The 72,089-nt window shown below is 43.9% G+C and overlaps 1 protein-coding gene and 1 long non-coding RNA gene across 2 annotated transcripts; one reads left to right on the top strand and one right to left on the bottom strand.

Annotated features, from left to right (window-relative positions):
* Window positions 1-40,000: 40,000 nt before the first annotated feature.
* LOC143784702 (uncharacterized) lies at window positions 40,001-45,541 on the bottom strand. Its single transcript, XR_013217874.1, has 6 exons — window positions 45,403-45,541; window positions 41,275-41,322; window positions 40,630-40,697; window positions 40,481-40,548; window positions 40,206-40,271; window positions 40,001-40,104 (listed from the first exon to the last, which is right to left on the bottom strand). It is a non-coding gene; the product is annotated as an uncharacterized LOC143784702 (long non-coding RNA).
* MED11 (mediator complex subunit 11) lies at window positions 45,521-68,089 on the top strand. The gene is made up of 4 exons (XM_077273222.1): window positions 45,521-45,782; window positions 52,885-53,024; window positions 54,306-54,436; window positions 67,627-68,089. Exons 2-4 carry the CDS (start codon window positions 52,940-52,942, stop codon window positions 67,765-67,767), a joined length of 357 nt encoding a protein of 118 aa, XP_077129337.1. The 5' UTR covers window positions 45,521-45,782; window positions 52,885-52,939; the 3' UTR covers window positions 67,768-68,089.
* The last annotated feature ends 4,000 nt before the right edge of the window (window positions 68,090-72,089 follow it).

Raw genomic sequence — 72,089 nt, 5'->3', positions numbered from 1 at the left:
CCATCGGACCAGAACAGAACCGGGACCGCCCCTGGGTGAGTATAATCTAACCTCTTTTTCTCATCTTTCAGGATACATCGGGGCTTATCTACAGCATTACAGAATGCTGTAGATAAGCCCCTGATGCCGGTGGCCACAGCTTATAGGTGAAAAATTGGGTGACAGGTTCCCTTTAAGGTCCATTCACATGCACTAAGTAGTTGCAGCAGACAATCTGCAGCTAATTTATAGCAGAAAATTCTACACTAAAATTAACATCTAGTGATGGGGGTTTGATGCGACGACCTTGTCCTCTGGCTGTGATTGACAATGGCTGGATACCTGCAAATCATGGTTGGTGGACAAGGTTACCACTCTGCTTATGAACATGGCAGACCACTGTATCTTAAAGGCAGGACTTCTACTTTGAAGCTGAGCAGAGAATTAAACTGCAACCAAACAAGTGAGGCATAGTGGGAATCAGTGCGTCTCATCCTACATTATACTATCCTCAAAGTTTACCTTTAAGGCAAAAAAATCACATAGTATTCTATATCAGCACTTTGTAATATATCATTTTCACATTTGTGCAACATAAACTTTGCAATAATTCTGCATAATGGAAATGTTAAATGCTTACCAGAGTCATGCAGAAGGAACTGCTGCTGAATGCCATCAATATTGATCCCCTGGAACTCCTGGGGAATAACATGTTAATCAAGGATTTGGGGCAACCTTAGAATATTGCCAAGTTGCCTTGATAATCGTATTGTTCTCTTCAGTGATGCTTTCTTTGGGAGAAGTGCTACAACATTAGAATGGGCTCCTGAAATGACTTCTGTGAGAATCTGTTGTGGTGTTTCCTGTGTTGTCCTTGCCCTGGTGACCGCCTCATTGACAAGTCGGATTGCTTCAGGTCTTGCTGCTTGTGCTGTGTGGTTGTAGGGATTGGTTACTTTCACCGCTTCATTGGTCCAAACACGTCCCTTGCAAGTCGACCATTTTTCACAGACCCAGATGGAAAGGACATCGTCAGCCGTTTGTTTGAAAAATACGTAAATGTGATTCTCGTAGACCAACTTCTTCCCACGTTTGGATAGAACTGAATTCATACTTGCAGAAAGTGAATTGCTGTGGAAGCTGACTGATTTTTTTTGTGCTAGTACACCTCTCTCTTTGTAGAGATTTTAGACACTGCTATATTCTGATGTAAAGATGGAATAAGAGCTAGTCTAAGGTAACTTGCAGGAGGAAACATGACATGAAAATTGTTACATCTGCAACAAAACTTGCAAACAATTAGGTCAGTGCTGGGTCAGGTAAAAATTCACAAAATGTTTTGACTTTAGAGTGGTTTACATCCCCACCTAAATCACTCATTCACACTACATTTTTTTAATCTGTTTATTTTTTTCGTGTTATGTTTTTGTAACACAAAAACATTTTAGAAAAGTTTTGGAAAATGTCTTGTTAAATTTGCGGGCAAAATGCACTGACACTATAATGCAATCAGTTGTGAGGTTAACAGATAGAAACAGTTGATTTAACATGTCACAAAAGTGCAGCACTCTGTACAGTACTTTTGTGGCATGTGGATTGATGACGGACGGGAATTCATGAACCACAAGGACAAACTAGCAAAACATCCAAACACAAAATTCTGGGGGCAAAACAGGGTACAAACATCCGAGGGCGAACTGCTGGGGGTGAAACATTGATGACGGACAGGAATTCAAGAACCACAAGGGTACTAACATCCAGGGGCGAACTGCCGGGGGCAAAACATTGATGACGGACGGGAATTCATGAGTCACAAGGGTACAAACATCCGGGGGCGAACTGCCGGGGGCAAACTGCTGGGGGCGAACAATTGATGATGGACAGGAATTCATGAACCACAAGGGTGCAAACATCTGGGGGCGAACTGCCGGGGGCGAAACAGAAACATTGACGACGGACAGGAATTCAAGAACCACAAGGGTACAAACATCCGGGGGCGTTCTGCTGGGGGCAAAACATTGATGACGGACAGGAATTCAAGAACCACAAGAGTACAAACATCCAGGGGCGAATTGCTGGGGGCGAAACATTGATGACGGACGGGAATTCATGAATCACAAGGGTACAAACATCCGGGGGCAAACTGCTGGGGGCGAACCATCCGGGGGCCAAATACTGGGGTCGAAATGTGGGGGGGCGAAATGTACCCAGGGGCGAACTGCAGGGGGCGGACTGCTGGCGAAATGTGCGGGGGCGAAATGTGCAGGTGCAAAACATCCTGGGGCCTAATGCTGGGGATGAAATATGCGGGGGCGAAATGTACCTGGGGGCAAACTGCTGGGGGCAAAACATCCAAATCCCAACAAATATAGCTTGGAGGGGTCCCCAAATGTTAAAACATAACCTTCAATCAATTATTAAAATGACAAATATCACAAACAAACCAAAGAGAGTATTTAGCCCCATATCATATGAGGTATCACTATAGGGTCCACTTGGGGTCTGTCCTTGTTAGGACAGGAGCAATACTGGGGCACGATAGGGAGTCTAGGAAATTATTACATACCGCTTATGTCTCTCTCCCCATATATAGTCCCCTTTTTCTTTGTGTGTGGATCCGTTTCTCGGCGAGGTACTTCCGGAAGGAGGCCGGGATCTTTTGTCCGTCAACAGTGGTGAGACCAAACCATTTTTTAACCCTTTAAGCCCCAAGGGTGGTTTGCACGTTAATGACCGGGCCAATTTTTACATTTCTGACCACTGTCCCTTTATGAGGTTATAACTCTGGAACGCTTAAACGGATCCTGATGATTCTGACATTATTTTCTCATGACAAATTGTACTTAATGATAGTGGTAAAATTTATTTGATACCTGCGTTTATTTGTGAAAAAAAAAACCTGAAATTTGGCGAAAATTTTGAAAATTTTGTAATTTTCCAACTTTGAATTTTTATGCCCTTAAATCACAGTGGTATGTCACACAAAATACTTAATAAGTAACATTTGCCTCATGTCTACTATACATCAGCACAATTTTGGAACCAAAAAAAAATTTTGTTAGGGAGTTATAAGGGTTAAAAGTTGACCAGCAATTTCTCATTTTTACAACACCATTTTTATTAGGGACCACATCACATTTGAAGTCATTTTGAGGGGTCTATATGATAGAAAATACCCAAGTGTGACAACATTCTAAAAACTGCACCTCTCACGGTGCTCATGGTTTTGAGCATTCAAGAAGTTTATTAAGCCTTCAGGTGTTTCACAGGAATTTTTGGAATGTTTAAAAAAAAAACGAACATTTAACTTTTTTTCACAAAAAATTTACTTCAGCTCCAATTTGTTTTATTTTACCAAGGGTAACAGGAGAAATTGGACCACAAAAGTTGTTGTACAATTTGTCCTGAGTATGCCAATACCCCATATGTGGGGGTAAACCACTGTTTGGGCACATGGCAGAGCTCGGAAGGGAAGGAACGCCATTTGACTTCAATTCAAAATTGACAGGAATTGAGATGGGATGCCATGTTGCGTTCGGAGAGCCCCTGATGTGCCTAAACATTGAAACCCCCCACAAATGACACCATTTTGGAAATTAGCCCCTCTAAGGAACTTATCTAGATGTGTGGTGAGCACTTTGACCCACCAAATGCTTCACAGAAGTTTATAATGCAAAGCTGTAAAAATCAAAAATTTGTTTTTTTTCACAAAAATGATCTTTTCACCCCAATTTTTTATATTCCCCAGGATAAGAGAAGAAATTGGACCCCAAAAGTTGTCCAATTTGTCCTGAGCACGCTGATACCCCATATATGGGGGGAACCACCGTTTGGGCGCATGACAGAGCTCAGAAGGGAAGGAGCGTTGTTTGGAAGGCAGACTTAGATGGAATGGTCTGCAGGCGTCACATTGCGTTTGCAGAGCCCCTAATGTACCTAAACAGTAGAAACCTCCCACAAGTGACCCCATATTGGAAACTAGACCCCCAAGGAACTTATCTAGATGTGTTGTGAGAACTTTGAACCCCCAAGTGTTTCACTACAGTTTATAACGCAGAGCCGTGAAAATAAAAAATAATTTTTTCCCACAAAAATGTTTTTTAGCCCCCCAAATTTTTATTTTCCCAAGGGTAACAAGAGAAATTGGACCCCAGAAGTTGTTGTCCAATTTGTCCTGAGTACACTGATACCCCATGTGTTGGGGTAAACCCCTGTTTGGGCACACGGGAGAGCTCGGAAAGGAAGGAGCACTGTTTTACTTTTTCAACACAGAACTGGCTAGAATTGAGATCAGACGCCATGTTGTGTTTGGAGAGCCCTGATGTGCCTAATCAGTGGAAACCCCCAATTCTAACTGAAACTCTAACCCAACCACACCCCTAACCCCAATCCCAACCCTAACTACACCCCTAACTCCAACACACCCCTAACCCCAACCATAACCCTAACTACACCCCTAACCCTGACTCGCCACTAACCCTAATTCCAACTGTAAATGTAATCCAAACCCTAACTTTAGCCTCAACCCTAACTGTAGCCCTAACCCTAACTTTAGCCCCAACCCTAACCCTAACTTTAGCCCCAACCCTAACTGTAGCCCTAACCCTAGCCCCAACCCTAACCCTAGCCCTAACCCTAATGGGAAAATGGAAATAAATACATTTTTTTAAATTTTATTATTTTTCCCTAACTAAGGGGGTGATGAAGGGGGATTTGATTTACTATTTATAGCGGGTATTTTAAAGGATTTTTATGATTGGCAGCTGTCACACTAAAAGACTCTGTTTATTGCAAAAAATAGTTTTTGCGTCTCCACATTTTGAGAGCTATAATTTTTCCATATTTTGGTCCACAGAGTCATGTGAGGTCTTGTTTTTTGCAGGATGAGTTGACGTTTTTATTGGTATAATTTTCGGGCACATGACATTTTTTGATCGCTTTTTATTTCGAGTTTTGTGAGGCAGAATGACCAAAAACCATCTATTCATGAATTTCTGTGGGGGTGGGGTGGGGCTAGGCGTTTATACTGCTCCACGTTTGGTAAAATTGATAAAGCAGTTTTATTCTTCGGGTCAGAACGATTACAGCGATAACTCATTTATATCATTTATTTATGTTTTGGCGCTTTTGTACGATAAAAATATTTTATAGAAAAAATAATTATTTTTGCATCGCTTTATTCTGAGGACTGTAACTTTTTAATTTTTTCGCTGATGATGCTGTATGGTGGCTCGTTTTTTGTGGGACAAGATGACGTTTTCAGCGGTACCATGGTTATTTATACCTGTCTTTTTGATCGCGTGTTATTCCACTTTTTGTTCGGCAGTATGATAATAAAGCAGAAGGGGTTAACCAGTGGGACAGTTTTATAGGTCGGGTCGTTATGGACGCGGCGATACTAAATATGTGTATTTTTTTTATTATTAGTAGTCACCGGGAATGGTCTTCCAACAATCTTGAAGGAGTTCCCAGAGATGCTTAGCACTTGTTGGCCCTTTTGCCTTCACTCTGCGGTCTGTCCAGCTCACCCCAAACCATCACAATTGGGTTCAGGTCTACTTTGAAGAACCTAGAATATAAGACATAATTTCAGTTGTTTCACACTTTTTTGTTAAGTATATAATTCCACATGTGTTAATTCATACTTTAGATGCCTTCAGTGTGAATGTACAATATTCATAGTCATGAAAATACAGAAAAATCTTTAAATGAGGTGTGTTCAAACTTTTGGTCTGTACTGTACTTAAATTGTGAAGCATCTTCGATCTTGAGTGCTTTCGTGATATCCAACACATGCTTCTGAATACTGACCTTCAGCTTTCTGGTTGTCAGACTGACATAAATCTTCTTACATGGACAAGTTGCATAATAAATTACTCCTTCAGTCTCCCAAGCAATGTGTTGGGTTATGGAGAATTTCTCTTGACCATCACTGGAGAAAAAAGAAGCTCTAACCATATTGGTGCACGCTATACATTTCTCGCAGGGGAAAATCCTCATTTTGGTCCCTTAGACCCAAAAACTTGGATCTTATTTCCTTGATAAAAACTTCTCACCAAGCTGTGCTTCAAATTTTGGGACCTCTAAACTTGCTCCAGTTTTTCAATTTCTTCTTTAAAATGTGCTCAGAACTGGACATATACTCTCTTGCTTTCTCCCCTGCCCAGGGGATGTGGTATGATTGGACAATGTTCCTGTGTGGTCCGAAACAGCCATTACACAGTACACAGCAGGAGCACATTTATAAGATTATCTCTGCACAGGAATATTTTTTTTAAACACATCCCATTGTGGAAATTATTTTTATAAATTATTCTAAGATATATTGATTAAAATCAACTTCAAAATTAAGTTTGTGGGAAAACCCCTTTAAGTCATTTGCCTATCCATATACTTTGCAGATTAATACAATGTATGTATGCATAGTGCCTCCATAAAGCCTGCTTTAAGAGTACACCCCCCCAAAAAAAACAAAAAACACAAAAACAGTGTTTGCTATCTCCGCCTCTACCTCTTCCACCTACACCGCCACAAACACCTTCTACTCATCCTAATTCTCAACTTGAACCTCTGCTTCCCAGTTCAAGAGGATTGTTTATTTACTAGATGGAGGCCCGATGCTATTGCATCTGGACGGCGGTAATGTCAAGATGGGAGCAGGCATTGCAGCGTTGACAATCTCTCCCCCCATGTGCTCACCCACCTATCCACTCTCTCTTTCCCCATGTGCTGACTTCGCCGTCACCATCTTTGTGCAGACAGCGGCGGTCACATTAAAACTGCGCATGCGCTCCTCCCGTACAAAGATGGCGGCGGTCAGTGAATCATTCGGCTCATCCTGGTGGTGGCTTGTTCATGACGGTGTTCCATATTCCATCTCTTGGGTGTCCCAATATGGATGCCGGTGAACTTCCACCGCTTGGAATTCTGGGCAGAACATCTCGACAGAACAGGATGTGAAGACATTACAAGGTAAGTATATATTAAGATTTTATTCTATGTTATATTATGTAATTTCCCTATCCACATTTATTTGCAATTGTCCTACTGTTACCCACATTTTGCTTTCTTTTGTCGCTCCCTAACCCTTACTATGACCATTTTACAGCCATTTTAACCCCCTTTTTTTTTCGTTTTTCGCTCTCCTTTTTTCCAGAGCCATAACTTTTTTTATTTTTCTGTCAATATGGCCATGTGAGGGCTTATTTTTTGCGGGACGAGTTGTACTTTTGAACGCTACCATTGGTTTTACCATGTCATGTAACAGGAAAAAGGAAAAAAATTCCAAGTGTGATGAAATTGCAAAAAAAGTGCAATCCCACACTATTTTTTTGTTTGGCTTTTTTGCTAGGTTCACTGAATGCTAAAACTGACCTGCGATTATGATTCTCCAGGTCATTACGAGTTCATAGACACCAAACATGTCTAGGTTATTTTTTATCTAAGTGGTGAAAAAAAAAATCCAAACTTTGCTAAAAAAATAAAAAAATGCGCCATTTTCGATACCCGTAGCGTCTCCATTGTTCGTGATCTGGGGTTGGGTGAGGGCTTATTTTTTGTGTGCCGAGCTGACGTTTTTAATAATATCACTTTTGTGCAGATGTTTTATAATCGCCCAGTCGCGGCGACCAAAAAAATGTAGTTTTGCCATTTTTTATTTTTTTTTGCTCGCTACGCTGTTTAGCGATCAGGTTAATCCTTTTTTATTGATAGATCGGGCGATTCTGAATGCGTCGATACCAAATATGTGTAGGTTTGATTTTTTTTTTGTTGTTTTATTTTGATTGGGGCGAAAAGGGGGTGATTTGAACTTTTATATTTTTTTTATATTTTTAAAAACTTTTTTTTTTTTTGGCATGCTTCAATAGCCTCCATAGGAGGCTAGAAGCTGCCACTACATGATCGGCACTTGTTAAATGGCGCTTCAGAGTTTGACAGTGACATTTAACTAGTTAATGGGCGCGGGCGGATCGTGATTCGGCTCGTGCCCATTGCGGCCACGTCAGCTGTTGATAACAGCTGACATGTCGCGGCTTTGAGGTTGGCTTGTTGCGGAGAGCCATAAGATCAAATACTTAATTAACCTCAAGACATAAAGACATAAGAGATTGAGAAGCAACCCATAACGTGTATTGTTTAACCTTACATAAGTTTCCTCAGATCAAAGTGAGACCCTAAAGATGGCTGCCATTTCCTGTATCAGTACACCATGTGCTGATATCCAAGATGATCAATGAGACCCTAAAGATGGCTGCCATTTCCTGTATCAGCAGACCATGTACTAGTATCCAAGATGACGCCCACCCTGATGACCTCATAGATCCACCCACAGTGACGCCCACCCTGATGACCTCATGGACCAACCCACCCTGATGACCTCATGGATACGCCCATGGACTTGCTCATTGCCCAACCCACTAACCAATGAAATACATCCGATCACTCCCATTTTAGAGCTAACCGAGCCCCCTTACAGAAAATATATAAGCTTGTGTTCTAAGCCAAATAAAGTCCTTCTTGGAGCTGAGCCACAGATTGATCAAGGAGAGTATACATCTGACTGTGTCTATCTGGTGTATTTCTTTAGTGCGCACATGATCAATATCCATTAGGCCAGGAGTAGGCAACTAAAGAATTGAACATTTTATTAATTGTTCGACCCAACAGGCTCACCGCCGGAGCCCACCTCAAAGAGGGGGAGTCTGCCAGCTGACGTACTATCCCATCAGCAGGCAGAAAAGGGTTAAAGCACCAAAGTTAGGGTCCCCATTGACTTCTATTGCATTTGGGGTCAAGTTCGGGTGCTAAAACAAACTTTAAACTACGGTTTGGCTGAACCTGAACATCCACAGGTTTGCTCATCCCTTATAGTGGGTATGAGATTTCTATAAATCCCATCCACTTTGCTAGAACTGTAAGACACCACATTTTTGATGCAGCGAAATTACGCAGTGCCAAAAACTCATTGTAGATACACACCTTAAAATGTTGAAAAGAAACTATATGGGGCATATTTTTGTATGAAGCATCTTATGGGGCCCATCATGACCTTTATGGAGCATTATATGGGGCATATTTTGTATGGAGCATCGCTTGGGGACGAGAGATTCTCAGTGCTGCAAAGCCTGCCCCCATCGGGACGTCACCACCCTCCCGATGTGATAGCCTCATCTAGTATATTATATAGTGTCATTACAGAGTGATCTATTTCAAGTGTTTATTTCTGTTAATGTTGATGATTATGGCTTACAGCCAATGAAAACCCAAAAGTCATTATCTCAAAAAATTGGAATAATTAACACAAAACACCTCCAAAGGTTTCCTAAGCTTTAAAAAGGTCCCTTAGTCTGTTTCAGAAGGCTCCACAATCATGGGGAAGACTGCTGACTTGACAGATGTCCAGAAGGCAGTTATTGACACACTCCACAAGGAGGGTAAGCCACAAAAGGTCATTGCTAAAGAAGCTGGCTGTTCACAGAGTGCTGTATCCAAGCATATTAATGGAAAACTCAAAATCTTTAACGAGTTTGACCCCTCGTATGCTCTGTGAGTGTATGACTTCTTGATTATCTGAAAGCAACATATCTTGGGGACCCATTACCCTGCGTGTTTCATGAGTTGTGGCAGCTTAAGAAATTGGGGTGTGTAAAATGAAATTCGTAGGGGTGTGATTTATGCTCACTTTATAACTTAAAACAGAGGTTGAGAGCTGAATTGAGTGAGAGGAGATAAGTTAACCCTTTGCTGGCACACTCCACATCACGTGCTGAGAAGTGTCTTAGCACTCGACAAATTACCATGTATAAGGTGCTAGTGAAAAGGGACCACTGGCCCCAATGATACAAGTTCAATATGGAATATGGAATCACTGCATTCATACAATGGGAAAAGTATGCTTCAGGTGAATGCTTATTAACGGTGATGAGAGAAGCGACAGCTAGACGTTTCGACTGGTAAAACTGCCTTTATCATATGGTCGCTGGAAAAATAGAAAAGGTATATAAATAAGGACCAGATATATACAAAAATATTTACAGAAAAAAACATCCGAGAGTTCATGAATTATGTCATATGCATTGATACCATAGAATCCAATGGATATATTAGAGGCATTGTAGACAAGAAAGCAGATTGCAGGCGGCAGTCATGAAAAGACATTACAACAATAAACAATGAATAATCGCATACCCTTCTCAGTCCTGGCACTCTTCTCCTGCTGCAAGCAGCATCCTCTTCTTCCTCCACTAGGGTGGCCAGTGCTCTCAATATGCACATTGACGGTGGCCTGTATATTGTGGTGCAAGGAGCAGGTGGATTACAGGGCAGGAATACATTTCAACTTAATTTCTGTCCAATCTGAGGATGCATATTCATCTGAAACCGGCACTGGCATCGCAGAGCCCCCTGACTCTACTGGCCTGGCTGCAGTTACATACTCAAGGTAACTTCACCCCTGACTTCACATAGTCATCCAGGTTTTGGAGGTGAATTTCCATGGCAACATGCATAGGCGGATTATAATGAGGGCAATCTGGGTTACCGCCCAGGGACCAAAGCTCCAGGTGGGCCCATACCCAGATTGTCATAACATATTTTTTTTTTTGCGGCCGGGAGAGCTCTCCTGTTGAGTGGTCGGGGTCAAAGATCGGTGACAAGTCCAATTTTGATCCAAGTGTCAAATCAAAATTGGCAATGCAAGTCTGTCTAATGAAAACATTGGATCAAACTCAGATGACATCAGAGTGCAGCCTGATTTACATAGACTCTCAGAATGGAGAAGGTGTAGAAACCTTTTTTCTCTCTATCCCCGAGAAAAACTGATGCCACTCTGATCAAAATAATCGGACCGGTTTTCTCAGATAGAGAGAAAACAGTCATGTACACCTACCATTATATGAATTACCTTCCAATAGCATACAGGGTTTTATCTTATGTTCAGCGCTGTCCCTTATTCTATAACATAGAATATTCACACTTTTTGTGAGTAAAACATTTCTTTGTTTTTAAACAATAATTTACCTCAAAGAAAGAATTGGCTGTGATCTCATGCTGTAATGTGTGTGTATAGTATTTTGCTTCGTCCCACGGCCAGTAGCTGTGGTACATCCAACCTGTTGCTGCATGGTCAGACACAGCCATTAAACTGGGGCACATTGATAAGATTATATATACAGTATATATATATATATATATATATATATATATATATATATATATATATACAGTGCCTACAAGTAGTATTCAACCCCCTGCAGATTTAGCAGGTTTCCACATTTGGAATGAACTTGGCATTGTGACATTTGGACTGTAGATCAGCCTGGAAGTGTGAAATGCACTGCAGCAAAAAAGAATGTTATTTCTTTGTTTATTTTTTTTTTAAATTGGGAAAAGTTTTTTCAGAGGGTCATTTATTATTCAACCCCTCAACCCACCAGAATTCTGTTTGGTTCCCCTAAAGTATTAAGAAGTAGTTCAGGCACAAAGAACAATGAGCTTCACATGTTTGGATTAATTATCTCTTTTTCCAGCCTTTTCTGACTATTTAAGACCCTCCCCAAACTTGTGAACAGCACTCATACATGGTCAACATGGGAAAGACAAAGGAGCATTCCAAGGCCATCAGAGACAAGATCGTGGAGGGTCACAAGGCTGGCAAGGGGTACAAAACCCCTTCCAAGGAGTTGGGCCTACCTGTCTCCACTGTTGGGAGCATCATCCGGAAGTGGAAGGCTTATGGAACTACTGTTAGCCTTCCACGGCCTGGACAGCCTTTGAAAGTTTCCTCCCGTGCCGAGGCCAGGCTTGTCCGAAGAGTCAAGGCTAACCCAAGGACAACAAGGAAGGAGCTCCGGGAAGATCTCATGGCAGTGGGGACATTGGTTTCAGTCAATACCATAAGTAACGTACTCCACCGCAATGGTCTCCGTTCCAGACGAGCCCGTAAGGTACCTTTACTTTCAAAGCGTCATGTCAAGGCTCGTCTACAGTTTGCTCATGATCACTTGGAGGACTCTGAGACTGACTGGTTCAAGGTTCTCTGGTCTGATGAGACCAAGATCGAGATCTTTGGTGCCAACCACACACGTGACGTTTGGAGACTGGATGGCACTGCATACGACCCCAAGAATACCATCCCTACAGTCAAGCATGGTGGTGGCAGCATCATGCTGTGGGGCTGTTTCTCAGCCAAGGGGCCTGGCCATCTGGTCCGCATCCATGGGAAGATGGATAGCACGGCCTACCTGGAGATTTTGGCCAAGAACCTCCGCTCCTCCATCAAGGATCTTAAGATGGGTCGTCATTTCATCTTCCAACAAGACAAGGACCCAAAGCACACAGCCAAGAAAACCAAGGCCTGGTTCAAGAGGCAAAAAATCAAGGTGTTGCAGTGGCCTAGTCAGTTTCCTGACCTTAACCCAATTGAAAACTTGTGGAAGGAGCTCAAGATTAAAGTCCATGTGAGACACCCAAAGAACCTAGATAACTTGGAGAAGATCTGCATGAGGAATGGGCCAAGATAACTCCAGAGACCTGTGCCGGCCTGATCAGGTCTTAGAAAAGACGATTATTAGCTGTAATTGCAAACAAAGGTTATTCCACAAAATATTAAACCTAGGGGTTGAATAATAATTGACCCACACTTTTATGTTTAAAATTTATAAAAATTTAACTGAGCAACAAAACTTTTTGGTTTGTAAGATTTATGCATCTGTTAATAAATCCTGCTCTTGTTTGAAGTTTGAAGGCTCTAACTTATTTGCATCTTATTAAACCTGCTAAATCTGCAGGGGGTTGAATACTATTTGTAGGCACTGTATATATATATATATATATATATATATATATATATATATAATTGGAACAGCATCCAAAAAAATACCTTAACGTAGTGCAAAGCTCGCCCAGCCAGTAGTCCAATGACCTCCAAATAAAATAAACAAAAAAAGGAAAAGCAGCACACAAAATAATAAAAAAGTGGACTTTATTGCCTGAACGGCGTGGCAACGTTTCGGATACAAAATCCTTTTTCAAGCAGTGAACACATAAGTGAGACAACTATATATACAAGACACATGCCAATCTCATTACAAAATTCATTAAATATAATGTTCCAAATATAAATAAACTACAGTGAATAGCGATCCATTGTATAAGTGAATCCATGTGAAATAGGATACCCTCCATAAAATTCTTTATCAGTGAACATTAAAAAATAATGTGTCGCGTGATTATACATAAAATATCCTCAATAATCAATTATCAATCAGTAAAAACAACTCCCATCAGGTGCTTCATCCCCATACATTATGACCACATGAAAAAACAGCAAAATACTTTACTGGACCTGCACGCCTCGGTTCTCGGCGTCCTCCCGCACACACTGCGCATGTCCGTGACATCACAGCCAAAAGACCCAAGATTCTTATTACCAATTGGCAATAACAGACTAACAAATACAGGCCAACTAATTAATAGTCATACCGACCTAATATTCATTACAAAGTTACTCCGGAGCACCACCACTCAGACCGAGCAGACAAACATAACGCTCTTATTCTGGGAAAGTATTCGGATGTGCCATATACTTACAGGACCTGAGCAAAAGCTCACATTTATGTCACAAGGTTTGGGAAGCTCTTATGGACAAGAGTACCATCCCATTCCTAAATAGGACATGGAGATATTTGGGGGCAGGATATTCCCCGCATTCCTCCTATCCATTAATAGTGACACACATGGTCCATATGGCTACATCACATAAATCCCCTCACAAATAAAACAAACGCACAGGCATATCGTGGTTGCTCAAGAAGGTCATTATTTATTATTTTACAGATTACAAGTATATCATTGTCAAATGAATCTGTTAGTGCCAAATTTCCCAAAAATACTTTATTCCAAACAAAATTAGCCTTTTAATACCAACATCCCAATGGGCAAAGAGTGCAAAAAATCTCTCTACATCTTCCACACAGTCACAGTACAAGATGGAGCACCTGAGGCAAGAAAACAAAAAAACAAATATTATTAATCTGAAAAAAAAAATTTAAAAAAAAAATAGACTTCGTGAAAGAATAAACTCATCATTATATTTCACATACATTTACATAATTTGGCTATATTTAAAGTCTACATTAAGACCATTTGGTTTGAGTGTCTTTAGTCTCATTATCCACTCCATTTCCCTTCTTTTTAATAATTGAACACGATCACCCCCTCTCCTTTGGGCAGGTATCGTATCAATTATACAAAAACGAAGCTCCTTTTTCCGTGTGTGATTTCTCCACAAAATGTTTGGAAACAGGTAAGTCCATGCGCTTCTTCCTTATGGTATGCCGGTGTTGGTTAATTCTTGTCTTGAATTCACATGTAGTCTCACCGACATACCATAAAGAACAAGGGCATTGTAGTAAATAAACTACAAAAACTGAGTCACGTCAGATAATGCCGAATTTTAAACTCTTCATTGGTCCTGGGATGAAAAATATTGTGGCCTTTTAACATCAAACTACAATTGACACATGATAGGCAAGGATAACATCCCCTCCTACTTACACCAGTCAATGTTGTTTGGCCCTGTTTTTTGCCTATATCCGATTTAATTAAAGTAGAAGCAATAGTCCGATTCCTTTTGTAGGAAAAAATTGAAGGTTTAGAAAATTCCCTCACCTGGGGCAAACACTTATGCAGCATTCCCCAGTGTTTGCGCATAACCTCAGCGACCATACTGCTCTCCTCACAGTAAGTAGTTACAAACGGAATACGATTGACTTCATTCGAACGAGATCTTTTTTGGAGTAAATTCTCTCTATGTAACGCATCTACTTTATTTTTCTGTCTCTGTAGCAAATTTTTTGAGTAACCTCTTTCCGAGAATTTTTTAAGAGTCCCTTCCATAGACTTTTTTAAAGAATCTTCATTGCTTTCAATTCTTTTTACTCGAATTAACTGACTATATGGAATTGACTCCTTAGTCTTTCTCGGATGTTGGCTACTAAAGAGCAACAAATCATTTTTATCTGTAACCTTAGTATACAGTTGGGTAACCAACTTACCATTTTCTATCTGGACATTTACATCTAGAAATTGTATGTTAGTATTAGAGTAAACAAGGGTGAACTTGATTGTTTCATCAATAATATTTAAATATTCATGAAACTCGAGTAAAGAATCTTTGGTCCCAGTCCAAATGAGGAAGACATCGTCTATGTATCTCCACCACGCAGCTACATAGCCAAAGTGGTGGGACATATAGACGAGGTCCTCCTCAAGGACACTCATAACAATATTTGCATACGCGGGCGCCATGCTCGCACCCATGGTGGTCCTGCGCAATTGCAAATAAAAAGAATCTCCAAATAAAAAATTATTTTTGGTCAGCACTAATTTCAATAATTGTAGTATGAATTCTCTTGTCTCAGTAGAGTATTGTGTGGATAACAACTTTTTTCGTATTGCATCCAGCCCCCGACCATGGTCAATAGAAGTGTAAAGTGATGTGACATCAAAAGATGCCAACAGCACTTCACCCACTATTTCAATACCACCCACCTTCTCTAAAAAATCAGTAGTATCTCTAATAAAAGATTCAGAACAACTAGCAATTGGATTGAGGACCTTGTCCAAAAGAATTCCAATATTGGATAGAAGAGAGTTACAGCCAGAGACAATCGGCCTACCCGGAGGGTGTATGAGAGACTTATGGATCTTAGGCAATATATATAGCACCGGAGTAACCAGAAATTTAATAGTCAAAAAATCATATAGATCCTGATCAATAATTTTACTGCCCAGGGCATTATCCAAAATGCCCTTAATTTCCTTGGCAATAGCAAATTTTGGATCACCTATTAGTTTCTCATACACCCCCGGGTCTGCCAGCTGGCTCTCAATTTCATCCACATAATCATTTTTATTGAGTATGACCACTGCTCCGCCTTTATTGGCTTTTTTTATTATAATGTCATCATCATCCATCAACTCATGTAAAGCCTCAATTTCCCCTTTTGTCATATTCGGATGTTTAAACTCCCTTGGACAATTATTTTGTAGTCTCTCAATATCCCTAGTCACAGCTGATATAAAGGCATCAATGACCGAAGAGTTATCAGATGGGGTAAAATGACTTTTTTTCTTTAGGGCTAGTTGTTTTAAATTAAGTTCACACATAGGAGTTTTCTCACTACTTGAATTGAAACTAAACCACTCCTTTAATTTTACCAACCTAAATAAATATTGTAAATCTAAATTTAACTAAAACCAATTAACATGTGTGCTGAGACCAAAGGACAAGCCTTTGTGCAATAACAATACCTGCTCATTAGACAGTACTTTATCCGAAATATTAACAATCAAGCCTGATCCTTGCTCCTCGTCGCCATCTGCTTTTCCACTGATGATTTGTTTTTCCCTTTTTTCTCTTTTTTGCTTTCTCCGATGCTTTTTTCCTCCTCTCTTTCTACTGTTCTCAATTTTTCTTTGGTAAGATCTATACCTGGGGAAATCATAGTTAGATGGCAGGAATTGTTGTGAACTATACTTCTTGGCTCCCTCTTGTGGTCACTAGTGATTTGGCTCTTGGATTGTCTTTTACCAGGTTGGTACTCACCTGCTTCGTTAGGCCTGGGGTGTTGCTATTTAAACTTCTGGATTCTCAGTCCAGTGCCTGGCATCGTTGTAATCAGTTCATTTCTGTTTGCTCCTGTCTTCAGGTCCTGGTTCTTTGCAAGATAAGCTAAGTCCTGCTTTCTTATTTTTGTTATTTTGCTTTGTTCATATTTTTGTCCAGCTTGTACAAAATGTGATTCCTGATATTGCTGGAAGCTCTAGGGGGGCTGATATTCTCCCCCCTCACCGTTAGTCGGTTTGGGGGTTCTTGGATATTCAGCGTGGATATTTTGCAGCGTTTTTTGCTGACCATATAAGTCATCTTACTATTTTCTGCTATTAGTCAGTGGGCCTCTCTTTGCTAAAATCTAGTTCATTCTTACGTTTGTCTTTTCTTCTTACCTCACCGTTATTATTTGTTGGGGGCTTGTATTACTTTGGGGTCTTTTCTCTGGAGGCAAGAGAGGTCTTATTTTCCCTGATAGGGTTAGTTAGTTCTCCGGATGGCGCGAGACGTCTAGGATCAACGTAGGCACGTTCCCCGGCTACTGTTAGTGTTTGTGCTAGGATCAGGTATATGGTCAGCCTAGTTACCACGTCCCTATGAGCTGGTATTTATGTTTGCAGACTTTGCTGTAATCTCTGAGATCCTTTGCCATTGGGATCATAACAAGGAATCTATTAATACAAACATTAAAAAAGTCCTCCTTTATACCAAAACCTTTTTTCCTCCAATTTCCCGTATTGTCCTTTTGCCAATTATAGATGTTCCCTTCTTTGTAATCATCCATGTCGCGATTCCACTTCCTTCGTTTTACATCCTCCAATTCCAAACGTAGTTTATCAGTTTTAATTTTCAAATTCTCCTTCAGACTATTCCACTCATCTTCCTTCATAAGGCACTTTATCCCAGATTCCAATGTAGGTATTTCCAAGTTAATTTTCTTTAATTCTTGTTGCAAAAATTCAATATTTAACAAAATTATGTCCAAACCATACTTATTTGATATCATACTAAATTTCTCACAGAAAAAAGAGTCATTCATCATTAAATTAGGGCGAATATTGGAACGGAGCCCCCTCGGGATTTTTTTAGCCTTATAATACTGAGTGTAGTGAGATGTAATTGTAGAGTTGTAGACTTTTTCAATTTTTTATTTAACCAACACCGGCATACCATAAGGAAGAAGCACATGGACTTACCTGTTTCCAAACATTTTGTGGAGAAATCACACATGGAAAAGGAGCTTCGTTTTCATATAATTGATACGATACCTGCCCAAAAGAGAGGGGGTGATCGTGTTCAATTATTAAAAAGAAGGGAAATGGAGTGGATAATGAGACTAAAGACACTCAAACCAAATGGTCTTAATGTAGACTTTAAATTATGTAAATGTATGTGAAATATAATGATGAGTTTATTCTTTCACGGACTCTATTTATTTTTTTTTTAAATGTTTTTTTTACAGATCTAATATATAATTGCCTAGAATACTACTTCCTGCAATTTGTGCCAACTTCCGTGGCTTTGTCCGGAGCTAATGTCCGGAGCTAATGTCCGGAGATAAGTGACGTCACCAGTGTCCTACACCCAGGCAGAGCACAGGGGCCCCAGGCAGCATATGGGGCCCCAGGCAGAGCACAGTGGTCCCAGGCAGAGCACAGGGGCCCCAGGCAGCCTATGGGGCCCCAGGCAGAGCACAATGGCCCCAGGCAGCATATGGGGCCCCAGGCAGAGCACAGGGGCCCCAGGCAGCATATGGGGCCCCAGGCAGAGCACAGGGGCCCCAGGCAGAGCACAGGGGCCCCAGGCAGCATATGGGGCCCCAGGCAGAGCACAGTGGCCCCAGGCAGCATATGGGGCCCCAGGCAGAGCACAGGGGCCCCAGGCAGCATATGGGGCCCCAGGCAGAGCACAGTGGCCCCAGGCAGAACATGGGGCTCCAGGCAGAGCACAGGGGCCCCAGGCAGAGCACAGGGGCCCCAGGCAGAGCACAGGGGCCCCAGGCAGCATATGGGGCCCCAGGCAGAGCACAGTGGCCCCAGGCAGCATATGGGGCCCCAGGCAGAGCACAGTGGCCCCAGGCAGCATATGGGGCCCCAGGCAGAGCACAGTGGTCCCAGGCAGAGCACAGGGGCCCCAGGCAGCTTATGGGGCCCCAGGCAGAGCACAGTGGCCCCAGGCAGAGCACAGTGGCCCCAGGCAGAGCACAGTGGCCCCAGGCAGAACATGGGGCCCCAGGCAGAGCACAGGGGCCTCAGGCAGAGCACAGGGGCCCCAGGCAGCATATGGGGCCCCAGGCAGAGCACAGGGGCCCCAGGCAGCATATGGGGCCCCAGGCAGAGCACAGGGGCCCCAGGCAGCATATGGGGCCCCAGGCAAAGCACACACCAAATCGGAGGCCGAGGGGCCCCGCCAACCAAATCGGAGGCCGAGGGGCCCCGCCAACCAAATCGGAGGCCGAGGAGCCCCGCCCACCAAATCGAAGGCCGAGCGGCCCCGCCCACCAAAGCGGAGGCCGAGGGGCCCGGCCCTGCCCACCAAAGCGGAGGCCGAGGGGCCCCGACCAACACATCGGAGGCCGAGGGTCCCCGCCCACCAAATCGGAGGCCGAGGGTCCCCGCCCACCAAATCGGAGGCCGAGTGTCCCCGCCCACCAAATCGGAGGCCGAGGGTCCCCGCCCACCAAATCGGAGGCCGAGGGTCCCCGCCCACCAAATCGGAGGCCGAGGGTCCCCGCCCACCAAATCGGAGGCCGAGGGTTTCCGCCCACGAAATCGGAGGCCGAGGGTCCCCGCCCACGAAATCGGAGGCCGAGGGTCCCCGCCCACGAAATCGGAGGCCGAGGGTCCCCGCCCACGAAATCGGAGGCCGGGGGTCCCCGCCCACCAAATCGGAGGCCGAGGGGCCCCGCCCACCGCATCGGAGGCCGATGGGCCCCGCCCACCGCATCGGAGGCCGAGGGTCCCCGCCCACCAAATCGGAGGCCGAGGGTCCCCGCCCACCAAATCGGAGGCCGAGGGTCCCCGCCCACCAAATCGGAGGCCGAGGGGCCCCACCCACCAAAGCGGAGGCCGAGGGTCCCCGCACACCAAATCGGAGGCAGAGGGACCCCGCCCACCAAATCGGAGGATAAGGGGCCCCGCCAACCAAATCGGAGGCCGAGGGGCCCCGCCAACCAAATCGGAGGCCGAGGATCCCCGCCCAACAAATCGAAGGCCGAGCGGCCCCGCCCACCAAAGCGGAGGCCGAGGGGCCCGGCCCCACCCACCAAAGCGGAGGCCGAGGGGCCCCCGACCACCACATCGGAGGCCGAGGGGCCCCGCCCACCAAATCGGAGGCCGAGGGTCCCCACCCACCAAATCGGAGGCCGAGGGTCCCCGCCCACCAAATCGGAGGCCGAGGGGCCCCGCCCACCAAATCGGAGGCCGAGGGGCCCCGCCCACCAAATCGGAGGCCGAGGGGCCCCGCCCACCAAATCGGAGGCCGAGGGTCCCCGCCCACCAAATCGGAGGATAAGGGGCCCCGCCCACCAAATCGGAGGCCGAGGGGCCCCACCAACCAAATCGGAGGCCGAGGGGCCCCGCCCACCAAATCGAAGGCCGAGCGGCCCCGCCCACCAAAGCGGAGGCAGAGGGACCCCGCCCACCAAATCGGAGGCCGTGGGGCCCCGCCAACCAAATCGGAGGCCGAGGGTCCCCGCCCACCAAATTATTCTTACATTTGAATAAATAAAGTATATATGGATTCTAGACTCCTGCCATCTAGTTAATAATATTTGTTTTTTTGTTTTCTTGCCTCAGGTGCTCCATCTTGTACTGTGACTGTGTGGAAGATGTAGAGAGATTTTTTGCACTCTTTGCCCATTGGGATGTTGGTATTAAAAGGCTAATTTTGTTTGGAATAAAATATTTTTTGGAAATTTGTCACTAACAGATTCATTTGACAATGATATACTTGTAATCCATAAAATAATAAATAATGACCTTCTTGAGCAACCACGATATGCCTGTGCGTATGTTTTATTTGTGAGGGGATTTATGTGATGTAGCCATATGGACCATGTGTGTCACTATTAATGGATAGGAGGAATGCGGGGAATATCCTGCCCCCAAATATCTCCATGTCCTATTTAGGAATGGGATGGTACTCTTGTTTATAAGAGCTTCCCAAACCTTGTGACATAAATGTGAGCTTTTGCTCAGGTCCTGTAAGTATATGGCACATCCGAATACTTTCCCAGAATAAGAGCGTTATGTTTGTCTGCTCGGTCTGAGTGGTGGTGCTCCGGAGTAACTTTGTAATAAATATTAGGTCGGTATGACTATTAATTAGTTGGCCTGTATTTGTTAGTCTGTTATTGCCAATTGGTAATAAGAATCTTTTAACTAAATATGTTTTTTGTATATTCAGAGCTGATACCATCTCTGGGTGCATATTTCCCTTGATAAACATGGCGCCTCGGGTCTCCGGGTGGCTCTGCGCAGCTGCGAGCTGTGGCATCATGGGTCTTTTGGCTGTGATGTCACGGACATGCGCTGTGTGTGCGGGAGGACGCCGAGAACCGAGGCGTGCAGGTCCAGTAAAGTATTTTGCTGTTTTTTCATGTGGTCATAATGTATGAGGATGAAGCACCTGATCAGGGCCGGCGTCAGCACCCGGCGTACCCGGGCAAGTGCCGGGGCCCTGGCGAGATGGGGGGGCCCATTTACGGTAGTAGCGTTGGTTCACAACAAGTACTGTAGTGTACACTCACACACTCCACACAGACACACTTATGCCACTATGCGCTCCTGGGGGGGCCCCGCTGACGCTGTGCTGTTGCGTGACACAGCGTGACACAGCGTGACAGTCTCCCAGCCAGGACCGGAGCACATCCATCATCACCGCCCGGCGCCCGCCCCGCTGCGCAGCTGTAGGAATACTCACCTCCGGCTCCAGGACCGTCACCATGGATACAGAGTCACTTCCGGGCCGTCTGCCTGTCACTTCCGGTTGGGTGAGGGCGAGGGCTCATCATCCTAAGCGCTCAGAGAAGAGATCCGGCTGCTGCTGTCATCCACATACTCCACCGTCCAGGGCCAGGCGTCCAGGGGCAGCGCAGCGCCAAGCAGACAGATGAGCAGGAGGCAGGAGCAGTCAGGCGCACGGACGGTGCACCCGGTCCCTGTCCCCTGCCTGTGTCCACAACGGAAGCAACGGAAGAGTGAAGCACTGAGTGATGAAGAGTGAGTGAGTCTTCCTTCCAAGTTCCTGGTGGTCCCAACGCATTGCAGGGGCGGGGGGGGATGCAGCCTGCTGTGAGCCTGGGAGTGGATCATCATGCCTGATTGCCTGGTCTCTGCTCTGTGCAAGTTGCAAGATAGACAGTACTGTCTCACTCTTTGTCTGGGACTTGTGCAACAATATGGTATGTTAGCGATGCTGGGACTTGTAGTCCTAGACTGGCTGTATATACTAAATGGATGGCTGAATTATATACTACGTACGTGGGCTGTGTTATATACTACGTCATGGCCCGGGTCTGTGCTATATACTACGTGGGTGGCTGTGTTATATACTACGTGGCCTGTGCTATATACTACGTGGCTGTGCTATATACTACGTGGCTGTGCTATATACTACGTGGGCTGTGTTATACTACGTGGCTTGTGCTATATACTACGTGGGCTGTGCTATATACTACGTGGGCTGTGCTATATACTACGTGGGCTGTGCTATATACTACGTGGGCTGTGCTATATACTACGTGGCCTGTGCTGTATACTACGTGGGCTGTTATATACTACGTGGGCTGTGTTATATGCTGCTTGGCTGTGCTATATTTCTCTGCTGTATCTGTGCATCATGAATCGTGGTATGTGTTAAAGAGGGGGGCCCACTGAGACTTTTTCGCCCTGGGCCCTCAAAAACCTGGAGCCGGCCCTGCGCACATGCGTGGCCGGAACTCTGCCCCCGCCTCCCCGGACATCACAATGGGGCAGCGGATGCGTTGTAAAACTGCATCCGCTGCCCCCATTGTGTTTTTAACTCACAGTTTGCGTCGGTACGTCGCATTGCGACGTGTCGTACGACGCTAGTGTGAAAGTAGCCTTAACGATATCATGCTTTTCCCCGCACCGGAAGTCTGCTGCCTCGGAGTAACCTTTGACTCTGCCCTGTCCTTCAAATTGCACATCCAAGCTCTCTCCCCCTCCTGTCTACCTGTACTGTACTACTGTATGTCGTTAGGCCTGTTTTATGCATATTTAACACATTTTTAAGATTTTACTTAGGGGGGTTTTCATGTTAGCTACCATTTCATCCCACTAGGAATTTTTTTCCCCATTCTTCAGTACATTATATGGTAAAATGAATAATGTAATTCAAAATGACAACTTGTCTCTAAAAATTTTTTTAAAAAACAAGGCCTCATGACTGTTGATGGATTTTGGAAGAAAACCAGGAAAAATAAAAGTGCACAACTAAAAATTGCCTTGTCGTTAAACACTTTTCGTTTTTTTTTTTTAGCTTATCAAAGCTTTATCCTCTTCTGTTCGAAGAGTCACGGGTTTCATATTTTTCCATTGATACCAGGACTGTGGAGTCTGAGTCAGAGTCGTGGAGTCAGAGTCCAATTTGATTTTGGTGGAGTTGGAGTCGGTGTCATGGAAATTGAGGAGTCGAAGTCGGAGGTTTGGCTTACCGACTCCACAGCCTGGCAGGGCTGTGAAGTCAGAGTCGTGGAGTTGGAGCCCATTTTGGTGGAGTCAGTGTCCTGGAAATTGAGGAGTTGGAGTCGGAGGTTTGGCTTACCAACTTCACAGCCCTGGTTGATACAGCCATATGAGGGACGATTTGTAATATTTAATGAAACCATTCATTTTAACATTTACTGCACTGTAAAATGAAAGAAAAAAAATCAGTTTGGTGAAACTGCTTAGAAAAAATGGGGGGTGAGGTCAGGGTTGGTTTTACTGCATTCATTCTGTTGTAAAAAAAATGACTCTGGATCATGAGTTTCCAAGTCAGCAAAGTTTATATGATAACAAAATTACATAATTTGTTTTTCATTTAAATGGAGAAAGTTTTTAGGAAATATTATTTTTCGTGCCACATTATTTTTGGTTTGTGTCATTTCCAAATATTACAAACCCGTAACATTTTTAATTTTCCATTGCTTGAGCGGTGTGGGGATGAGCTGATGGTTTTGATCTGTTTTTATCGCTTTAGCTGGAATTACACTAAACGACTTACCAACGATCATGACCAGCGATACGACCTGGCCGTGATCGTTGGTAAGTCGTTGTGTGGTCGCTGGGGAGCTGTCACACAGACAGCTCTCTCCAGCAACCAACGATCAGGGGAACGACTTCGGCATCGTTGAAACTGTCTTCAACGATGCCGAAGTCCCCCTGCAGCACCCGGGTAACCAGGGTAAACATCGGGTTACTAAGTGCAGGGCCGCGCTTAGTAACCCGATATTTACCCTGGTTACCATTGTAAAAGTAAAAAAAACCCAAAACACTACATACTCACATTCTGATGACTGTCACGTCCCCCGCCGGCGTCCACAGGGTTAAAACTGCTTTCGGCAAGAGCGCTGCTAATATGCACGCGCTGCTGCCGAGAGCTTCCCTGCACTGAATGTGTCAGCGCCGGCAGTAACAGCGGTGACGTCGCCGCTGTGCTCTGCTTTACGGCCGGCGCTGACACAGTCAGTGCAGGGAAGCTCTCGGCAGCAGCGCGTGCATTAGCAGCGCTCTTGCCGAAAGCAGTTTTAACCCTGTGGACGCCGGGGGACGTGACAGACATCAGATGTGAGTATGTACTGTTTTTTTTTTTTAACTTTTACAATGGTAACCAGGGTAAATATCGGGTTACTAAGCGCGGCCCTGCGCTTAGTAACCCGATATTTACCCTGGTTACAAGTGAACACATCGCTGGATCGGCGTCACACACGCCGATCCAGCGATGACAGCGACCAAAAAATGGTCCTGATCATTCCCATCGACCAACGATCTCCCAGCAGGGGCCTGATCGTTGGTCGCTGTCACACATAACGAGATCGTTAGCGGGATCGTTGCTACGTCACCAAAAGCGTGACGTTGCAACGATATCGTTAACGATATCGTTATGTGTGACAGCCTTTTTTCTTAGGGAGGTAATGTGACTGAAAACACACAGTTTTGCCTTTTGTTTTTGGTTAGAGCTTGAAAACACAACCAATTTAGGAGTGACATCTATTGTTTTATACAGATAAGGAGGATTTGCAGACAATCTGCACTGCTGGTATCCCATATAATAAATCCACATCCAGAGAGAAAGTACATGCGGGTTTTCTTTATTCAGTCAAGGCATTTCACCAGGACAGGAAAAGCAGAGCCAACACCACAATGCACTTACATTTATGATGATGAAAGTTGAAATGTTGGTGCCAAATAGACACATGATGTGTGAGAGTTCACAGTTTATCAGAAAAAAAACGGGAAAAATGTTTTGTTTTTTAATAGGTTGGTAGTATAAACTTGACATATAGAAAAATAGTCTATACTTCCAAACTGTAATGAAAAAAACATTTTTTCCATCCAAGGTTGATCCTCCTCTAGTCTTTAGCCTTACCCTTCTTCTGTCCATGCCTGCTCCCCGTTGTTTCATTTTTGTCGCTGCATTTGACTCATTCAATGCTAATTTGTTGCTGGTGTATGCTTTATTTTTCTGATTTATCAAAATAAAAAAACGTTTTTTCCTCTTTTTTTCTGATGAACTTTGACACATCAGGTGTGTCCATTTGGCACCAACATTTGAACTTTCATAACCATAAATGTAACTGCATTGTGGTGTGAGCTATGCTTTTCTTGTCCTGATTAAGAAGTATGTAATACTTCAAAATCAGTTGACTGAATAAAGAAAAAACTCATATACTTTTGGTCTGGACTTGGATCTATTTTACGGGATACCAGCAGTGCAGATTATCCACAAATCCTCCTTATCTGTGTTTTCTCGGTCTGATGATGACCCATTGGACCTGCACTAGTAGGCGCTGAGAAATATAGGTATAGCGCCCCCCAGCATCAGAAAATGGAACATGATGGGGGTCGTTTTTTACCATCCCCAGTCTTGTGATCTCCTGAATAACAGTGATCGCAAAAAAAGTCCAGTTTTCCATTCATTTCTCTCTTCTCTGATATGGTCTAGCATACCACAGGAGAGAGAAATTGGGTTCCCTGAGCCCCCCCCCCCCCCCCAGTACCTCCTCCATCCCTGGACCCTTCGGCTCTGTCCCCAGGCCCGCTGTGTCTTTTTCCTGGAAGAAAATGCTGGGCACATGCGCAGTGCACCCGCCGTGATCTGCTGGATGGTATCCGGCAACAATAGATTTTTTGCTATTGGTTCATTTTGATCACTGTGACCCTATGACCCTATCATAGTGATCAAAATAAAAAAAAATGTAAATCAAACCATCCTTTGTCACCCCTTACTTAGCTCAAAATAATAAAATAAAAAAATGTATTTTTTCCATTCTTTGCAGTTAAGGTTAGGGTAGGGGCTAGGGTTAGGGTTGGGGTTAGAGCTAGGGTTATGGTTGGGGCTAGGGTTAGCATTGTGTTGTGGTTACGGTTTTGGTGTTGGGGTTATGATTGTGGTGTTGTGGTTTACGGTTGTTGTGTTGGGGTTAGGTTTGTGCTGTGGTTAGGATTGTTCTGGGGTTACGGTTGTGTTGGGGTTAGGTTGGGGTGTTGGGTGTAACGAATGGAAGCGGAGACACAGATGTTGAAGTGTACATTCGTTTAATGAAATTTTCGTGAAATCACAGGACCACTATCCGGGAGGCTCTGAAGGGGGCGTAACTATGCGAGCCTCAGACACCCATAGAAATACCCCTGGGATGCCCGAGGGACGTAAGGTGCTACCTCCAGTTAGACCCTGAACAATGTGGAAGCTGACTGTGAAGAAACCAGATTGTATCTTAATTTCCCAGACAACCATGTTTTTGTAAAACCAAAAGAACTGGCTTTTTATCTGTATATTGGCTTGTGAATTTAAGTGTTTATGTCTGGTGGGTCAAGAAGACAGACTTGCCAACTGATATACTATCTAACATACTGTGTAAGTCTGTAGTAGTGACTGTACATTGAGTGTGTTAAGCTTTGTTTATTGATGTGTGCTTATATGCTAATAGTGCTACTTTATCCCATCACCATTGTTTACCTTATCTTGATGTTGGACTGAAAGACCCTGGAGGGTAATTCTAAAAATAGCTTACATGCCTTGGATATAAAAAGACTCAGAGATCACATCCTGAGAGACTGAAGTAACACAGAGCTATCAGCCAGACATTCTGCAAACCACCCAACAGACAAGAGAAAGGACTGCAGCCAATTCATCATGGCACCATCATGAAGGGACACTGATCTATCATTCTATAGGAAACAACCCAGGGGTTTTCGGCTCCGGTTGGAAGGACACAGATCTGATCCAGTGACCATCTCTGAACCATGGATATGTTTGGAGAAAGCCAGGTTTGGGACCCGCTGGTCGCCTGGTTCCATTGAGATGGTCAGATAAGCCAGGTGGTGACTCTCGTGTCAACTGGCTTTGGACCTTGTATGGACTCTATGGACAGTTTTTGGTCATCTCCCTATGCTTGTCGTTATCCCTTCTCTGTGCGTTCATCCACAGATGGAGTAGCGATCCTGGGAGCTCTGACATAACATCTACTATTATCTCGACGAGTCAGCGGAAGGGTGAGGCCCTGTAATGTGCACCATCTTGGGGTAATTGGTGGGAGTGTTCTGTTTACTATTGTGTGCTGTGGTTCAATAAAGTATTGCCACACTGTTTTACCTTAACCCTGTGTTGTCTGTGTAGTGTATTGCCCACTGGGAGATAGAGCGGGCGTTCAGTGGTATGAGCCGTGGTCCATGCAGTCTTGCTAAAGACAGCTGGGCCAGCGGATGAGAGCACCCACTGACCCCGTTTCTCCACACTGACCAAGCAGGACAGGTAGGCTGGCAGGAACTGCAGGAGGCGGAGAGCTTGGAAGATGGTAAAAGGATGAAGCAGGTAGCAGGCAGCAGCTGGCAGTAACAGGTGCAGAGGGTACTGGGGTAGTCCAGAGAGATGTAGAGAGACTCGGCAGGTACACTGGCGAGATAAACCGGAGTTAGCAAGGCATTTGCGGAACACTGGCACGCAGGTTCAAGGGACCTGGAAATAGCAACAGGAAACATTGTTGCTCAGGCACCTGCCTTAGAGCAGAGGTGCCTGAAATAGCAAGTCGCTCAGCCATTGGTTGAGGCACTTTTTTGGAAAAATCACGCTGTCTCTTTAAGAGACTGGGAGTGCGCGCACGCCCTTAGAGCCATACCAGGAAGCCTGCAGGGAGCATGCAGCGTCCAGAAAATAGCAGCAGGGTATGGATGCGGGGGACAAGGGACAGAGGCTACAAGGGGTCGGTGCGCCTGCTGGGAATCATGCAGATGCGCCGGACCCGAGGTGAGAGGAGGGTACTGGGAAGTGGACCAGGAACAAGGAGTACTGCATCCCAGACACACTGAGGGGTGGAACCGTGAAATATTCCTGGACAGTGCTGCAAGGTTTAACTTGATCGAGACTAGGTTTGTCCAGGTCCTCAATCCACATACTCTTTCCAGACCTATACCCATAATCGCCATAGACTCTGCACCCTTGAGATGGATATTTTACTCAAGCCGTCCGAGGGTTACATCTTCAGTTAGGGGCCATGCACTCAGAAGTTATCGACTGTTATGTGCTAGATGGTCTCCCCTCTCCTGTGGTTCTTGGACTTCCTTGGTTCACTCTGCACAAACCTGTGGTAGATTGGCAGACTCGGGAAGTGGTAAAATGGAGTGAGTATTGTCAAGGACACTGTGTGTGGGCACCCGGCTTGCAAGGGTGGATACCCAGTCTGTGCCTAAATACCTGTAGGACTTTGGGGATGTGTTCTCGGAGCAGGGGTGCCAAGAACTTGCTCCACATCATCCTTATGACTGCGCCATTAATTTTGTTCCTGGAGCCATGTTGTCTAAGAGCAGACTATTTAATATCTCTGGTCCAGAGAGGCAAGCCATGAAGGACTATATCGCAGAGAGTTTGGAAATGGAGTATATCAGAACATCCTCATCCCCCATTGCTGCGGAGTTTTTCTTTGTAAAGAAGAAGGATGGGGGTTATGCCCCTGCCAAGATTTTCACAAACTCAATCTGATCACGGTCCGGGATCCGTATCATCTTACTCTCATCCCGGACCAATTTAGGAGCAAAATGGCTTTCTAAACTGGATCTCAGGGGGCATATACTGTAATCTCATTCATATTAAAGAGGGAGATGAGTGGAAAATAGCTTTAAATACACTTGAGGGACACTGAGAACCATGTGATTCGATTTGGGTTGAAGAATGCTCCCACCGTCTTTCAGCACTTTGTAAATTACATCTTTAGTCACCTGGTAGGTAGATTTGTGTTAATCTATAATAATGACATTAATTTATTCACCTGACCTTGAGTCACATCAGGTGCATGTCAGGCAGGTCTTACAAATACTCAGATACAAATAACAGCTCTGGCAAAAATTAAGATACCAGTGTAAAATGTTCAGTTTGTCTGATTTTTCTCTTTATACGTATATTTTTGACTAAAATGTAAATTGTTCATTTATTCTAGAAACTTCTGACATGTCTCCGAATTTCCAAGCAATAAATTTTGTATATTTTTTCTGAAAAGGAGAAATGGTCAAAAAAACCTGTACTTTCAGACCTCAAATAATGCAAATAAAACAAGTTCATAATCATTTAGAAACAACAATACTAATGTTTTAACTCGGGAAGAGTTCAGTCAATATTTTGTGGAATAACCATCATTTTTAATCACAGCTTTCATGCGTCTTGGCATGCTTTCCACCAGTCTTTCACACTGCTTCTGGTGCAAAAATGTAAGCAGTTCTTCTTTGTTTGATGGCTTATGACTATCCATCATCCTCTTAATTACACTCCAGAGGTTTTCAATGGGGTTCAGGTCTGGAGATTGAGCAGCCCATGACAGAATTTTGATGTGGTGGTCTCTTAATTTTTGCCAGAGCTGTATTTGTCAAACCAGAGAAAGGTATGTTCTCGGTTGAGGAGATCCTTTTTTGTAGGATATGTTTTATCGTCCACCAGTTTTCTCATGGATCCAGCGAAAGTCCAGGCGGCACTGGATTGGGATCGTCCTGAGGATTTGGAGGCGTTACATAGGCTTTTGGGATTCGTCAACTACTACCGCAAGTTTATCAAACACTTTTTGGTAGCCGCCAAACCTCTTACGGATATGACTAGAAAGGGGACAGACTTTTCCAAGTGGTCCAGTCCGACCAGGGCGGCATTCAATACGTTAAAAAAGTGTTTTGCATCAGTGCCAATCCTCATACAGCCTGACGTTACTCAGCCTTTTATCGTCAAAGTTGATGCATCTGAGGTGGGGGTGCGGGTGCTTCTCCTGTGAAATGGCGTTCATACGCATTTTTTTTTTTAAACTGTCACCTGAGAGAGAAATTATGACATTGGTCAAAGGGAACTCTTAATAATCATGAGTAATCATGTGGGCTTTTGAAGAGTGGAGTCATTTTCTGGAGAAAGCAGTTCATCCGGTTATGGTAATCACGAATCATAAGAATCTCGTATATTTAGAATCTGCGAAACGTCTAACACCTCGACAGGCAAGATGGGCATTGTTCTTCATCAGGTTTAACTTTTTTGTCACATATAGTCTGGGGAACAAGAATATTAGGGCAGAGGTCTCATCTCATTGTTTTCTTAGGGGTGGAGAAAATTGTGAACCGATTCCCATGCAACAAAAAGGGGTGGTAATTGCATCTTTATGCTCCGATCTTGAAAAAGAGGTTGTTGATGCTCAGGGGGACACCCCTGCTGCTTGTCCGTTAGGTAAACCGTTTGTGCCTGTGAATCTCCGTCTTAGTGAACATCATGATTCGGTCTTGGACGGACATCCTGGTAATAAAGCCACCACTGATCTTTTTACTCTGTGATTTTGGTGGCCAGGGGTACATCAGGATGTCCGGGAGTATGTAGGCGCCTGCAGTCTGTGTGCATTCTACAACCCCTCATACTCGTCCGTCAGGGTCTAGCCAACCACTGGCAATTCTCATCAGACCTTGGACTCATTTATCAGTCGATTTTATCACCGATCTACCCATGTCGGCGGGGAATACTGTAATTTTGGTGGTAGAGGACAGATTCAGTAAAATGTCTCATTTTATTGTGCTAACCTCTTTACCTAACACCAAGACCTTGGGGCAAATTTTCATCAGAGATATTGTAAAATTACATGGGATCCCTACCGATATTGTTTCTAACCGGGGGTGCAGCTTATTTCCAAATTTTGGAAGGCGCTTCACCCGCAGTCTAATGAGCAAACTGAACGCATTAATCAGAATCTTGAAGGCACAGATGATTGGCCTCGGGGAGACCAAAACATCCAACACCGCGGAGACACCATCACGTGTTTCTCAACGCAGTGATCCAGAACACTGCCCCCATCCCTTATGGGAAATATGCAAACGCATGTAGGATAGCTGCGGAGACACCATCACGTGTTTCTCAACGCAAGCAGTGAATAGCCAGACCTTTCCCCGGGAAGGAACAACCACGGGAAGGGCAGCATCCAATAAAGGAAAACATCCAATACAGGAAAACCACCTATGCCAAGCATGTTATCCATCCACAGACAGCTGTTTCGGGGTGTTTGCCCCTCATCAGTGTGGAGTAGGAATTTGGCTATTAGGAGCAGTGCCTAGTAAAAGGCTGTAAAGGCACAGATGATTGGCCTCGGGGAGACCAAAACATCCAACACCGCGGAGACACCATCACGTGTTTCTCAACGCAGTGATCCAGAACACTGCCCCCATCCCTTGTGGGAAATATGCAAACGCATGTAGGATAGCTGCGGAGACACCATCACGTGTTTCTCAACGCAAGCAGTGAATAGCCAGACTTTCCCCGGGAAGGAATAACCACGGGAAGGGCAGCATCCAATAAAGGAAAACATCCAATACAGGAAAACCACCTATGCCAAGCATGGTATCCATCCACAGACAGCTGTTTCGGGGTGTTTGCCCCTCATCAGTGTGGAGTAGGAATCTGGCTATTAGGAGCAGTGCCTAGTAAACGTGATGGTGTCTCCGCGGTGTTGGATGTTTTGGTCTCCCCGAGGCCAATCTGTGCCTTTACAGCCTTTTACTAGGTACTGCTCCTAATAGCCAGATTCCTACTCCACACTGATGAGGGGCAAACATCCCGAAACAGCTGTCTGTGGATGGATACCATGCTTGGCATAGGTGGTTTTCCTGTATTGGATGTTTTCCTTTATTGGATGCTGCCCTTCCCGTGGTTGTTCCTTCCCGGGGAAAGGTCTGGCTATTCACTGCTTGCGTTGAGAAACACGTGATGGTGTCTCCGCAGCTATCCTACATGCGTTTGCATATTTCCCACAAGGGATGGGGGCAGTGTTCTGGATCACTGCGTTGAGAAACACGTGATGGTGTCTCCGCGGTGTTGGATGTTTTGGTCTCCCCGAGGCCAATCATCTGTGCCTTTACAGCCTTTTACTAGGCACTGCTCCTAATAGCCAGATTCCTACTCCACACTGATGAGGGGCAAACACCCCGAAACAGCTGTCTGTGGATGGATAACATGCTTGGCATAGGTGGTTTTCCTGTATTGGATGTTTTCCTTTATTAAATCAGAATCTTGAGACTTATGTTAGGTGTTTTGTGTCTGAGAATCAGGAGAATTGGGTTACCTACTTAATTCTAGCAGAATTTGCAGTAAATAATCGTTGTTATGAGTCTACTGGTAAGTCCCTGTTATTCGGAGCGTACGTGTTTCATCCTCAGTTAGGCTCATTTAATAGGAATCGTTCTTCTGAAATACCTGAAGACAGATTTTCATTCTCAATTATTTCTGTGTGGCAAGGGGTTATTGATAATTTGAGGAAGATAGGGTTCAAATATAAGAGTGAAGCTCATCAGAGACGTTTGGTGGGTCCGGACCGGTCTGTTGGTGACACGGTGTGTGGTAACCCTAAGGAACATTAAGTTGAAGGTTCCCTCTTGGAAACTGGGTCCAAAGTTCTTCAGTCCTTATAAGATCGTAGCTGTCGTCAATCCCGTAGCATTTTGCCTTGCCACCCATCTTTAGGAGCCATAATGTGTTTCTTCTAAAAAAAAAAAATACGTTGTGTCCGCAATACCATCATCACTACCGCCATCTGTGAGGAGATCCCTCAGGAGAACATCTGCCGCCTCATCAAGACCATGCCCCGGTGTTGTAGGGAGGTCATACAGGCATGTGTAAGCCACACAGGCTACTGAGCATCATTTCCTTGTCTTATGGCATTTTCACTGAAGTTGGATCCGCCATTAATTTGATTTTCCACTTTAATTTTGAGTACCAATCCAAATCCAGACCTCCATGGGATATTAATTTTGATTTACATTGATCATTTATTAATATTATTATTCATTTATATAGCACCATTAATTCCATGGTGCTGTACATGAGAAAGGGTTTACATACAGGGTTATAGATATAATTTACAGTACACAATTTTATGATGACAGACTGGTAGTGAGGGAAGAGGACCCTGTCCTTGCGGACTTACATTCTACGGGATACTGGGAAAGAGACAGAAGGTCGGGGATGCGGCAGCTCGGGTGGTTGGTGAGGCGGCAGCACGGGTGGTTGGTGATGCGGCAGCGCAGGTGGTTGGTGAGGCAGCAGCGCAGGTGGTTGGTGAGGCAGCAGAATGGTTGTTGCAGGCTGTAGGCTTTTCTGAAGAGATGGGTTTTCAGGTTCCGTCTGAAGGATCCGAGGGTGGGGGATAATCGGATTTGTTGAGGCGTGGAATTCCAGAGGATGGGGATATTCGTGAGAAATCTTGGAGGCGGTTGTGTGAGGAACGAATAAGTGCGGAGAAGAGTAGGAGGTCTTGGGAGGATCGAAGATTGCGTGAGGGTAGATAGTGGGAGATTAGTTCAGAGATATAGAGAGGGGACAGGTTGTGGATGGCTTTGTAGATCAGTGTTAGTAGTTTGAACTGGATTCGTTGGGGAATTGGGAGCCAGTGGAGGGATTTGCAGAGGGGAGTAGGGGAGTAGCGAGGAGAGAGGTGGATTAGCCAGGCAGCAGAGTTGAGGACAGACTGGAGCAAGGGAGTTAGCGGGGAGACCACAGAGGAGGGTGTTGCAGTAATCGAGGCGGGAGATGATGAGGGCATGCACAAGAGTTTTAGTAGATTGTGGAATGAGGAAGGGATTCTGGCAATATTTTTGAGTTGGAGGCGACAGGAGGTGGCAAGAGTTTGGACGTGCGGTTTGAAGGACAGGGCAGAGTCGAGTTACCCCGAGGCAGAGGATTTCAGGTGCGGGAGAGAGCGTGATGTGGTTTACCATAGTAGATAGATCAGGTAGGGGGATACGCGAGATGGGGGAAAGATGATGAGTTCGGTTTTGTCTACATTGAGTTTTAGGAAGCGAGAGTTGAAGGAGGATATGGCTGATAGACACTCCAGGATTCTGGACAGCAGAGAAGTGACAGGACTGTACAGTACAGTAGTATGCCTCCAGCTCAAAAATATCTCCAGATAGTTCAGTATCTCTGAACTAATCTCCTATATATATATATATATATATATATATATATCTTCCCTCACGTAATCTCCGGTCCTCCCACGTAATCTCCGGTCCTCCCAAGACCTCCTTCTCTCCTCCACACTTATTCGCTCCTCATCCAACCGCCTCCAAGACTTCACCCGGATATCCCCCATCCTCTGGAATTCTTTGCCCTAACACTTGCGACTATCAACCACATTCGGATCCTTCAGACGGAACCTGAAAACCCATCTCTTCAGGAAAGCCTACAGCCTGCACTGACCCCGCTGCCTCGTCATCACTACTGGAGATACTGCCTCACCAACACCAGAGCTCCTGCAACCCTCAACCTATTGTCTCCTTCCCCATAATCCTGTAGAATGTAAGCCCGCAAGGGCAGGGTTCTCGCCCCTCTGTATCGGTCTGTCATTGTTTGTTTGTTTACTGTAAGTGATATCTGTGATATCTGTAACTTGTATGTAACCCCTTCTCATGTAGAGCACCATAGAATCAATGGTGCTATATAAATAAATAAATAATATATATATATATATTTTATGTGTGTATACAATGCTCAAAAAATAAAGGGAACACTAAAATCCCACATCCTATATATCACTGAATGAAATATTCCAGTTGCAAATCTTTGTTCATTACATAGTGGAATGTGTTGAGAACAGTAAAACCTAAAAATTATCAACGTAAATCACAACTAATATCCCACGGAGGTCTGGAGTTGGAATGATAAAAATCAAAGTGGAAAATGAAGTTACAGGCAGATCCAACTTCAGTGGAAATGCCTCAAGACAAGGAAATGATGCTCAGTAGTGTGTGTGGCCTCCACATGCCTGTATGACCTCCCTACAATGCCTGGACATGCTCCTGATGAGGCGGCGGATGGTCTCCTGAGGGATCTCCACCCAGACCTAAAGCATCCGCCAACTCCTGGACAGTCTGTGGTGCAATGTGACATTGGTGGATGGTGCGAGACATGATGCCCCAGATGTGTTCAATCAGATTCAGGGGAACGGGCCAGTCCATAGCTTCAATGCCTTCATCTTGCAGGAACTGCTGAAACACTGCAGCCACATGAGGTCTGGCATTGTCCTTCATTAGGAGGAACCCAAGGCCAACCGCACCAGAATATGGTCTCACAAGGGGTCTGAGGATCTCATCTCGTTACCTAATGGCAGTCAAGCTAGCTTTAGCAAGCACATGGAGGTCTGTGCGGCCCTCCAAAGAAATGCCACCCCATAACATTACTGACCCACTGCCAAACCGGTCATGCTGAAGGATGTTGCAGGCAGCAGATCGCTCTCCACGGCGTCTCCAGACTCTGTCACGTCTGTCACATGTGCTCAGTGTGAATCTGCTTTCATCTGTGAAGAGCACAGGGCGCCGGTGGTAAAATTGCCAATCCTGGTGTTCTGTGGCAAATGCCAAGCATCCTGCACGGTGTTGGGCTGTGGATGTCAGGCACTCAGACCATCCTTATGGAGTCGGATTCTAACCGTTTGTGCAGACACATGCACATTTGTGGCCTGCTGGAGGTCATTTTGCAGGGCTCTGGCAATGCTCCTCCTGTTCCTCCTTGCATAAAGTCTGAGGTAGCAATCCTGCTGCTGGGTTGTTGCCCTCCTACGGCCCCCTCCACATCTCCTGGTGTACTCGTCTGTCTCCTGGTAGCGCCTCCAGTCTCTAGACACTACGGTGACGACACAGCAAACCTTCTTGCCACAGCTAGCATTGATGTGCCATCCTGGATGAGCTGTACTACCTGAGCCACTTGTGTGGATTGTAGAGTCCATCTCATGCTACCACGAGTGTTAAAGCACAACCAACATTCAAAAGTGACCAATGACCAATACATCAGCCAGAAAGCATTGGTACTGAGATGTGGTCTGTGGTCTCCACCTGCAGAACAACTCCTTTATTGAGTGTGTCTTGATAACTGCCAATAATTTCCATCTGTTGTCTATTCTATTTGCACAATTGTGAAATTGATTGTCAAACAGTGTTGCTTCTTAAGTGGACAATTTGATTTCACTGACATTTGATTTACTTGGAATTATATTCTGCTGTTTAGGTGTTCCTTTTATTTTTTTGAGCAGTATGTATATATATATACTGTATATATATATATATATATATATATATATATATAAAATGTGTTAATGGCATGTACAGTGCCTACAAGTAGTATTCAACCCCCTGCAGATTTAGCAGGTTTAATAAGATGCAAATAAGTTAGAACCTTCAAACTTCAAACAAGAGCAGGATTTATTAACAGATGCATAAATCTTACAAACCAAAAAGTTTTGTTGCTCAGTTAAATTTTTACAAATTTTAAACATAAAAGTGTGGGTCAATTATTATTCAACCCCTAGGTTTAATATTTTGTGGAATAACCTTTGTTTGCAATTACAGCTAATAATCGTCTTTTCTAAGACCTGATCAGGCCGGCACAGGTCTCTGGAGTTATCTTGGCCCACTCCTCCATGCAGATCTTCTCCAAGTTATCTAGGTTCTTTGGGTGTCTCATGTGGACTTTAATCTTGAGCTCCTTCCACAAGTTTTCATTTGGGTTAAGGTCAGGAGGCTGACTAGGCCACTGCAACACCTTGATTTTTTGCCTCTTGAACCAGGCCTTGGTTTTCTTGGCTGTGTGCTTTGGGTCGTTGTCTTGTTGGAAGATGAAATGACGACCCATCTTAAGATCCTTGATGGAGGAGCGGAGGTTCTTGGCCAAAATCTCCAGGTAGGCCATGCTATTCATCTTCCCATGGATGCGGACCAGATGGCCAGGCCCCTTGGCTGAGAAACAGCCCCACAGCATGATGCTGCCACCACCATGCTTGACTGTAGGGATGGTATTCTTGAGGTTGTATGCAGTGCCATCCATTCTCCAAACGTCACATGTGTGATTGGCACCAAAGATCTCGATCTTGGTCTCATCAGACCAGAGAACCTTGAACCAGTCAGTCTCAGAGTCCTCCAAGTGATCATGAGCAAACTGTAGACGAGCCTTGACATGACGCTTTGAAAGTAAAGGTACCTTACGGGCTCGTCTGGAACGGAGACCATTGCGGTGGAGTACGTTACTTATGGTATTGACTGAAACCAATGTCCCCACTGCCATGAGATCTTCCCGGAGCTCCTTCCTTGTTGTCCTTGGGTTAGCCTTGACTCTTCGGACAAGCCTGGCCTCGGCACGGGAGGAAACTTTCAAAGGCTGTCCAGGCCGTGGAAGGCTAACAGTAGTTCCATAAGCCTTCCACTTCCGGATGATGCTCCCAACAGTGGAGACAGGTAGGCCCAACTCCTTGGAAAGGGTTTTGTACCCCTTGCCAGCCTTGTGACCCTCCACGATCTTGTCTCTGATGGCCTTGGAATGCTCCTTTGTCTTTCCCATGTTGACCATGTATGAGTGCTGTTCACAAGTTTGGGGAGGGTCTTAAATAGTCAGAAAAGGCTGGAAAAAGAGATAATTAATCCAAACATGTGAAGCTCATTGTTCTTTGTGCCTGAACTACTTCTTAATACTTTAGGGGAACCAAACAGAATTCTGGTGGGTTGAGGGGTTGAATAATAAATGACCCTCTGAAAAAACTTTTCACAATTTAAAAAAAAAATAAACAAAGAAATAACATTCTTTTTTGCTGAAGTGCATTTCACACTTCCAGGCTGATCTACAGTCCAAATGTCACAATGCCAAGTTAATTCCAAATGTGTAAACCGGCTAAATCTGCAGGGGGTTGAATACTACTTGTAGGCACTGTATATACAGCTCTGGCAAAAATTAAGAGACCATTGCAAAATGTTCAGTTTGTCTGATTTTTTGTTCTTTTATTCTATAAACTGACATGTCTCCGAAGCTCCAAGCAATAAATGTTGTATTTATTTTCTGAAAATGAGAAATGGTCAAAACAACAAAAAATGAATTGCTTGCAGACCTTAATTAATGCAAAAGAAAACAAGTTCATAATAATGTGGAAATGACAATACTAATGTTTTAACTCAGGAAGACTTCAGAAATCAATATTTTGTGGAATAACCATGATTTTTAATCACAGCTTTCATGCGTCTTGGCATGCTTTCCACCAGTCTTTCACACTGCTTTTTTGGGTGACCTTATGCCACTCCTGGTAGAAACATGTAAGCAGTTCTTTGTTTCATGGCTTGTGACTATCAATCTTCCTCTTAAAGGGAACCTGTCACCCCGTTTTTTCAGTATGAGATAAAAATACTGTTAAATAAAGCCTGAGCTGTGCATTACAACAGTGTATTTTGTGGACCCCGATTCCCCACCTATGCTGCCAAAATACGTTACCAAAGTAGCCGTTTTCGCCTGTCAATCAGGCTGGTCTGGTCAAAAGGGCGTGGTGTCTTCCCCCAGATCTTGCTTAGTTTTCCGTTGGTGGCGTAGTGGTGTGCGCATGCCCAAGGTCCCGAATCCACTGCACAGGGGAGTTAAAAGAGCGCGATGTGCACTATTTCATTGGTGATCGGTGGGGGCGGCCATCTTCCTTTGGCCGCACGTGCGGAGAAGCGGCGCTCTGCTGGCCGCGGCTTCAGGAAAATGGCCGCGGGATGCCGCGCGTGCGCAGATGGAGATCGCGGCGGCCATTTTCCTGAAGCAGAGTTCGCATCTCGGCTTTGGAAAAGTTCCCATGCTCCAGTTCATGAGTTCATCCACCAGAGGGCGCCTCACCGCAACTCAATGTAAGTACAGATCCAGCTTTCATTTCATCACCTGGGGATTACAGACACGAGCGAGTGCTTTAGCGCAGCTCCTGCCTGTAAAATAATTAACCCCTTCAGATGGATTACCTCGTGGGACCGGACAGATCCTCGGATGGTATGTATATTGTGTGTTTATTATTTTGCCAAGCGAGGGTGTTCCGGATGGATTGAGAGAGCAATATAATACTAAAAGAACCTGTTTATTTCATTAAAATACTTTTTAATAACGTGTGTGTTTTTTAACCCTTTCAGACAATTGGATTAATAATGGATAGGTGTCATAATTGACGCCTCCCCATTATTAATCTGGCTTAATGTCACCTTCCAATAGCAAGGTGGCATTAACCCTTCATTACCCCATATCCCACCGCTACAGGGAGTGGGAAGAGAGTGGCCAAGTGCCAGAATAGGCGCATCTTCCAGATGTGCCTTTTCTGGGGTGGCTGGGGGCAGATGTTTTTAGCCACGGGGGGGCCAATAACCATGGACCCTCTAGGCTATTAATATCTGCCCTCAGTCACTGGCTTTACCACTCTGGCGGAGAAAATTGCGCGGGAGCCCACGCCAATTTTTTCCGCCATTTAACCCTTTATTTTAGCAGCTACATTTCCCACATTTTGCACATACACACTACTAACATTAGTAGTGTGGAATATGCAAAAAAAAAGGGGATATGAGATGGTTTACTGTATGTAAACCATGTCTCATATCATATACAGCTAGTAACCACGGCACTCAAGGCTCCTAGAAGGTGCACAAGTCAGGTATCCAACCCGTCAGTCAGTAAAAAAGAATCACTTGGCACTCAGGAAGTTTTTTATGCAAGATGAAAATTGAATATTTCGTTTATTTAGTGATCAAGTTTTAAATGTTTAAACGTTTTCGGTCAAAAGACCTTAATCAGAAACACTTTTGATGTACTGAAATATGAATGAAAAACAACATAAACATTATTTTTACAACAGAAAAGGAAAAACATAATGCACATAAAAATTTACAAAACCTGATATAAACTGTTCAGAATACAAAATACATCACATGTTATGTGAAAGATGACAGATGTGGCGATCTGAACGGATCCGGACCGGTGCTCCGTGAGTCGTGAGCTTTGGACGAGAATACTACGTACTGTGAACGTGTATAAGGAAAATAATGAATACACCGTATTGATAATAAGTCCTATAGAAGGACTGTAGCTCTAGAATGCTGAAAAACACCCTGAAGGATACTAGATCAAAGGTGATTTTGCAAGGCGTGGAGTCAACGTGTTAGAGACAAGAGTATAGGGTGAATACCTAAAACAGAGAATGTGAGAGCATAAGTAAGGCATCGCTTGTAATCAGTCTCACCTAATGACAACATAAACACAACGGCAACATAGGCACACCCCTATATTTTACCAGAGGGAGCATCATATGCATAAAAGCCTGGCTAAGAGTGGTTATAAAAATGTCGTCCCCACAAAATTGTATATATACACCAAACTCGGCACTATATGAGATACCTGGATGCCAAATAGCAAGCTAAACGGGCCCAATGAGCCAGCGCACGACAATGCCCGGGAGGACGTGCCTAGGAGAGGGAGCGAATGTTATATAGAAATCTATGAAGGTCACAATGCACCGGCAATCTATATGAAGACCTGCTAATTACCTTAATGGTCCTGGAGGAGTGGGGAATAAACGCCGTGGCGGAGCGACAAAGTCGCAAGGGGAGAGGCGCTATAAAGATAAATATGCAGGAGATTGGTATCTAAGAAACAATGTGCACTGGTTGCGGGCTAGTTTGTAACCGATCACCATCATACCTGATGCCTACCACGAGTGTGACGCTGAGCTGCAGGGGTTGCCGTTAATCCCGGGTACGCTATGCTATCGCGGTACTTCCGGGTATAAATGCGCGCTGAGGGCAGGTCACCTGACCTGCTACGTCATGCTAGTCACATGATCGCGGCCGAAAAAGGCCGCGCATGCGCAAACCCGGCTCACCGGAGAGAGGTAAAGCACCCTGCAGTTTGCAGAGCCTCTAGCGCCTGCGTATTGGACAAATTAGAGCCTGGGACTGCGCTTTGTGCACACCTTGGTAAAGAAGATAGAGGAAGTGAAGCTTGCCATGCGTATAAGCCAGAGGGGTATATGGCAGTTAGTGAAAGCTCCTGCATGGGTGGGGATTAAACACTGCATCGTGGCATTGCTGCTGGCTAATAAAACATAGACCAGTACACCTGAGAGGGTTACACAATCCTGACCCAGGGACGATACCACTCTAACAGGGGGTAATGTGAAGAAAACACTATACCGTGTGGGGTGACGCCAGTGCCCAGTGCAGGATGTGGTGTTAGCGATTCTAGACAAAATGAAAGAAAATGTAAACTGTTAAAAGACATGCAAATCAGAAAATAAGCAACACGATGTTATAACAACACTTCACAATTAAAGATATACAGTATATTACAAGAATGCTGAAACGTCATAGTCCCTATTCAATCCCATCGGTTCTAAGGTCTGTAGTGAGAAGATCCAGTATGCTTTCCTTCTTTTGAGCATTTTAATGCGGTTCTGGCCCCTCCTCAGGGGGTCTACCTGCTCCAAAACCTGAAACCTGAGCTGAGAGACATTATGATTTTTTTCAATGAAGTGATGTGGAATGGGAAGGTGAGTTTTTTTACATCGGATAGTAGATTTATGTTGGGACACCCTGTCCTTAACCGCCTGAGTGGTCTCACCCACATAGGCTAGGCCGCACGGGCATTTTATCAGATAAATTACATATGTGGACTCACAAGTGAAAAACCCCCTGACAGGTATAGCCTTGCCCGTATGGGGATGAAACACTGACGGAACCTTTTGTACATTGTTGCAATTCAAACAGTTGAGGCAGGGAAAAGTGCCCCTTTTCTGCGTTTGTAAAAAGGACTGTTTTGGGAGGAGTGTACCTGGGCCCACGTCCGCTTTGACCAATCTGTCCTTCAAATTTTTCGCCCGTCTGAAACATGACAAAAATGGTATTTTGAATTCTGCAATTTTGGGATAACTTTTTGTTAGTATATTCCAGTGTCTCCTAATGGTAGATTGTACTAGACCCGAGAAGGGATGGAAAGTTGTGACAAAGGGGATTCTCTTCTGACTATCCTTGGATTTTTGGCCTGTTAGATTCTGTTTAGCCTCCATAAGTAACCTATGTGGATAACCCCTGTCAACAAATTTATTTTCCATTTCGGTGAATCTTACTTTTTTGATATTCTCATCAGAGACAATCCTATTGACCCTATGGAATTGTGATTTGGGGATCGAGTTCTTAATTGACGGAGGGTGGCAGCTGCTGAAATGTAACAGACCATTCCGGTCGGTTGGTTTGGAAAATAGATCAATGGCCAGAGTGTCCCCCCTCTCCTTATATATCAAGGTATCCAGAAAACTAATGCGATTAGTGTCATGCTGTATGGAAAATTTAAGTTCTGGCCAAATATTGTTGATGTGGCTGTCAAAGGGCAGAAGCGACTCGATTGGGCCGTCCCAGATACAAAATATATCGTCGATATATCTCCGCCAAATTTTGCAGTGGGTAATGAATAGGGGATGATTATAGACAAAATCGTTTTCGAAAGCCGCCATGTAGGCTATAGCGTATGGAGGCGCTACATTAGAGCCCATTGCTGTGCCTTGTTGCTGGGCGTAGGTGTCCTGAAACATGAAATAATTTTCTTTGAGTACCAGACCCAAGAGGTCAGCACAGAAATGGCGAATTTTCATGTCTATCCTATTCTCACTCAGGAGTCTATCAGTCGCTGCCAGGCCTTTCTCATGAATAATAGACGTGTAGAGGCTATTGACATCCCAGGTGATTAAGAGGGATGTGGGGGATATAGGGCCCATGGACCTGATAACCCTGATGAAGTCGTTGGTATCCAATAGAAAGGATCGGGTGGTTTTAACTAATGGAGTAAGTATTTTTTCCAATACTATGGACAATGGTGAGAGAATGGAATCTGTTAGGGATACGATGGGGCGCCCTGGTGGTTTGACCAGCCTCTTATGTATTTTTGGCAATACATAAAAAATTGGAGTGATGGGGTCTGATTTGATGAGGAAATCCCTCATCTTACTGTCAATAGTTCCTGCTTGAAAGTGGAAATCTATAATGGGTTTGATCTTTTGGGCTAGATGATTTAAAGGGTTGTGTGGTATGACACTATAAACCGTGGTGTCATTCAACTGTCTGAATACCTCCTCAAGATAGTCAGTCCTGTCCATCACTACAACAGCCCCGCCCTTATCTGCTGGTTTTATTATCAACGACTTATCCGACGAGAGTTGCTCCAAAGAAAGTCTCTCTGCTGGCGAGAGATTGGCGCAGAAGTGAAACTTTCCCCGATCCATATCATATCTTTTTTACATGTCTCATATCATGTCGGGTTTGGGAAGGAGAAATGAAAAGCCGGCAATTGAATTACCGGCTTTTAACATATATCGCGCTGAATGAAATCTAAATACAGAATATATATATATGTGTCTCAATGACATTATATATATATATATATACTGTATATATGTTTTCCCGAACATTTGAGCACATAAATCCATTAGATGTCGGTTTTGCAAGCCTGCGAGAAAATATCGCAGTACGGATGCCATACGGATTACATACGGAGGATGCCATGCGCAAAATACGCTGACACACCCTGACTACGGATCAATATTTTGGGAACATTTCTCCGTATTACGGCCGTAAAAAACGGACCGTATTGTCTTACGCTGAGTGTGACGCCGGCCTAAGTAGAATGAGGTGTACTCTGATTGTAACTCAAGTGACACTGGACTGGAATGGGTGTCAGGCATGTACAGAAGCTTATTTTTATAAAACTGTGCAGTGGTCTCTTATTTTTTGCCAGAGCTATGTGTATATTTCTATTATATCTATTCTGTCAGTGTCATTTTACTGTACACGGCACATGAATTACCGTCTTTTCAAAGGACACCGGTGCGTAAAAAACAGACAGCAATTGCATTGTGCGAGTGTACTGCTGTTCGTTTTTTCTTGTATCCATTCACTTGCATTGGCGATTCACGTCTGAGATACGCTGCAAATCGCAGCATGTTGCGATTTTTTTTTTCTGAGTCAGATTTGAGCTGAGAAAAAAAATCGCAGATGAGATGTAACTTATTGAATAACACTGGTCAGAGTGCACTTGTCCGTTTTTCTCCCATATGGGTACGTACCCTCTCATAGTTGTGGTCTACTTATGATGTCATTTACAGGCCTCTCTCATCTTTAGGTGGGAGAACTTGCACAATTGGTTGCTGACTAAATACTTTATTCCCCACTGTATCAGTGCTAGGTAAGCTAGGCAGGCATTCTAGGTGTAATTAGCGACGCATTGCCACACGTCGTGCGACGGTTGCGTCGTGTTTTGGCGGACCGTCGGCACAAAAAAAGTTACATGTAATGTTTTTTTTGTGCGTCGTGTCCGCCATTTTCGACCGCACATGCGCGGCCGAAACTCCGCCCCCTCCTCCCCGGACCTTACAATGGGGCAGCGGAAGCCTTGTAAAACTGCTTCCGCTGCCCACGTTGGGCATTACTTTCACAACGCGCGTTGGCACGTCGGGCCGACGCACAGCGACGGCCCCGTGCCGACGCTAGTGTGAAAGTAGCCCAAGCCCCCGATATATCCTGAAAGATGAGAAAAAGAGGTTAGATTATATTCACCATGGGGCGGTCCCGGTACAATGGGTGTCGCGGTCCGGGGCCTCCCATCTTCTTACAATGACATCCTCTTCTGGTCTTCACGCTGCGGCTCCGGCGCAGGCGTACTTTGTCTGTCCTGTTGAGGGCAGAGCAAAGTACTGCAGTGTGCAGGCGCTGGGAAAGGTCAGAGAGGCCCAGCGCCTGCGCACTGCAGTACTTTGCTCTGCCCTCAACAGGACAAAGTACGCCAGCGCCAGAGCCGCAGCATGAAGACAAGAGGACGTCATCGTCCTGGGTGAGTATAATCTAACGTCTTTTTCTCCTCTTTCAGGTAACATCGGGGGCTTATCTACTGCATTACAGAATATTGTAGATAAGCCCCTGATGACGGTGGGCTTAGCTCACCTTTGATTTTGGTGGTGACAGGTTCCCTTTAAATAAAGGGACATTACTAGATTAAGGAGCTAGAATGGGGGACATTATTAAATACAGTAGGGAGCTACAGGACATTCTTACAGAAGGGGGCCATATTCCAGGATGGTCCCAGGACATTGCTACAGGGGCCAATAGAGCTGGTGGAGGCCCATGGGACCCTCGCCATTCCACTGTGTGGGGGCACAGATAAAGGACTGTGTGCCTGTTAGTTACCAATGGCGGGCGGGCTGTATAGCTAGTAACACTTGTCAGCATAGTTATAATACGTGTAAAAATATTAAAGTAATATAACAAATCTAACACCTGCCGCTCAGTAAACTCATTGGAGCGCCCCTGTAACACACGGATGTCCCCTCACGCTATGACAGCAATGCGGACACCACGGAAGTAAATGGCCCAGTGTGCATGGCTGCAGTGCACGTGGGAGATGACTCCAGCAGCTTGCCGTAGCTCCCGAGCTGCGCATTCTCCCGCCTCCTCAGCTTACGTTGGATTTGCTGTTTTCACAACAGCCCCATGTATCACGTGACGTGAGGAGTGGCCTTCCAGAACAAGTGCGCGGAGGCAGACGCCGTCATCTTGGTGCTCTCATGTTAAACGCTGACTTCCGCCATCTTGGTACTCGCAAATCTGCAGGAAGCGGCGGTCGGTTTGTTAGTGGCTTTAGGAAAGGGTTTCAGTAGGTGAGTGCTTTGTGTCGCTGTGTGTGTCCGTCATGTTACAGATATAGTGGAGAGCCGGTAGATGCGGGAAACACTGTATGTTGCTATATAGAATTGACTGCTGCTGCAAGGTGTCCACCATAACCCCGCATAGCATTGGTCGCAATGTGCTGCCCTCCTCCCAGGGTTGTGTTCTGCCCATATGGTATAAGTGAGGGCCCTTTCACATTGCGCCCCCCCCCCCCCCCCGCGGCCTTATGCGGTGACGGGGCCATAGAGTATAAGGGTATGTGTCCACGGTCAGGATTTGGTCAGGATTTTATGCAGGTAAAATCTGCACCTGAGGTCACCTGCGTTGTCCTTGCGTTGTTTCTGCACTGTAAGGACATGCTGCGTTCTTAAGACGCGCCACATGTCCGTTTCCGCGGCTCTGCCGCATGCGTCTTTTACCGCATAGTGGAGACGGGATTTCATGAAATCCCCTCCACTATGCTGTAACATCTGGCCGCTGCGGCTCTACGCAGCGTCAAACACGCAGCGTTTTCTGAGCGTGGAAACACACCTTTATGGTGCCGACAGCGAATGTGCGCCTACTGTAGGCGGACGCTCAGACGTGGTCGACTGTGTCAGGGTGTTCGCCTCACATAGGCATGCACGCCCGAATATGATGCAGAGCGCACGTTCTCTCTGTCGGCACCATTATAGTCCACGGCCCTGTCAGTGCATAAGTCCGAATCCTGTTTTGCAGGGGGTTCGGGCGGAAGTCATGACGGGACCACTGAACGGGTGCCTGAATGCTGTGTGAAACAATCCTAAGGGTATGTGCACACATTGCAGATTTCCCGGGGATCCACAGCTTTTTTTTCGTGCAGAAACGCTGCAGATCCGCAAATGATTTACAGTACAATGTAAATCAATGACAAGAAAAAAATGCTGTGCTAATGGTGTGGAAAATTCTGCACGGAAAACACTGCAGATTAAAAGGACCATGTCAATTCTTTTTGCAGATCTGCTGCGTTTCTGCACCCTTCCATAATAGAAATCCGCAGGGGTAAAAACGCATTAAATCCGCAACAAAAACGCACAAAATCCGCATAAAAAAAGCGCAGATTTTGACCTGCGTTTTCTGCCAAGAGATGCAAAATTCGCACAGAAAATATCACAGGCAAATCTGCAAGGTGTGCACATACCCTAACAACTGCAATTTTCCATTTTATTTCATGGAGGCGTCTGCCAACCTGGCCTGATCCCCAAATAATGAGTTTACTACTATCTAATCCAAACATAAAGGGGGTTTTCCTAAAAGTAATCCCCTAATCATAGGGCCCCCCAAAATCCCGAGAATGGGGTTCTGCAGAGTCCTGTCTGAATGGAGAATGCGCGCCTACATTCACACATTCGGTATTTGGTCAGTATTTTACCTCAGTATCTGTAAGCCAAAACCAGTGTTTCTATTATACTTCTCCTCTGACTGTTCCACTCCTGGTTTTGGCTTACACATACTGATGTAAACTACTGACCAAATACTGCTAGTGTGAATGGACTGCCAACAATTAGTGAGTGCGTTACTCTTTCTATATTAGTCCCATAGAAAATAGATGGTGTCCTGCCAGCAATTGAGTGCTGTACTCCTCCTACATCAGTCCCATTGAAAATAGATGGAGCCGAAGGGAATGAGACATGCGCACCTCTGCTCCATTCATTGTTGAAGGGCCTGCCAGCAATTAGTGGTGCCGAATGTCCAACTGGGTGTCTGTATGTGAGAGACAGGACGAAAAATTAGAACAAGGATGAATTCTCGTCATCAACTAATAAAAGAATAGAGCTACGTGTGGCCAAACATTTTTGTTACCCTGATCACAGCATCTTGGACATGAAATTTCTGGTATAGAAAGGTAAGTTCTAGTGATGAGCGAACGAGCTCGGATAATATGTTCGAGTACCTGGGGCTGCATGTTTTGCGATGGTAGATAGTCCACATGCCAAACACACAGGTAATACCCATGTGTGTTGCAGCTGTCTACCACCGTCTACCAAATATATTATTCAAACTCACGCAAAATACTCGGATAACACGTTATTGGAGTACGTTCGCTCATCACTAGTGACTTCACGTCCCATAGAGGCAGAAGATTGTGGGAGTACAAACTTTATGATGACCTTTAACACATTCAGAGCAGGAATAAATGTGTCCCGTGGATTTATGTCTTAAGTCAATCAAGGAACGTGCTATTCAGACCTTGTGGGGGCATCACAACCCTGGACCAGACCTCAATCACAGGACAATAAAACATTCACACTCCTTATCTATGAACTAGTCCAATACTTACAGCCACAACTGCTTCTCCCTATCGCATAATGATAGTTCTGCTTTACACCATTTGTCTTATTACTGCATTATTCCGGTGCCCTGTTGTATATAAATATGTGATTCTTCAGATTTTGTTATTCTATGCCTGATGAGACCTGAGTAGTCTTGAAATCTTCTATTTGTTACCATCTTTCCAGGTAGCCATTAAAAGGTATCAACCACTGATGACTCTCAAATTGTATTATTTTTTTTTAGTAGATCAATTCAAAATGGATAACATACCGTAAATAAAAACTTTCATGCTAGAAACATCTAAGCATTATAGATGCCCATGATGCCTTTAGTCATGATCTTAAAGATCAAAACAGGACCATCAGAACAAGACCCAATTAAAAAAAAAAAAGATTCAATGGGGGAAAGCATGACATAAACAGCCAGCAACATTTCTAGTAATGCTGTCACTGCTCTTCAGACTATCTGAATCGCGCTCTGTGTGAGCCAGAATTCTCTTGTGTTTAAGCCTATAAGGCCTTGTTCTAACGCTCCATTGGCTAACATTGTAAAAGCCGCTTCCAGGGCACGCAGATCGCAATTTGATAGTCTGCATAGCGGTGATGTCACCGAGAAGCAGACCAGAATGATACTGGATCCCGGAGAAGACTTGGGTAGGTGAATATATTAACACTCATACTATACCCCATACATACAATACAGACCAAAAGTTTGGACACACCTTCTCATTTAAAGATTTTTCTGTATTTCATGAATTCACACTGAAGGCATCAAAACTATGAATTAACACATGTGGAATTATATACTTAACAAAAAAGTGTGAAACAACTGAAATTATGTCTTATATTCTAGGTTCTTCAAAGTAGCCACCTTTTGCTTTGATGACTGCTTTGCACACTCTTGGCATTCTCTTGATGAGCTTCAAGAGGTAGTCTCCGGGAATGGTCTTCCAACAATCTTGAAGCAGTTCCCAGAGATGCCTAGCACTTGTTGGCCCTTTTGCCTTCACTCTGCGGTCCAGCTCACCCCAAACCATCTCGATTGGGTTCAGGTCTGGTGACTGGAGGCCAGGTCATCTGGCGTAGCACCCATCACTCTCCTTCTTGGTCAGATAGCCCTTACACAGCCTGGAGGTGTGTTTGGGGTCATTGTCCTGTTGAAAAATAAATGATGGTCCAACTAAACGCAAACCGGATGGAATAGCATGCTGCTGCAAGATGCTGTGGTAGCCATGCTGGTTCAGTATGCCTTCAATTTTGAATAAATCCTCAACAGTGTCACCAGCAAAGCACCCCCACACCATCACACCACCTCCTCCATGCTTCTCGGTGGGAACCAGGCATGTAGAGTCCATCCGTTCACCTTTTCTGCGTTGCCCAAAGACACGGTGATTGGAACCAAAGATCTCAAATTTGGACTCGTGAGACCAAAGCACAGATTTCCACTGGTCAAATGTCCATTCCTTGTGTTCTTTAGCCCAAACAAGTCTCTTCTGCTTGTTGCCTGTCCTTAGCAGTGGTTTCCTAGCAGCTATTTTACCATGAAGGCCTGCTGCACAAAGTCTCTTCTTAAGGGCTCCTTCTCACTTGCGAGATAAATGTACGAGTCTCGCATGTGAAAACCAAGCTCTGGCTCCGGCACTTGGGAGCGGAGCGTGCAGCTCCATGTGTTGCTATGCAGCCGCGCTCTCCGCTCTGGAGTGCCGGCACCAGAGCTTGGTTTTCACATGCGAGACACAGACTTTTATCTCGCAAGTGAGAAGGAGCCCTTACATTTGTTGTAGAGATGTGTCTGCTGCTAGAACTCTGTGGGGCATTGACCTGGTCTCTAATCTGAGCTGCTGTTAACCTGCGATTTCTGAGGCTGGTGGCTCGGATAAACTTATCCTCAGAAGCAGAGGTGACTCTTGGTCTTCCTTTCCTGGGGCAGTCCTCATGTGAGCCAGTTTCTTTGTAGCGCTTGATGGTTTTTGCCACTGCACTTGGAGACACTTTCAAAGTTTGCCCAATTTTTCGGACTGACTGACCTTCATTTCTTAAAGTAATGATGGCCACTTGTTTTTCTTTACTTAGCTGCTTTTTTCTTGCCATAATACAAATTCTAACAGTCTATTCAGTATGACTATCAGCTGTGTATCCACCAGACGTCTGCACAACACAACTGATGGTCCCAACACCACTTATAAGGCAAGAAATCCCACTTACTAAACCTGACAGGGCACACCTTTGAAGTGAAAACAATTCCCGCTGTCTACCTTTTGAAGCTCATCAAGAGAATGCCAAGAGTGTGCAAAGCAGTCATCAATGCAAAAGGTGGCTACTTTGAAGAATATAAGACCTATTTTCAGTTGTTTAACACTTTTTTGTTAAGTATATAATTCCATATGTGTTAATTCATAGTTTTGATGCCTTCAGTGTGAATGTACAATTTTCATAGTCATGAAAATACAGAAAAGTCTTTAAATGAGAAGGTGTGTCCAAACTTTTGGTCTGTACTGTATACACAAATTTATTTAAAAAATATTCACGGGAAAGTTTTTTGTAATGAGTGCGTTATTCTTTCTTCCTTGGTCCCATGGAAAATGGATGGAGGGGAGGTGAGTGGAGCATGCACGCCTCCGCTTCATTAATTTTTTCAAGGGACTGCCGGTAATTGAAAAGGGATGTATTCTTTCTTTGTCAAGCTCATAAAAAATGAATAGAGTGGAGGTGTACTCATTAGATCTCCATTCAGACCACCAGCAATAGGGTATACCTTCTCAATGTTGATAAAGCATCTTCAAAGGGAACTAGTTGGGGTCACTAAGGCCTTTCAGATGTCTGTCTTTCTCATACTTGCAGGTCATGGATAAAGTGACCAAAACAAGTCTATGGGTCTGTGAAAATCATGGACAGCACTCATACCACACATTGATTGGACATGTTTGGCATCTGAGTGCTGTCCATGATTTTCACGGACCCATAGACTTGTTTTGGTCACTTTAATCCATGACCTAAACTATGAGAAAGACAGACGTCTGAAAAAGGCCTTAGTGACTTAATTACCAACTGTATATTTGATCTGAGTGCTGTACCATGAAAAAACGGACCTCACACAGGCAGTACTAAGGCTGGGTTCACACTGCGTTAGTGTGACCCGTTTAACGGACTACGTTACACCGCGGCATAACGCGGTGTAAGGTAGTCCGTTAACGCCGCCATTGAATGCAATGGCGGACGCATCGCTAGCGCACGCCCACAATGGGCGTGCGCTAGCGATGTGCCGTCATTGAGTGACGGACCCTGAGACGCGGGCTGCAGCGTTTCCGGGTCCGTCACTGCTAGCGCAGATAGAGCTACCAGAGCTCTATCTGCGCTAGCGGAATGCAAACGCCGGCACTTGTGCTAGCAGCAGCCCGTTAGCGTATGTGCTGAACTTGCTGCTGCTAACGCAGTGTGAACTAAGCCTTAGACCAATATTATTCAACTGAACTGTTTAATTGACAGGTTTTTTAGAGCCTGACTGGATGTCCACATGGAAAAGCATGCTCTATTCTCTTCTGTACTTCAAAGGAAACCTGCCTATTCAAGTCTATGGGTAGGCAATTAAAAATTGGATCGTATACAGATCATCCCAACCGCATCTGATTTTTATCAATACATTGCAATTTTTAAAAGGAACCTGTCAAACAAAAAAATGCTATTAAACTGCAGATATAGGCTTCATCTGCAGGTTACTAGTGTTACAGTTGCCTCGCTGAACACTGTGGTGAGAAAATAAGCTTTATTCTCCCCGACACTGTTCCAGTTTGAGATACCGGAGCGGTGCCAGCACGGGTTCAGTCATCGCTCTGATGGTGACAGGTGCCCTTTAACATAGGAAATTAAATTTGGTCTTCTGTCACTCACTGCAAAAGTATAAAAAGGACATACAGATATCATACGGATGACAAAAACGTCCATTTTTTTTTTTTTTTTTTTTTTTTTTTAAACACTTATGTTTTTTTGTACTTAGCCTAATGGGTGTGAGAAGCTTTTCATTTTATTAATTTTTTTTTTTTTTTTGCAAACAAGAAATTCATTGATGATAATAACTGACACACTGATGTAGATTGGTCTGTTTTTTTGATGCATGGGGAAAAATGGATATCTGAATGAGGCCTAACTGTTGGAAGCCACTAAAATATCATTTTTGATTGTTGTAATATAAAAAAACCATGGAAGTTTCACAGTAATATGTCAATATTTGAAAAAATAAATCATTTGTAGGCCGTGTTCACACAAGCATTTTATTTTTTTTTTTTTGCTGTCTGTGACAGTCTGTAATGACTATACTGACAGTGGGTATCCTGACCTAAACACATCTGGGACATCATGTCTCGCATCATCCACCAACGCCACGTTTCTCCTCAGACTGTCCAGGAATTGACTGATACTTTATTCGAGGTCTGGCAGGAAATCCCTCAGCAGACCATCCGCCGCCTCATCAGGAGCATGCCCAGGCGTTGTAGGGAGGTCATACAGGCACGTGGAGGTCACACACTACTGAGCATCATTTTTTTGTCTTGAGGCATTTCCACTGAAGTTGGATCAGCCTGTAACGTCATTTTCCACTTTGATTTTGAGCATCATTCCAAATCCAGACTTATGGGATGTTAAATTTTGATTTACATCTATCATTTTTATGTTTAATAGTGAAATGCATTGAGAACAGTGAAATGAATACAGATTTGCAATTGGAATATACTTAAATTCAGTGATATCTAGGATGTGGTATTTTAGTGTATATATCTTTTATATTATAATGTTTTGTGTGCCACAGGAGGTGCTTTTCTAGAGCCTGGATATTCTGCGCAGGGCAAAGATCTCTGGTCCTTATGGCTACTTATAGCCTGGCAAATGAAAGACTCCGTATCCTAGAGGATATTGAGCGAGAAATCGCAACCATCTTATTGAATGCAGGTAATCTTGTGAAAAGAAATCTGTATGACATTTACATTTAATAATTCTGTTAGTACGGTAACCAACTACTATTAGAGGTTAGACATTACCCAAAACCTTTATTCCAGTGTACCCTGAATGCAACTTTGCCTCCATTGAGGCAACCCATACATTTTTATTGCCACAGCTCCAATTACTGAGCTTACGTCCACTCTCCCCATCTTCCATAGTGTTAAAAGGATGGTCCTAAATGTCTATTTAATCTAATCGCTTTTCTAATAATCTTTTATTAAAAAGTCACTAATGTTCTCTTTAATCTACCGTATATGCTTGTGTATAGCACTTTTTTTGTTGTTGCTGAAAACGCACATTTTTCAAGGCAAAATTAGGTGCTTCGGCTTATACTCGGGTCGGCTTATATATGGTAATTGCTTTATTTACATCTTATTTTTTTTCTAATGTTTCCTTTGAGAGTTCTCAGTGAATCATGGGATGTCTTCAGGGAGACAGCGCTGCGATCAGTGCTGCAGCTGCTCTCCCCACCCTGGATAAAAGCGTCATCAATGAGTTCCCTTTCAGGGGCAAGGCTAGTCCATGCTCTACTGAACATGTCGGTTCTCAATTCTGATGTATGCTTAGTATGAGCTCCATGTGCAATATTCCTTTTCAGTGCACAGGGACAACCCATACGTTCTAGCATCTACCCCACCAGGCTCCCATAGATTCTAGCCACATACGGAGGGGTGCAATTTGCATACAGGGCATGGCTATTATATAAAATCGGCTTTGGAGGCAGACTCTAGTGAAGAACCTCCTCTGGAACCGGAATCTATTCAGCTCATTTGCATGTAAGAAAAACATTTCTTAGGAATCCTTAATCGTATTGCAAATATCAATGTTTCCTGTGACCTACATTCCCATATAGATTGCTTCAGTAGGTTGGTCTTACTGACAGACTCCCTTTAAATTTAAGAGCATGCTTTCCTCTTTCCAATTTCGTTTTGTTGATGATTGCTGTGTTGAGTGTCTCTTGCTTGGCCCTAACCTCTGTGGGATGAATTGCCTCCAGGCTGTTCCTTAGGAATTCTTTTTCAAGGTTATAAATCTACCCCGTCTCTGTGATTTCATGCCGGGACATACCAGTATCAACACACCATTGTTTTGTTCAGGGTGTCGTCTTTGTATTTTCATGAAAGTGTTTTTGAGAGGAGAAATTAATATTCTGTAGAAAAATCAGACACATACATCTAAAGGCATTTAGCTTTGTGAATTCAGATAATACGGTTCTCTAATTTGTTTTAGGGAATGTTATACTGGAGCTGTCCAAAGAGAAACCAAATGAACGCCTCTTGGACAGACATGCCTCCCAATTCACCACCTCCATGCAAAAGGTTGAATCTGAGCTCTCAGGACAAATCCGTTATCTTACACAGGTACTGTATGTTAGAACAAAGCAATTTTAAGATGTCCATGACATGTGCACCACAGACCTGAACTAGAGCTTGGTGGGCTATCCATAATTACATTCTCCTAGATGCTTTAGATGTTAACCCCTTCATGACCCCAGCTTTTTTCGGTTTTGTGTTTTCGTTTTTTGCTCACCTCCTTCCCAGAGCCATAACTTTTTTTTTTTTCCGTCAATATGGCCATGTGAGGACTTATTTTTTTGCAGGACAAGTTGTACTTTTGAACAACATCATTGGTTTTAGCATGTCGTGTACTAGAAAACGGGATTAAAATTCTAAGTGCGGTGAAATTGCAAAAAAAAGTGCAATCCCACACTGGTGTTTTTGTTTGGCTTTTTGCTAGGTTCACTGAATACTAAAGTTGACCTGCCATTATGATTCTCCAGCTCATTATGAGTTCATAGACACCAAACATGTCTAGGTTATTTTTTTCTTAAGTGGCAAAAAAAATTCCAAACTTTGCTATAAAAAAACAAAACAAAAACATTTCGCAATATTCTGATACCCATAGTGTCTCCATTTTTCATGATCTGGGGTTGGGTGAGAGATTATTTTTTGCTTGCCGAGCTGACGTTTTTAATGATACCATTTTGGTGCAGATATGATCTTTTGATCGCCCGTTATTGCATTTTGATGCAATGTAGTGGCAACCAAAAAAACGTAATTCTGGCGTTTCAATTTTTTTTTCTCGCTACGCCGTTTAGCGATCAGGTTAATCCTTTTTTCCATTACGTCCCTCAGGACAGCACCATGGAGGACGTCCTTCCTTGACCTATAGCGGGACAGGATCATAGAGAGGTTAAAAGGACCCTCCCACCTCCACCCTCCTAGATAAGAGAGCCTGTGGATTCTCTTCCCCCTGTCAAGTGGTCCGTGGCCGACACCTCACTGGGTAGAGGTCCATCAGCTATCAGTGCTGTACCAGATGGACTCAGAGTTTGGGGGTCTCAACCTTCCCTTTTCCTGGTCAGTTGGACCGTGGCCGACTCCTCTTTGAGAGGTTCCTCAGCCAACAGTCAGCCTGTGCAATGGGCTTAGGGGGATCGTGCGGCAGGTGCAATCCTTCCCCCTGTCAAGTAGCCCAGGGTGGAAACTCCCCGGTGGGGAGTCCCTCAGCCCCAGAGACCAGTCGAGCGGACGGGCTCCTGGGTAGAGCCGCCTCCTCCCGGTGTGGGGCTCTCGGCTCGGACGCCGACCGGCAAAACACCACTACGTCCGAAAGTCGTGTGGTGGAGAAGGCCGTTGCGCTTCCGGTGACGTCAGAGAGGAGCGCCAGCACATAGGATTGGCGTGCGTTCCACAATGGAACACAGAAGGGGGCACAGGAGAAGAAATCATTGACAGTAACTGACGGGATGCCGCTTCCTTCCACGGTAGGCTCTCGGCGTTACCAGCTCCCCCTGTCTTCTAGCAGGTATGGAGCCAGCACAGGTGAGTGCATGGTTTAAATGTTGCATTGATGGCCTGGGCCTCTGGGCTGACTCTAGTGTCATGCCTTTATGCCAAAGCTGTACCTGGAACCCATTTGCAGCTAGGCCTTGGACCTCTAGGCTATGGTAGGGTCATATGTCCAGGCTACATCTCATGACTGGACTTCAGTTAGTTGCAGGTCTTGTCTGCACAGAGCCTTATGATTGGGTTTCAGAGTGATTTTTTTTGGAAGCATGCTTTACATTTTCTGGTTCAATAAACAAGTGTTTCACTTTTCTTTGCAAACTTAACTACTCCGTCCATAGGAGGACACAAGGTGGTAATTCAGCACATTGTCTCCATGAAGACTGCCCTCCAGCTGCAGCTCATTAGCTCCTTCGGGTGGAGTCAGTCTGACAAATGAGATGTACTGTTCATAGTGGAGATTTATCTGGAACTCTGATTGCTCTTTTGCTTGCTCTTTTGCTTAAAAGTGCAAGTCTGGTCTCTTGTTTGGCCCTTGAAGCATGGCCTAGTCTCTCTGTGCATCTCTTTGCATCATACTGCTTCTAGGCATCATATCGAGTGCCTCCGTGCATAATACTGCATCATACTGCTTTTATGCATCATATGGAGTGTCTCTGTGCATGATACTGCATCATAGTACATCTATGCAACATATTGAGTGCCTCTGTGGCATCATACGGCATCATACTGTTTCATAGGGACTTTGTGCATCATATTGCTTTATAGTTCCTATATGCATCATAGCGCTTCATAGTTACTTTGTGCATCATATTGCTTCATGGTTCCTTTATGCATCAGAGTGCTTCATATTGCCTTTCTGCATCATTGCATCACTGTTCCTATATGCATCATAGTGCTCATATTGACTTTGTGTATCATATTGCTTCATGGTTCCTATATGCATCATAGCGCTTCATATTGCCTTTGTGCATTAGATTACAGCATATTGCTTCATGGTTCCTATATGCATCATAACGCTTCATATTGCCTTTGTGCATTATATTACAGCATATTGCTTCATGGTTCCTATACGCATCATCGTGCTTCATATTGCCTCTGTGCATTATATTACAGCATATTGCTTCATGGTTCCTATACGCATCATAGCGCTTCATATTGCCTCTGTGCATTATATTACAGCATATTGCTTCATGGTTCCTATACGCATCATAGCGCTTCATTGTTCCTATATGCACCATAGTGCTTCATAGTTACTTCATGCATCATATTGCATCATATTGCTTCATAGTTCCTATATGCATCATAGTGCTTCATTGTTCCTACACTGTGTTCCAAATTATTATGCACAAAGAGTTTAGGAGTGATATACCTTTTCTGTTTGTCATTTAAACTCGTTGATGGTGATGTGTGTCAGGGCTCTTTATATCACTGAAAGCAATTGCAGATACCTGTGCAAATTAGTTTGGCAGGTGTGTCCAAATAAAGGCAAGACTACTTAAGAAGGCTGTTCCACATTATTAAGCAGCCTACATTTTTTGCCAGAATGGGAAAGAAAAAGGATGTGTCGGCTGCTGAGAAGCAACAAATTGTGGAGTATTTAGGTCAAGGCATGACTACAATCAACATTGCCAAGACACTTCATCGTGATCATCGCACAATCAAGAAGTATGTAGCTGATTCCCAGCACACGTGTGCTTGCTAAGGAAAAATTGAGGACTCTTTCCAACAGGCAATTGCGTAAGGTTAAAAGAGGAGCTGCAAAAATGCCTTGTCATAGCAGCAGACAAGTTTTTGAAGCTGCTGTTGCCTCCAACGTCCCCAGAACAACAAGATGCAGGGTCCTTCAGAGGTGCGTAAACCATCCTGTCGACCACCTCTATCCACTGCACACAAGCAGAACCGGCTCCAGTGGGCCAAACGATACATGAAGACTGACTTCCAAACGGTTTTGTTCACCAATGAGTGCCGTGCAACGCTCGATGGTCCAGATGGATGGAGTGGAGGATGGCTGGTTGATGGACACCCCATGAAAACACGGCTAAGGCGCCAACAAGGAGGAGGTGGAGTAATGTTTTGGGCTGGAATCATGGGGAGAGAGATTGTCGGCCCCTTTATGATCCCTGAAGGGGTAAAGATGAACTCCATAATCTATGTGGAGTTTCTAAAACAACACTTCCTGCCATGGTTCAAGAGGAAGAACCGTGCTTTCCGCAGCAAGATCATTTTCATGCATGATAATGCACCGTCTCATGCTGCAAAAAACACATCTGCATCTCTGGCTGCTATGGGCATAAAAGAGGACAAACTTATGGTGTGGCCACCATCTTCCCCTGACCTCAACCCCATTGAGAACCTCTGGAGCATCATCAAAAGGAGTGTCTATGATGGCGGGAGGCAGTTCACATCTAAGCAACAGCTCTGGGAGGGTAATCTGTCCACATGCAAAACAATTGAAGCAGAAACCATCCAAAAACTGACAAATTCAATGGACGAGAGTTCAGAAGCTTCTTTCGAACAAGGGGTCCTATGTGCAAATGTAACATCACCTAGAATAAAGTTTTCACTTGAAAACTGTTTGATTTCATTTTGTAATAAGCTGATAATGCTTATAACTTCACAATTGACCATTTTTTTGTTCAAAATTAAAAAAAAAAAAAAGGTTGAAAACTCTGCTGTGCATAATAATTCGGAACATGCATTTTGAGTGTTTATTTTTTTAAAAAAAGATACTGTTTTCATAGGCCGTTTGTTCCAATACATTGCAATTATACTAGAATAGTAGATGACTGGAAAATAACAAAGACTGCAATTCAGATAGGTAATTTAGAGAAAATATGAGGAAATATTATTTGCATAATAATTTGGAACACAGTGTATATGCACCATAGTGCTTCATTGTTCCTGTATGCATCATAGTGCTTCAGATTGCCTTTGTGCATCATATTTCTTCATAGTTGGGGCAGCACGGTGGCTTAGTGGTTAGCACTGCAGCCTTGCAGCGCTGGAGTCCTGGGTTCAAATCCCACGTAGGACAACATCTGCAAAGAGTTTGTATGTTCTCTCCGTGTTTGCGTGGGTTTCCTCCCACATTCCAAAGACATACTGTTAGGGAATTTAGATTGTGAGCCCCATTGGGGACAGTGATGATAATGTCTGTAAAGCGCTGCGTAATATGTTAGCGCTATATAAAAATAAAGATTATTATTATAGTTGCTATATGCATCATAGCGCTTCATAGTGACTTTGCATCATATTGCATCGTATTGAATCAGATTACTTAATAGTGCCTTTGAAGCAATATAATGCAATATGATGTCCATAGTTCCTATATGCATCATATTGCATCATAGGGTTTTGGTGCCCTGTTCCTCAGGGGGTATCATTAGTGTGTCAGGCTTGGTGCTTTTTTCACCTCTGGTGGTGAACCACTGGGTTAGATCTTCTGTCTGGTGCCTTGTGTGGCCGCACATTGTATCATCGGCCTACCACTTCACATTTTTGTCTTGGGCCTCAACTCTGGATATAGAGTCCTTGTGTTTTGGACCCAGATCCAGCTTTTGTTACTTCATTCTTTAGAATTTGCATTTCTTCTGTTTGGAACAGATCTCTCAGGTAGGTTCTACCTTGAGTGCTAAAAGCAAGTCTATTACATAATTAGCTTTAAAAGATGACATACGTCATTTTGGTACATCCTATAATCCTATAAAAGAACATACTACTGTCCTGGGAGCAGAAAAAATCCCACGAGTTGAAAGGAAGGATTCCTTCCTCCTTGGAATGATTTGCCCTAAAATATTAGGACCATCTACAATTTGCATAGTTTTAGGCGCTCCCTCAAAACAGTTGTTCAGAGCGGCCTATCACGTTCCCTAATCAGTCATTTTATGTTTGTGTGTGTGTGTGTAGCCCATTCACTTTCTCCATCTATCCCCACCCCCTGAAGATGGCTGTGCCATCATTGTAAATACAACATTGTTAATACACACTTGTACTTTGTATCTTCCCTGCCTCATTGTAGATTGTGAGCTCTCACGAGCAGGGTCGTTTTATTTTGCTTTAATTATTATATGGTTGTTACTTATGACTGTTGTGTTTGAAACTGTAAATCGCTGTGGAATATGTTGACGTTATATAAATAAAGTTTGTTGTTGTTGTTATTATTATTATTATTATTATTATTATTATTATTCCTTCCCAAACTCCACATTCGGCAATCAGACAGATTCTTGTCCCATAAGTCTGTTGCGTTGTGTTTACCAGGGACATCAGCATTGCCTTCTATACCTTGTGGTGAAGCGCCAGTACTGTGTCGTGTGGCAGAGGATCCCATACAGCTCATACGGCCCTTACAGCAGTCTCGGCTCCTAAGATAAATGAAACTGTATCCAGGGCTCTTACTGTTAAGTCACCATAGTTTCACTGCCTCACAGATAATCTCCCTCTGTGATGAGGAAGAAACCTACTTTTTCTCTAGCCATGGAATATGGTTACTCCCACAATGGCAGTCTGAGTGTATAAAGATCCCTGAGAAGATTGCCTCTTGGGATATGTATGAGCGTAATATGCATATATGGACAAATAAGTTGACATACTTATAATGTCTGGACTAATGACTCGTATAAATGCAGTTTCGAATAATTTCAAGTGTCGGAAGATTTTTACTAGCACCGCCACCACCTTCATTGATTCAGAGTCCGGACTCCCTGTGTCTAACATCAAGTAAAACAGGAGTGATGATCCACGTTTCTCTTTCAGCGCTTCTAATGAGAAGCCCGACATTGGTAATGGCAGGTGATATTACCTGCCGGATGGCGTATTCCTTAGCTTCAATAATATCCAACCCTTACTTGGGGTTAGACATCTAAGGATTTGGAATAGACGTGATCTCCTGGATGAGTACTGTGCGTACACCCAATGCTGTGCCATTATCCATGTACTAACTGTTATTGGTTTGATCTTCCCGCAGTCCAGGGCCTCTGTCCTGCAGGTCTCCTTGTAGTACGGTAAGCTGGTCTGTAACCAAGGCCTAACCTGAGCCCAGAAGGTCCGATGAAGGAACCGTCCTGGGCTATAAGCACTTGCAGCTTATTATTGGTCGGTACAGTCCTCATTGTGTGGTGGCTGTGACTTTCACCATATTTTGCTGGGCAATAAGGTTTTCTAACCCTATTCTGGGGCTGCGATGTCTATAAGTATCTATCACAATAAATAACTTGCTTGGTTCATTATTGGTATTGGAGTACAATGGGTGAATTTCCCTCTCTGTTTCTGATGCTTATTTCATTTACCACATTCATACTGAAATTGGCCATTATAGATGTATATCAGACACTCACAATGGTGATCTTCTTTGCAGATCTCTTTAGATATCTGTTTTTTCTGATCTTTCAGATCATTTATATATCTAGTCTGGTTTTTGCCTGGGACTTTGATTCCTGGGCTTCTGTACCCACCCTGGAAGAGTTTCTTTGGTATTCTCCATGGTGCTGTCCTGAGGGACGTAATGGAAAAAGGGAATTAGACCTACCGGTAATTCGGTTTCCAGATAGTCCCTCAGGACAGCACCCATAGTTCCCTCCCTTATGTTTCTCTTTTTAGGCTTGTACGGGATTAATCTACCGGCAGATCGTTCGTCCTTTGGGTCACCATGGCTCGAAATTAAGATGAAGCCGTTAAATGGTTTATTACACACGTGTTTGTAAGGGCATGTATAGACTATTTATTTCCATCCTTCCGTGGTACTTTGAAAAAACACTGGAGGGTGGAGGTGGGAGGGTCCTTTTAACCTCTCTATGATCCTGTCCCGCTATAGGTCAAGGAAGGACGTCCTCCATGGTGCTGTCCTGAGGGACTAACTGGAAACCGAATTACCAGTAGGTCTAATTCCCTTTTTTTTTTTATTAATAGATCAAGCGATTTCTGAACGCGGCGATACCAAATATGTGTAGGTTTGATTTACTTTTTTGTTGTTTTGAATGGGGCAAAAGAGGGGTTATATATATATATATATATCTCCCCCTTCATGACCTTGGGATTTTCCGTTTTTCCGTGTTCGTTTTTCACTCCCCTCCTTCCCAGAGCCATAACTTTTTTATTTTTCCGTCAATTTGGCCATGTGAGGGCTTATTTTTTGAGGGACGAGTTGTACTTTTGAACGACATCATTGGTTTTAGCTTGTCGTGTACTAGAAAACGGGAAAAAAATTCCAAGTGCTGTGAAATTGCAAAAAAGTGCAATTCCACACTTGTTTTTTGCTTGGCTTTTTTGCTAGGTTCACTAAATGCTAAAACTGACCTGCCATTATGATTCTTCAGGTCAGTACGAGTTCATAGACACCTAACATGACTAGGTTATGTTTTATCTAAGTGGTGAAAAAAAATTCCAAACTTTGCTAAAAAAAAAAAAATTGCGCCATTTTACGATACTCGTAGCGTCTCCATTTTTCATGATCTGGGGTCGGTTGAGGGCTTATTTTTTGCGTGCCGAGCTGGCGTTTTTAATGATAGCATTTTGGTGCATATACGTTCTTTTGATCGCCCGTTATTGCATTTTAATGCAATGTCGCGGCGACCAAAAAAAAAAGTAATTCTGGCGTTTCGAATTTTTTTTCCCGCTACGCCATTTAGCGATCAGGTTAATGCTTTTTTTTTTTTTAAATGATCGGGCGATTCTGAACACGGCGATACCAAATATGTGTAGGTTTGATTTTTTTTTTTATTATTATTTTTATTTATTTATTTTGATTGGGGCGAAAGGGGGTGATTTAAACTTATATATATTTTTTTTTTTTCACTTTTTTTTTTTTTTTACTTTTGCCATGCTTCAATAGCCTCCATAGGAGGCTAGAAGCAAGCACCACTCGATCGGCTCTGCTACATAGCAGCGATCTGATGTTCGCTGCTATGTAGCAGAATTGCAGGTGTGCTGTGAGCGTCAACCACAGGGTGGCGCTCACAGCTGCCAGGGATCAGTAACCATAGAGGTCTCAAGGACCTCTATGGTTATTATTCTGAAGCATCGCCGACCTCCGATCATGTGACGGGGGTCAGCGATGCGATCAGTTCCGGCCGCCCGGCCGGAAGCGGTAGTTAAATGCCGCTGTCTGCGTTTGACAGCGGCATTTAACTAGTTAATAGGCGCGGGCAGATCACGATTCTGCCCGCACCTATTACGGGCACATGTCGGCTGTTAAAAACAGCTGACATGTCCCGGCTTTGATGCGGGCTCACCGCCGGAACCCGCATCAAAGTGGGGCTTCTGACCTCGGACGTACTATCCCGTCCGAGGTCAGAAAGGGGATATAGATATATAATATATATATATATATAATATATTTTTTTTTACTTTTGCCATGCTTCAATAGCTACATGGGAGCGATAATCAGTATAAGCCGAGAGGGGGACTTTCAGCCCCAAAAAATGGGCTGAAAATCTCGGCTTATACCGTATATACTAGAGTATATGTATATACATTAAAAAAAAAAAACCCTTCTGCAGGCAGGTGCCAGCCGTGGCTCTGCAGCACATGTTTTGTGTGTCAATAATAATTTATTTTTTTCCAGGTTATTCATCTAGAGGAAAAAAAAAAATCAATTTGAAAATGGCGCCCCCCGCATCTGCTCAGTAGCTGCTATCAGTGTCTGCTGCTGTGATCCGATAGCTGCTACTGCGCATGCGCCGACAGCGCCATCTTACTGGAGAAGAAAAAAATCCTCCTCCAAAATGGCGCCGCCTGCGCAGTAGCAGCTCCGCTATCTCCGATCTGGCATCAGTCGAACATCCCTTCGGCGGATATTAGCTACTCACAAATGGCACCCTTACAAAATCCAGCTGCTGCAGCATCTCAACAAGGAGGACCCAGATCAGCGTCCTGAATTTGCAGAATGGGCAAAACTGGGCAAAAATTGGAACATGACCCTCAGTTATGTTCAGTGATGAGGCAAACTTTTTGGGGTGGGCCATTTATATGGATACTCCTAAATCAAATGGGAATGGTGACAGTTTTCCTGCATAGGGTGTCTTGCATTGAAATCTGCTGCAATGACCCGGGTACTGCGTTCACCAGACATCAGCACAATTTCTATCTGCTCCTCACATGTTAACCTCAGCGACATGTCAATGGCTGTAAACAAAGAGAAACTTGTAAATAACTCATGAAAGAATAAAGTTGCATTAAAACCAAGCACACCATTGTTTTTCTTGTGAAATTCTCAATAAGTTTGATGTGTCACATGACCTTCTTCTCATTGGAAAAAATAAAGTTGGATCCAAAATGGCCAACATCCAAATCGCCACCGTGGTCGCCACCCATCTTGAAAAGTTTTCCCCCTCCCATATACTAATGTGCCACAAACAGGAAGTTGATATCACCAACCATTCCCATATTATTTAGGTGTATCCATATACATGGCCCACCATGTAGTGTGCTCTGTGGGGACTTACACTGTATAGGAGGCTACAGTGAGAAAAATACATATTTGATATACTGTTTATTTTGAAAATCGCTTTGTATGACTTTTACATAATTAATTTGAACTTTATTGCAGGAAATCTGTTTTTCTATTGTATTAAATACTTAATATTTGGTACACAAACATTTGTTTGCAATTACAGAGGCCACATTTTTCCTGTTGTTCTTGACCAAGTTTGGCCCAATCCTCCATACAGACCTTCTCCAGATCTTTCTGGTTTTGGGGCTGTCGCTGGGCAACATTGAGTTTCAGCTCCCTCCCAAGATTTTCTATTGGGTACAGATCTGGAGACTGGCTAGGCCACTTCCGGGACCTTGAAATGCTTCTTATGGAGCCACTTCTTAGTTGCCCTGGCTGCGTGTTTCTGGTCATTGTCATGCTGAAAGATATGACCCATCTTCAATGCTCTTACTGAGGGAAGGAGATTGTTGGCCAAAGACTCGCGATGCATGACCCCATCCATCCTCCCTTCAATATGGTGCAGTAGTCTAGTCCCCTATGCAGAAAAGCACTCCCAAAGTATATTTCCCCCACCATGCTTCACGGTTGGGACAGTGTTCTTGGGGTTGTACTTATCCTTCCTCCGAACACGGCAAGTGGAGTTCATACCAAAAAATTCTATTTTGGTCTCCTGAGCACACGACCTTCTCCCATTTCTCCTCTGGATCATCCAGATCAGGGGTGTCAAACTGCATTCCTGGAGGGCCTCAAACCATGCGTGGTTTCAAGATTTCCTTCTCATTGCACAAGGTGCTGGAATCATTCTGTGTAGGTGATTAAATGATCACCTGTGCAATACAAGGAAATCCTGAAAACATGACCTGTTTGCAGCCCTTGAGGAATGCAGTTTGACACCCCTGATCCAGATAGTCATTGGCAAACTTCAAACGGGCCTGGACATGTTCTGGCATGAGCAGGGGGACCTTGCGTGCTCTGCATTTGTTTAACCCCTTTGCGACGTCGGGCATAATAGTACGCCCACGTCGGAATCCCTCCCTGTGATGTTGGCTTCGGCGCTGAGCCCACATCTTTTCCAGCACGTCAGCTGTTTTGTGCCTCTAATTGGTATCCACCCACGGCTGTTAACTGCCGCTGTCAAACTCTTAACAGCGGCATTTAACACGCGCTTCCAGCAAGCGTGCCGGAAACCTGCCCATCTGTGACCCCCTTCATGTGATCGCGGATCACCGATGGGTTGGCATGACAACCAGAGGTCTCCAAGCCAAGGTGGTCAACTCTCATAGCAAGTGAGTAATTCTGCTACATACAGGTGATGGCCTGTTTGTAGCAGAGACGATCAGGTTATGGCAGCTTCTAGTCTCCCATGGAGACTATTAAAGCATGCCAAAAGTAAAAACAAAACCTTAAAAAATATTAAAAAAAAAATATAAAAGTTCAAATCACCCCCCTTTCGAAAACCCCTTTAAAAATCAAATAAAAAAAATCAAACCTACACATATTTGGCATCACCGCATTCAGAATCACCCCGATCTATCAATATAAAAAAATGAATTAACCCGATTGCTGAATGGCGTAACGAGAAAAAAGTAAACGCCAGAATTAGGTTTTTTTGGTCACCACAACATTGAATTTAAATGCAATTTTTTGTTTTGTTTTTTTAACAAACTTTGGAATTTTTTTTTCACCACTTAGATAAAAAAAAAGAACCTAGACATGTTTTGGTGTCTATGAACTCGTAATGACCTGGAGAATCATAATGACAGGTCAGTTTTAGTATTTAGTGAACATAGTAAAAAAGCAAAACAATAAACAATTGTGGATTTGCACTTTTTTTTTTTTTTTTGCAATTTCACCGCACTTGGAATTTTTTTCCAGTACAAAAAGTACAACTCGTCCTGCAAAATATAAAAAGTTATGGCTCTGGGAAGAAGGGGAGCAAAAAAACGAAAAGGCAAGAGTGAAAATACCTCTGGTCATGAAGGGGTTAATCCATGACTGCGTGGTGTATTACTAACGCTCCAGCTCTCTTCAGGTCATTGACCAGGTCCTACCTACCTGTAGTTCTGGGATGAATCCTGACCAAGAGGCGAAATCTTACATGGCTCCCCAGACTGAGGAAGATTGGCAGTCATCTTGTGTTTCTTACATTTTCTAATATTTGTGCCAACAGTTGTTGCCTTCTCATCAAGCTGCTTGCCTATTGTCCTGTATCCCATCCCAGCCTTGTGCAGGTCTACAATTTTGTCTCTGGTGTCCTTAGACAGCTCATTGGTCTTGGTCATGGTGGAGGGGTTTGGAGTTTGATTTGATGTGTGTGCACAGGTGCAAATAATACAGGTAATGAGTGCAGATTAGGAGGGCTTCTTAAAGAAAAACTAACAGGTCTGTGAGTGACTGTAACTGTATGGTAAACTCTTGTATATTCTGCAGCACTGGTATCTACCACTATGAGGTCACCATATGGTGGTGACATCAGTATTTAGTTTTTGATAAGCGATTTTTTTTTTTTCAGCTACAGTGCTGTCATCTGCTGAGGTTGTCCAGTTGTCCTAGACCCACGACTAGATTGTGCCAGCTGAGTTTCTCACCCCCCCCGAGCTGAACCCCCAGCTACGCCTCTGACCTATAATAGCAGATATCTGCTCCTCATACACGTGATGTGTGGATCTATGTACGGGGAATAAATGTCTTCTATTCAGTGCGCAGGTCACATGTGCATGAGGCCTACGCAGATCTCTTTTCATAATGCCTTGAATGTTACTCTGGAACAGAAGAAGCCTCATTCAGTTTAAGAATTACACTTTGGTCTCCGAGAAAAGATATTTGGAACACTGAGTATGTTTGTGTAACTGTAGTCTTACCATGGACCTCAGACAGCACAGCAGGGACTTCACTATTTGCTGCGGTGAAACCTCTGTGTGCTGCAGTGGCGATATGGGTTTCAGGTAGGTTACCTTTAACCAGCGCTAGCGTACACACACTGAGGAGCGCCTCAGTAGCTGTGATGCGCTGTGTGCACCTGATCCTCAAGCGGACTGGTCAGGTGTTCCCTGTCACAGAAGCCCAGCCCTATAAGCCAGCACTGCAGCATTTGATTTCCATCTCCAGTCGTTGGACAGGGACATCCAAAGGGCTGGATGTGCCCATGGACTGTACTTTACCAACTTCTATCCTAAGGCAGTGGCACATATATTGTCTTTCTAACATGTACGCTTATTTAAAATTCCTTGTTGCTTCATCCATTGAGATCCTTAATTAAGTGTTATAAACACCAACAAGTAATTTGTCTTGAATTCTGTGATTCTGACTCTTTGATATTCTATCTCAGGTAGCGACAGGACAGCCCCATGAAGGCTCCAGTTACAGTGCACGCAAGGATGGGACCATGGCTCTCAATAGAATTGACTATGCTCGGGTGAAGCTGGCTGATCTTTGTAGAACATGTGAACATATGTTGGAGCAGCCCTGATGTTCATCAGGAAAAAAAAGTGCATTAGAAAGATATAAACCAAACGACAGGATTGGCAGTCTGTGCAGATGGACAAAGTCTAAGATGAGAGGACTCGTACTTGTTTGTACAGCAAAATGATTTTTCATAGAGACAAGAAAAAAATCAAATTATTTTTTTCTTTAAATCTCATGTATTTTATTGGAGTTTTGTACATTTGAGGCATTTTTTATTTTTTTCACTTGCAAGTTACAAATTGATTTAGCTGGTAATTTACAACCTTTCAAGCTTGGAAGGGATGTGTATTCATTCTGTTAATAAAATACATTGGAAATCTGTAAAATTCACTTTGTGGTTTCCGTAGTTTGCAAGAGAATAACCATAATGCTGACCATACACATCAGCCAGTTCTCTGCCAAACACTTGTTCATCTGACAGCTATTTCTCTTGACCCTTTCCTGTACACCTGCACTCTGGTTGTCCTAATGTTCATGTGTGCGTAATTAGTGATGAGCGAATGTGCTCGTTACTCCTAGTTTTCCGAGCTTTCTCGGGTGTTCTTCGAGTATCTTGGGCGTGCTCGTAGATTGTGTCCCCGCAGCTGCATGATTTGTGGCTGTTAGACAACCTGAACACATGCAGGGATTGCCTGTTAGGGAATCCCCACATGTAATTCAGCAAATCGTGCAGCTGTAGGGAAACAAACATAATCTACGAGCACGCCCAAGATACTCGGAGAACACCCGACCATGCTCGGAAAACTCGAGTAACGAGTATTCTCGCTTATCACTTTGTAATAGTCAGAGACTTTTTTTCTCTTCTGAAGATTGGGTGTGTTACAACCTTGCTGTCCGGTCATTCTCTCTTCCTACATCTGTTGTATTCTTCTGTGGTGACCTATAAAAGCAAGTAGAATAAAAAATACCATAGATACATTTTCTATAGGTTACCAAGGTTACTGAAAAGATTAAAAGCGACTTGAAAAAAGAAAATTCCTTTAATAAGATTTGCACCATTAGGGCTCTCACTTATCCGCGTAAATAAAATTGGTCCGATGTTGGTCCTGAAAAGTAAAATGAGTGTCATTCATATGACATGCCTATGCAATGTGCTTTTAACCCCTTTCTGACCTCGGACGGGATAGTACGTCCGAGGTCAGAAGCCCCTCTTTGATGCGGGCTCCGGCGGTGAGCCCGCATCAAAGCCGGGACATGTCAGCTGTTTTGAACAGCTGACATGTGCCCGTAATAGGCGCGGGCAGAATCGCGATCTGTCCACTCCTATTAACTAGTGAAATGCCGCTGTCAAACGCAGACAGCGGCATTTAACTACCGCATCCGGCCGGGCGGCCGGAAATGATCGCATCGCCGACCCCCGTCACATGATCGGAGGTCGGCGATGCTTCAGAATAGTAACCATAGAGGTCCTTGAGACCTCTATGGTTACTGATCCCCGACAGCTGTGAGCGCCACCCTGTGGTCGGCGCTCACAGCACACCTGCAATTCTCCTACATAGCAGCGAACATCAGATTACTGCTATGTAGCAGAGCCGATTGTGCTGTGCTGCTTCTAGCCTCCCATGGAGGCTATTGAAGCATGGCAAAAAAAAAAAATGTGAAAAAAATATAAAAGTTTAAATCACCCCCCTTCGCCCCAATCAAAATAAATCAATTAAAAAAAATCAAAACTACACATATTTCGTATCGCCGCATTCAGAATCGCCCGATCTATCAATAAAAAAAAGCATTAACCTAAACGCCAGAATTACGTTTTTTTGGTCGCCGCGACATTGCATTAAAATGCAATAACGGGCGATCGAAAGAACGTATCTGCACTGAAATGGTATAATTAAAAACGCCAGCTCGGCACGCAAAAAATAAGCCCTCAACCGACCCCAGATCATGAAAAATGGAGACGCTACGGGTAAGCAAAGTTTGGAATTTTTTTTTGACCACTTAGTCATGTCGTACTGACCTGGAGAATCATAATGGCAGGTCAGTTTTAGCATTTAGTGAACCTAGCAAAAAAGCCAAACAAAAAACAAGTGTGGGACTGCACTTTTTTGCAATTTCACTGCACTTGGAATTTTTTTCCCGTTTTCTAGTACACGACATGCTAAAACCAATGATGTCGTTCAAAAGTACAACTCGTCCCGCAAAAAATAAGCCCTCACATGGCCAAATTGACGGAAAAATAAAAAAGTTAGCTCTGGGAAGGAGGGGAGTGAAAAACGAACACGGAAAATCCCAAGGTCATGAAGGGGTTAACAACTATTCTTTACATGCAGTAATTCTGTCATTTTCAGGCTAGATTACTCACTAATAAAACAATCTTAGATATACATGGATATGGGATGGATAGCTGTAACTGAGGTATCGAATCAGTGCAATGAGTGTGTAGCTTACTGTACATGTATTAGCTAATAAAAGCAAAAATTGTGTGGGGTCCCCCTAATTTTTCTTAACCAGCTAAAGGAAAGCTGACAGCTAGGGGCTGATGTTTATAGTTTGGGAAGGGGATAATAAATATGGAAAGTCCCAGACTATTAATATCAGCTCACAGCTGTCTATTTAGCCTTTACTGGTTATTAATAGGAGGTGACTCCCCCCTCTGCTACATCCAGATGGTTTGAGCAGTGGAATAATACAGCTGCTAAGCAAGCCAGCCGGGTCACACACCGACAGGAGCATGATTGCGCTCCTGCAGTGTCTAGCACTGATGTGAGTAAGGTCACTAGAGTTCATAGTCGATAACCTCCGGTCACCTTACTCATGTCACCGCTTTCATCTTGAGAATTTTCTCACAATGCGAGTGGTGACGTCAGGCGACCGGGGTTCATCGGCTATGAACTCCGGTGACCTTACAGTGCCACTTTATGTGGTAATAACTGTGGAACGCTTCAACATATTCCACTGATTCTGAGATTGTTTTTTTTGTGTGACACATTGTACTTTGTTAGTGGTAAATTTAGGTAACCGTATGACTGATAAAGCACCCTAAGGGCCACATTTATTATACCACCAAATTAAAACCACTGACTGAGGTGGAAAAACAATAAAATATAACTTGTAATGATAACTAAATAAAATAAATCTATCCACCGTGCTTATATGCAGTCTATTCCCCTTTCCCCTGATAATGATCAAGCATTATAGTGGACACTAATAAAGTTTAAAATAGGAACTGGGATAATGAGTGAGGCAAAAAATATATCCTATAATGGAATATTACTACTGATAAATGCCTCCCACAGTATAACTACAGAGGTGAGAGATATTCCACTAGGTATCTGCTCTCATTCACACACTCCTCGCCTTCCCCCATAAGCACACACTGTCCCTTTTGGGTTGTTTCTGGGACTGATGAGATAGGCTGCAATCATTGGTGCTGGACCCTGATAGTATAGTCCTTAGCCCCTAGGTAATGTCGCCTTGACACGTTTTGCCCTTCACTATAATAATGGGCACATCAGGAGGCTATTTTTTTACACTGTGCTATTTAGATAGAAGCGTCATATTCCTGGTGGTAAGTTTAGGTAAAATGTTTTACGTTTATTTGTGAAAATATTGAAATTTTGGCTAAAACGTTGAAAATTGGTAATTTTTCAAACTTTCAATTTTTGTATCCTTAGATCAGTTAGTCATTCTGTGCAAAATAATTAATAAATAACATTTCCCATATGTCTACTTTACATCTGCATAATTTTTGTCAGGATGTTAGAAGGGTTAAAAATTGATCAGCAATTTCTTTTTTTTTCCCCAATACATCTACAAAACCTACTTCTTTGGGGACCTATTCAGACTTAAATTGACTTTGAGGGGTTCTGTACTTTGGAAGCTACCCAAAAAGTGATACCATTTTAAAACCAGCACCCCTCAAATATTTAAAAACTGCTGTCAGGAAATGTTTTAAGCCTTCAGTTGCTACACAGGAATTAATGAAAAGTGGAATGAAGAAAGAAAATAAATTTTTCCTCTCAAATGTTGCTTTAGTCCCAATTTTGTTTACTTTTACAAGGAATAACACGAGAAAATTGACCCACAATGTGTTACCCAGTTTCTTCTGAGTTTACAGATACCCAACATGTGGTCCAAAACCTCTGTTTAGACACACTGTATGGCACAGAAGGGAAGCGGCACCATTTGAATTTTGGAACACAAATTTGGCTGTAATAGATTGCAGGTACCATGTCACACTAGTGACCCAACTTTGGAAACTTTACCCCTCAAGGATTTTATCCAGGGGCATAGCAAGCAGTTTGAACCTACAGGTACTACACAGACTTTGATAATATTAGGTCATCATATTAAAAATGTAAATTTTTTCATGAAAATGTTGCTTTA

This window comes from Ranitomeya variabilis, chromosome 1 (assembly GCF_051348905.1).
Source record: "Ranitomeya variabilis isolate aRanVar5 chromosome 1, aRanVar5.hap1, whole genome shotgun sequence".
In the NCBI taxonomy this organism is placed as follows: Eukaryota; Metazoa; Chordata; class Amphibia; order Anura; family Dendrobatidae; genus Ranitomeya; species Ranitomeya variabilis.
Note: the sequence above shows the minus strand (reverse complement) of the source record. Positions and strands in the feature narration are given on the sequence as shown.

What these genes read in the sequence shown, in the direction of transcription:
- MED11 (XM_077273222.1), top strand. Translation starts at nt 52,940, where the DNA reads ATGGCTACTTATAGCCTGGCAAATGAAAGACTCCGTATCCTAGAGGAT. An exon ending in AACCATCTTATTGAATGCAG is followed by an intron (nt 53,025 to 54,305) that starts GTAATCTTGTGA and finishes AATTTGTTTTAG; the next exon opens with GGAATGTTATACTGGAGCTG. An exon ending in AAATCCGTTATCTTACACAG is followed by an intron (nt 54,437 to 67,626) that starts GTACTGTATGTT and finishes ATTCTATCTCAG; the next exon opens with GTAGCGACAGGACAGCCCCA.